The sequence below is a fragment of the Mustela nivalis genome (assembly GCF_964662115.1).
Source record: "Mustela nivalis genome assembly, chromosome: 8".
In the NCBI taxonomy this organism is placed as follows: domain Eukaryota; kingdom Metazoa; phylum Chordata; class Mammalia; order Carnivora; family Mustelidae; genus Mustela; species Mustela nivalis.
The window spans coordinates 138,090,423-138,161,024 of record NC_139027.1 but is presented as its reverse complement, the minus strand read 5'-3'; the positions used below and the strand labels follow the sequence as shown (position 1 = coordinate 138,161,024).

Here is a 70,602-nt window from a genome sequence, read left to right as displayed (position 1 = left end):
AGATCCCCCCCTTCCAAAGCTCTTTCCAAGATTTCTGTGAATTTCAACGCATGTGACCTTCCTCAGAGCCCCTCAGATGCCCTGAATTAACATGGTGGATGGTCCTCCAGCTGTCTCTCCGTGCCCTCTCTCCTGCACACCACAAAAAGCGCCAGAGGAAAGGAGTCCTTCCTCGACTTCCACTACTTTCTCCGTCTCCCGAGACACACATGGGGAGCAGTGAGAAGGGGAAGACGTGTGCTCAGGCCAGGCACCTACAGCATGCACAGATCTTCTCACTGATCTTTACACATCCTCAGTCTGGAAAGACCTTCAGCCACACCAGCCACTGTGGTCATCACCAGTCAGTCCATCACACATGGCTCCCAGTTCGGTGTGAACTCTCCATCTCCCCACTGTGGTCCTGCGTGGGTCCCCACTCCCTCCGATGCAGACTCAGCAAACACCCTGCAGAGCCACCCCGCTCTAGCAACCTAGCGCTTTGTTTGCACAAAGCTTCCTCCCTCCTACAATTTCTTGGGCATGAGTTCTTGGGGCCACCATGAAGGTTTTTAACATATTCCACTATCTTGCAAAGTTAAAGTTATTACAGTTGTCATTTTTTTTTTTAAGATTTTATTTGTCAGAGAGAGAGCAAGAGCGCACAAGCAGCGGGAGGGGCAGTGGGAGAGGAAGAAGCAGTCTCCTCGCTGAGCAGGGAGCCCCATGGAGGGCTCCATCCCAGGACCCTGGGATCATGATCTGAGCCAAAGGCAGACCCTTAACTGACTGAGCTCCCCAGGCGCCCTTGTAGTTGCCATTAGACGGAGCAACTACAGCAGGCCACACACCGTCCTGGGCCTACTTTGCTGACGGTGAAATTGAGACTCCAAAAAATTAAATTAACTTGCCCATGATTGCACAGCTTATGAATGGAAGAGCCCAAATCCCAAAGCTCAGACTTTTTCTGGTCGAAACGTTCAGTCCTCCCATGGAGACTCCTGCCTTTAGGCCAGTGCTGCCCAGTGACCTCTGTGGAGACGGAGCTGCTCTCCGTCTGACCCACCAAGCCTGCCCCGCGAAGCTACGGGCACAATATGGCTGTTGGGACCATGGATCTCAAAAGTGAAATTTTTATTTTAATTAATTTAAATTGAAGTCTACATTGCCACGCGTGGCTAGTGGCTCCCCAACTGGACAAAACCACTTTAGAAGAACCTGTTCATCAGTCTGAATTTGGACTGAGCTTTGTACAAGGACAAAGGGAACCCTGTAGGTCTCAGAAAAGGAGGGACCCCGCCTAGTCGCACACCTCCCCGTCGTGCGATCTGACAGCCCATGGGCAGCCATCTCGTGCCAAGCTACCTCTCCGCGAAACCCATCTCTCATGTCTCTCCCGAGGACCTCACTCCATCCCTGGAGGGAGCTCTGCTCTGACCTGGCTGTCCCAGCTGGGCCCTCTAACTAGAGGCCGAGAGCTCCATCCTCTGTCCTCACCAGCCCACTGACCTGGCTAACCCCTCATCATTGTCAGGTTCTCAGCTGATGCGTTGTTCCTCCTAGGAAACAGCCTTGACCTCTGAGCTGGGTTCACACAGTGCACTGCCTTTTCCTTTAGATGCTCAGCATAGTCCTCTGTGCAAACTGCTCGCCTGACGCCAGTCTCCTCTGCTTCCCTCGAGGTCAAGTAGCAAGCCTGCCTCACCCTTTTCCATGTCCTTCCCAGCCAGCCCATAGTAGATGCTCAGGAGGTATTTGTCAAACAAATGAATCACTCCGTTGAGCTAGAGACTGAGAATGCCTAACATTTCATTCCCTGTAGCTCCCCTTGGACCTAGACCATGAGCGAGCAGTTTTTCTTTAAAGGACCAGGTAGCAAAAAAAAACATTAGGCTTTGTGGGCCTACAATCCCTCTTGCCACCCATCAGAGCTGCCACCTTAGAAGGCAACCACAGCAGCAGCCACAAACAATATGTAAATGATTGGGCGTGACTGCGTTCCAGTAAGATTTCCCTCAGCAAAGCGGGTGTCCGGCCTGCTTTAGCACCCCAGGTGGTCACTGCCACTCTCCGCCTTGGACTTGACCAGGAACATCAAGTGGAAAACAGGGAGAGAGGGGCAGCAGCAGAGACCTCACGGCTCAGTGCCCGCAAGGAGGATGGCAGAGCCCTTCCTCCAGCTCTCCCTCCCTCCGCGGATGGGGAGCAAAAGGAAACCTCCTCCATGGAGCACTTGGGCAAGAGGGGGGATGCTTCCTAACCCTGAGGAAGGGAGTGGATGAGCCCAGGTCGCTGGATGGAGCCTCTGGCCAGGGCACGGAACCAACTCCTGGAGCCGGGGAATTCGCTCCCACAATGGAACCCATTGACAGAGAACAAGAGTGGTGTTGAAAAGCTGGTGCGTTTCTTGTCATAGTTCGCCAAGGGGATGTGGTGAGCTGGGCTTTCTCCACATCCTGCTCTCGCTGCAGAGCTGGCGCGGAGGGGCCTTCCTGTCCGCAGGAGAGCCCCCCAGCCCTGCTCCTGGGTCAGGGAGATGGGCTCCGGAGCGCAGGCAGCTCTGTGTTGCAGCTGATGGGGCCGGAGCAGGTGCGCGGCGGCTTCGAGACACACAGGTGATTGCTCTGCCCGGTAGCTGGGCCGCCAGGTCGGGGAGCCCTTCCCCTGTGCCCCGGCCTCCCTGGGATGTGGCTGCCCCAGCGAGACGTGGAGGGTTTTTCTACCTGCTGCCTCGGAATGGGTGTGTTCGGCAACTGTTTAACTGGTGCGTTTGGCGTGGCGTTGGGAAAAGGGACTTTCTGGTTCATAAAGGCCGGGCTTTGTTTGCAGGCGTTCCTAGGAGTAGCTTCCACTGGGGCCCCAGTGCATCTGCCGGAGGGCTGGGGTGGGGGGGGGGGGGCATCATAGCCTTTGGCGCAGGGTCCCCTGCTCACCCCGTGCTCAGCCAGGCGTGCGCCCATCCCTGCCCGCGGTCATAACCTGCATGGAAGACGCCGTCTGCTGTCCAGGGGCAGGGCACCCGCTCCCCCACAGGGAAGCAGGCGGGCAAGCCACGGGCCAGCGCAGACGCAGCAGGGTTTGGGGGTCGAACCCATGGGGTCACGTCCTCGGCGTCACCACGTGGAAATCAGGAAGCGCCTGACCTCCAAGAGGCCCATCGTCCCCAGTCACTGCCCTGTGCCGAGGCTATTTTAGGGAAACCGGGGGCAAAGTGCCCGCACAGAGAGAGCATCTAGTAAATGGGGTCACTGAGATTCTCCTGTCTTTGCTTCTCTTGCTGAGGGGCTTTATTCTCTCAGAATGGCTGCCCCTGGAGCTGGAACCGCGGCCACCCTGGGTCCAGCCTCACGATCCTCCGACATCACTAGCGGAGACGGCAGAAATCCCAGGGAAGGGCTCCCATTGGCTTAGCGCGGTCATGTGCTCGGTCATGTGCTGGGACCCACCCTCCAGGGGATTGGTGCAGCTGGGTCACCTGACCACAACCGGGCTCCCGGCCAGCGTGCGGTCAGTGACCGCCTCTGCGGATTGCGCAGCTCGGCTTCCCGGAAGGATGGCCGAGAGATTCCCGGAAGACCCGGCAAAATGTGTCCCCTCACACCCGCTCCCCGGGAGCCCGGGATGGACGCGGCCTCCCCCGCACAATGGGAGGAAAGCCCGGAAGCGTGCACGGAGCTCTGGCGACCAGGAAGCTGCCAGCGCCGTCGTCAGGCTGGTGGCACCGCGTCCAGCTAAGCAGAGGCCCCCGGGGCTGCCGGAGCTCGACGCGCGGCCCTTCCGGGGAGTTCCCACGCGTGGGATCCAGGCCGCGAAGGAAGACCACGGAAAGTCGTCGAAGCATGTTCTAGAGCCCCGGAGAATAAGATGGGCTCGGGTCTTCTCATTTGGGTCTGAAGACGCGGCCAGATGCCCCGCGGCGAGCAGCGTGAGCTCCCGGGTCCAGCGGGGAGGGCTCGAGTTCACGCTCCGCAGCTCACGCGTGTTCACTCATTCGTTCATCCAAGTGTGTGTACGGGTCGTTCACGGCGTGTCCAGCACTGAAGAGACTCGGTGGTGAGACCGACATGGCCCCGCCGTGGGCCTGCCACGGTGTAGCTGGGGAGGCGGTGGTTAAATACAGGCCCCGTGAGTCGATATTCCAATCCCGCAGCCAGGAAGGGGAGGGACCGGGTAGGAATTAGAAGGAAGAAACTTAGAGAGGCAGGGATGTGGTCGAAGGCGTGTCTGTTAGGCCAAGAATCACGCAGCAGGAAGAACACTGCGGCACAGAGAGCAGGATGTGCACCAGCTCTTGTAATCGCTGGGAGGAAAGGGAGGGATCGGGTTCTGAGCAGGGAAGCAGGAGGTAAATCTATGATGAGACACTCAGACCAGTCCCTGGCGGTGCAGACCCAGTGAGCGGCTGAGAGACCCGAGTGCCCTCCCTCTCTAAGGTGTTCTGCGCTGGGCCTGGGACTCCCCTGGAGCTAGGAGTGCCAAGCCAAGAACTGAGCTGCCACAGGACCAGTTTGTAACTGATGCAGTGGGCATCTGCTGCTTGGGTCTGCCCCCACGCTCCTGCCGAGGAGCTGTCATTCTTCCTGATCAATGCAGGGCTGAAAGAGTGACCCCAAACTAAGCCAGTTCTAGTTCCGCATCCCCTCCATTGTCTGAGGCAGGAATAGGAATGGAGCCAAAACTCCAAGGAAAGCAGAGCTACTCAGAACTAGCTGGTGAGAGAGAGAGAAATAGTCATCCTCTGAGCCCCTGGATCCAGCTGCACCTAAAGGCAGATACCTCTGATTTTTTTTTTTCTTTTTCTTTTTCTTTTTCTTTTCTTTTCTTTCTTTTTTTTTTTTTTTTTTTTTTAGGTCCATGAGATGATATACTTCTCTCTCTCTCTCTTTTTCCTAAGTAAATCTGAATTTTGTTTCTTACATTTGAAACCCAGATGGACATCAGAATTCAGGACGTTCGAGACCATAGAAAGAGAATACATTGCAAATGCCTTACAATATAGGACACCTCTTTGGAGCCTGGGGAGATACTTCAGTATAAATATGTTAATAATTCTAAAGCAACATGTACAAATATTCACCTAGGCTGGGTTCAATAAAGAAAGGCTACAGGATAACCTCATGTCAGGTTTTGCTGCCAAATGAATTGCACCAAACAGAAGAAAAGCACTTTCAGTTTTCACAGTGTCTTAGGCTTTTGTATTTGTGGCTAAGGGATTGTGACTCTAAATACCACAGAAGTTCATTCAGCGAGCACTTCCGGAGCCCTTACTGTGGGCTCAGCCCGTGCAGGGGGGTTCCCCACAGAAAACCTTTTGAGCCTTTACCCCAAAACTGGGTCTTAGAAAGATGGGGGATTCTGCCAAAGTCACATAACCCTAAGGACCAGGCTGGGGACAGGAACCCACCAAAGTGTGTCCCTTTTCATCCCCCAGGTGGTTTGCAAGATCAGTCTGCACTCAATTTTCCACTAGTTTCCAGCAAGATGAGGAAACGGCACGATGTTGACTTTTTCTCTAGGTAACATGTATTAAAGCCCGAGGATTCACTTTTACTCTGATCAGCTGCTGCTTTCTAGCATTCAAATGTCCTCTCTTGAGGAAGTGACAAGGACAGGAGACTCCTTTTGAAATGCAAAATAGCCTTCACCTCTACAGCCTTGACCAAAAATTGGTGAGAAGACATTCCCAGTCTATGAAATCCAGCAATCCGAGAGGCCCAGAGTCCACAAGCACTGTCTCACCCCCACCCCATCTGCCGAGGGGCCAGGTCCTCCTGGCCAACTGCAAGCAAAGCTTCTGCTTGAAGTCCCTGTCACCCGTGGCCCCGGGTGCAGAGGCTACCAGGAATGACACACGTGTACCCAAGACCCAGCTGACTCCTGAGTAGCTCCCATCAAAAGCAGCTTTTTCTTAGCAGGAACATCTGTCACATTCACACTGCGCCTGTCACAGAAGCAATTGCTGAATCAGTTCCCCAGGGAGTGAGAACCTGATGTCTCATTTGCATGGCTGGGTCTTTAGGGATTGGAAGTGCCGCCTGTCCCTGTTCTATCCGCAGGTGGTCCACGTCTTTTAAGAGATGTCTTGAGATTCCATTCTTGGGAGGGAACCTACAAAACCCCTAGTCTTGTGCCTGACAGAGTAGGTCCAGGGGAAATACTGGATTCCTTCTCTCTAAAAATGGATACACAGGACTGACTTAATAAAAGAAACTGCTCCAGGTGTGGAGGAGTCTAGTTTTGTTGTAACAGAGAATATTTTTAAAGAAAGCCTTAACTAAAACCATGAGATACCAACCCACACCTATCAGAATGGCTGAAATCAAAAGGATTAACAACATCAGTGTGGGGGAGAGAAGGGAACCAAGGCGCCCACACACCACTGGTGTGGACAGAAACTGACATGTCCGGTATGGAAACCTGTTGGTCAGTATCACCAAGTACACATGTGTACCCTCTAAACCAGCAGTTCCACAACTCCAGAAATGAGCATTATTTCCTCCAAAGCATAGACAAAGCATTCATGGCAATTTTATTGATAATAGCTCCAAACAGGAAATAACCCAAATGTGAATCAGAAAAAAAAAAAAAAAAAAAATTAATACATTAATACAACAGAGTACTGTCTAATAGAGAAAAAGAATGAACTCGAGGGACACCTGGGTGACTCAGGGGGTTAAAGCCTCTGCCTTGGACTCAGGTCATGATCTCAGGGTCCTGGGATCGAGCCCCGAATTGGGCTTTCTGCTCAGCAGGGAGCCTGCTTCCCTTCCTCTCTCTGTCTACTTGTGATCTCTCTCTGTCAAATAAATAAATAAAATCTTTAAAAAAAAAAATGAACTCAAGTTACTGAACCATATGGAGGAATCTCACAGACATTTGCTGAGCAAAAGAAGCCAGACACAAGAAAGAATGTCTTATATATATAATTCCATTTGTGTGACACCTATGATGGTTAACTCTGTGTGTCAACTTAGCTGAGCGAAGCTGCCCAGATAGAGGGTCACACATTATTCTGAATGCTTCTCTGAGAGTGTTTCAGGGTGACATTAACACTCAAATCACTGGATTCTGAGGAAAGCAGATTGCCTTTCACAATGTGGGTGGCCCTCATCTAATCATTTGAAGGCCTGAATAGAATAAAAGACTGACCTCCCAGAGCAAGAAAGAACTCTGCCAACAGATGACCTTCAGACTTGAACTACAATATCTGCTCTGCCCTGGATCTCTAGCCTGCCTGCCCACTCTTCAGAACTAGCACATGCCAGCCTCTCTAACTGCAATTCCTTAAAATAAATCTCCCTCTATAGAGTTCAACATCCTATTGGTTCTGTTTCTCTGGAGAAGTCTAATACAACATCCATAACCAGCAAAGTTCATCCATGATGATAAAGATAAGATTAGCTGTCACCTTTGGCTGGGACACTGAATAGGAGAGAGAAGGAGGAACACTCTGGGGGTGCTGGCCATGTGCTGGCCCTTGATCTGGGTGTTAGCTACCCAAAGGATTGTCTTTGTAAAAATCCACCGAGCTATAGCCTTCAGATCAGTGCATCTCATTTTATGTAGATTATACCCTAATGAAAACTCTAAGAACAGGACAAGAGCATCGTCTGTCTGTCATCCGCCAGGCTCCATCCCACCCAGAGATCCTCCTCTGCAGCGGGGTCCAGGACACTGGCTGGTGTGGCCAGCCGCTGGCCTGCAAGAAGAAGCTGCAGAACTCAGAACTAGCCAAGACTCCTGGGCACTAACCAAGGCTCTTTCTCCCTCTTAGGGAGTTTACGTGACACTGCGGGACCAGGGAGTGGCATTTTTAATTAACAAATCACACACACGAATGTAGACTCCATCACAACCCAGGCAAGTGCCGAGGAGGGGACTGCTTCCATGAGAGCTGAGATCCTGGGGGATTCAGCCCCTTTGCACAAATCAGGAGGACAGCTTGAGAAAGCCGGAACCCAGCTGAGGTCTGCAGGCTGAGCTGGGGTGAAGAGGCAAGGGAGGAGGGAGAGGCTTCTCTCTGCAGAGGGAAAGCAAGGAGCAGAGTCCCCCTGGCTTGCCACAGCAAGGCCGGTGCTGGTGGAAAGCAGCAGGGTCTGTGGGAGCCAGACTGCCCGCCCACACTGCCCCAGGGAGGCCAGGACAAGGCTCTGGGTTTGGCTTAAGGCCGTGCTTCCCAGCCAGAAGGGGTAGCCTGGAGGAGGCAACCCTTCCCAGGGCTCTGCGGCAATGCCTCAAACATTCTCAGTTGCCCCAACTTGGCGGGGGCAGGCAGGGTGCTTCTGGCGTCAGTCGGCACAGGCCCGCTTGCCAAGCATCCGCAGTACGCAGGGTGTCCAAAGTGTCAGCGGTGGCCAGGGTGAGAAACCCAGCTCTGAGGGAATAAGGCCTTTGTGGTTATAAGCAGAGAGGGCAGGGCATTTTGAAAACTTCCTCGGGTGATAGTGTGGAGAAGGGAACGGTCTGATAATAATAGTAACTGCATATCACTGAGCACCTACTATGTGCTAGAAACCACGCCACCCACTCTATGCCCATCACACTATCCCATGACAGCCCCATTATACAGATGAAGAAAGCGAGTGCCAGGGAGGGCGATTCGGTGCCAGGAGGTCACCCAGCTGGAAGACGACAGACTTGGGCTCTGGGGCGGGCAGCTGCTTCCGCCTGGCATGAGAAGGGCAGCTGAGAGACACTTGTTCCCTCGCACCAGAGACCTAAGGGGCTGTTCCGGTTAAGCCTCCTGCCTCCCAGACACGAACTGTTTGGACATCATACTTCTCCCTCCACAAATGACACAACAATGACATGACTAATCATGCCTGCCGCATGGAATGATTCTGGAGAGTAAACAGGTGCAAACCCACCCCTGGTCAATTAGGGCTGTCCTTTAATCCTGTCCCTGTTGTCAAACACGCTGTATTAAGACCACATTTTTTGCAGACACAAAAGAGGGAAATCACGTCATGGTGCCCAGAAAGCACTACGGGTTCCTTGTGGCAGGGAGGCTTCCGCCCCCCAAGGGACACACTTCCCCAGCATCCTTTGTTTCATTTCTGCACAGGGAGAGATGCGTCCCGAGTTCCTGCCAAATGCTGGGAGGCCCCTGCTTGGCAGCCCCAGGGGGAGAACTTCTCTAGGGAGAGGTGAAACCCCAGGACCAGGTGTCTGGGACTAGGATGGTGCTAACCCCAAGATAGGGGTAGAATTGCTGGGGACAACTACTACGTACCCATCCTGCACCCTTCTGGTAACAACAATCCAGTTTTCCTTTGGGGAGCCATCTCTCCATCACACTCAGTCTGCATCAGCCTAGGGTTGACGTCCCACACACTCCAGATTACATGACCCTCCCATATGGCCAATCAGCGTGTTCCAGACCAGTCCAGGGATCCCCACAGGCACCTGCCTAGCAGGTCTGCTGAGGCACAATACTAGATACTCAAAATTTGGGGCATAAAGAAAATATCTTCATTAACTTGAAAGATCTTCGTCTGACTAGGCGTCACCTCACAAGGACAGCCAGCCAGTTTGACAGTAAAGCCGACATAGAAGAGGGTAGTGGGGGCACCTGGCTGGTGTAGAGATAGATGAATGAATGAATGAGAATGGATGAATGAAAGTAGAGCCCAGAAAGGTCCAGACCATATCCTGAGAAAGTCACATGAGCCCCTAGATCCATCTGTGCCTGAAGCTTGCCTATACTTGGAACTTTCACATATACAAGTCAATGAATTCTATTTTGTGCCTAAGTTACCTTGAACTGAGATTTCTGGCACTTGCAACCAAGGAACTTCAACAGTAATCTCAATTCAGTTCCATAAGTATCTGTTCTACCTGATCAGGCTCTGTCCATACCAGCCACTATCGATTCTTAAAGCAAAGCAGACTATGGGTCTTTAGCCATGAAGAGAGGCCAGAAAAGAAAAACCTTTTCTGTTACCCATGTCTAGGCAATAAACAGAATCAAAAGCAGAAGCGTTATCCAGTTGCTTGCCATTGAGAATCACAGAAATCTGATCAGTATGCGTTTTGGTTTTTTTTTTAAGATTTTATTTATTTATTTGATGGATAGAGATCACAAGTAGGCAGAGAGGCAGGCAGAGAGAGGAAGGGAAGCAGGCTTCCTGCTGAGCAGAGAGCCCTATGCAGGATCCCAGGACCCTGAGATCATGACCTGAGCTGAAGGCAGAGGCTTTAACCCACTGAGCCACCCAGGTACCCATCAGTATGTGTTTTAAAACAACATATTGGCTCTTATATCAACAATGTCAATTTCAGGAAAGGCTGGATCTAGGTGCTCAAAGATGATTTCAGAAATCCTCCTACCTCTTAGACACACACACACCTGCTCTCAGGTCGACTCTCTGGTTCACACCTTCTTGCTGTATCTGCCTCTCCATCCACCCATCCATCCATCCATCTCTTTCCGCCACATACACATTTCACTGATTCTCAGGTACCTATTTTTTCACATATCAATATCTCTGAAATCAGAATTTGACTTCTATCCAGAAATATGTCACCGTTTAATTGGCAGGCTTTTTTCCTTCTTAGTTTCACATAAAATAATGAATTGCATGTCTTACAATCAAAAGGATTTCCTTTGTATGGCTAGCTGCTCTAGGTATCAGCCTCTCCCACTGATGCAGTTTTTTCCCATGCAGTGCGGGAAAAGGGAGCATGATCAGAGACAGCTCTAACATCCACAGGAAGAGGGAACTGAGCTCCCCGTGTCTGTATAGGATGAGGACAGATTCTGACTGGCCTGGCACAGGTCACGAAACCTTCACTGTGGACCAGGACATGGGGAGAGGGGAGAGGGCTGTGACTCGCCAGGCCCACACACACACCACCCCGGTACCCCGGCCCAGCCTCCACAGTCGTCAGCACCACCAGACCCACAAGCAGCACAAGAGGACAACTGAGGGACCAGGGTTGAGGGACAAATACCACAGGCCGAACGTCTTTGACCAGCCGCATTTACGACGGAGCTGAGGCAGGCTGACCGTAGAAAAACAAATGAAAACAAAGAGATGACCCACAGAAATCCCCCTAGGTGCCCCCTGGTCGGCACTAAACATAGTCAACTCTTTGGTGCATCTCAGAGTTTCCTGCGACAAATCCGCCACGTGAGAAGCTAAGCCGGGTCTGCTGGCTCAGTGGTTAGACCCGCGCCGTTTCCAAAGGTGCCCGCGGGCACTTGCTTGACCGGCTCAACCCAGCCCGTGACCGTGGCGCAGCCTGGCAACCTGCGACAAGAGGCGGACAGACCTCGCACGGCCAGCCCGACCTCCACACACACCGGCCCCAGGCTGAGCTGCTTCTTGGCAGGCCTGTTCCTCAGGCCTCCCCAACCGGGTCATGGGTGGGGGCGAGGAGCGGGGCCGCAGGTGACTGCAGCCCCCAGGCTTTCTCTGGCGTGAGCGTGTGAGTGCGTGCAAACGCCGCTAGGCCCGTGCTTGTGTGAGGGGGCGTGTGCCAAAGTGTGTGCGTGTGTGTGAGTACATTTGCGCACCTTTGCAGGTACCTACATGTGCTTGTAGGGAGTGTGGGTACATGCAGATGTCTGTGAAAGGAAATATTTATGTGTACATATGTGCATGTCCATGGGTACCCCCCCACCTGGGGTCCCTCCCCACCCCCTCAGCCACCTGCTGCCACGCCCACCCCCCCAGTGGAGACTGACGACTTCTTGACTTCCTTTCCCTCTCGACTTCTCTACCTCATGACCTCCACTGGCTCCCTAACACCCCAAGGAGGCCACATGGGTGCTACTATCCCTACTGCAAGATAAAAAAGAGATCTACTGGAGCAGCTGCCTGTGGTCACCCTCCAGTTAGCAGTAGGACAGACCATGGTCTCTGACCAAGTGATCAGGGATCATATATCCCTGTGATGGTTCCCCCAGAAAGGGAGACCGCAGACTCATTCAGATAACAAAGCAACACATCCGTCCATCCTTTCCAGTAAGCAAGCATTTCCCGGGGGCCTCCCAGAGCCCAGGACTGGGGCTGGGTGCTTTGGATAAATATCTCAATCCTCCCAGCAGCCCACAAATCCATCTCAGCAGGGGGCCTGCTTCTCCCTCTCCCAGTCCCCCTGCATGTGTTCTCTCTCTCTTTGTCATATAAATAAATGAAATCTTTAAAAATGAAAACGACTGTACTATTAGTTCAAAAGATAGTCATGTTAATCAAGACCACTGCCGCCTCCAGAGCTTCTGGACGAGGGAGGAAAGGCAAGCGCAGGACGCCGCCGGGTTGGGCGCAGTGAAGGTCAGCATCGGCGAAGAGGCTCGTGGCTCCCACGTCAGAGCAGGGCCAACTGGCTCCGTCCCCTGCCAGCCGAGAGGGCAGCTGGGACCCAGGCCAGCCTCCGATGGAGACTTTTGGACATGGCTCCCGGGGCACAGAGGGCGGCCGCCCGCTGCTGCCCGAGTCCCTGGGCAGAGACCCGGGGCCAACTGCTGGCCCGGGGGAGGCTCTCCCTGCGAGCTGCCTGCGGTCAGCAGGGTGAGGGCCCAAGACAGGCGTACCCTGGACAGGAGTTCATCTTTCCTGGGACAGAAAAATCCTTTGGTCGGAAGGGAAGGAAACCCATGCAGCAGCTTAAGGAGAGAGGGCTGCGTCACAGAAAGCAGGGCTGGGAAGGTCCTTAGGAACCGAAGACAGAGAGGCCAGCAAAAGTCATCCTTAGGGACTGCCCCCGGTCTCGGCTGCCCCGAAGCCCTCCTCTGCTCCTGCACTCCCCTGTGTCCAGAGTTCTGTTTTCTGTCCATTTTATCACCATCTTTCATTTGAGAACGTTCCTTCGAATGTCAAGGAAGCTGGGCTACTTTCTCATTTGTAAGTGAGACTCAAATGCTATTGGGGAAAGGATGAGACTCATCAATCCTGGGGTCTCCCCGTAGGGATCCAAGGCCCCAAGTCACTTCACTGGGGATGGCGCCTCGAGGACGTGGCCTCTAGTTTCTCCTGAAGAGCCCGGCCAAACCTTACCGATACAGATTGGCAGTATTTGCGGGCACCCTTCTAATAGGGAGCTATTTGCTGTTCCTCTGAAATTCCAGTGGAACTGGAATCCTGCATTTTATCTGGCAACCCTCCCTAAGAAGAATCCTCCTGACCTTGCTCTGCTTGCTAACGTTCTAGAAAGCTGGATTGAGAAGATGCTGAGCATTTCGTGGCTCAATCAATAAACTTTCCTTCAAACTCCGTTTTCAGCCCATGGTCTGCAGCCCTGACGGGGCTGGCGTCTCCAGACCCAGGCTCCTCTAGCTGCAGCCCTCGGAGGAAACCTCTCGTCCTTTCCAGGGATGGGAAGGGTCAGCTACCCTAGTGGTGGAAAGATGCTCCTTATCAAGTTTTTTGACCAATCTGCCTGTTTTCCTTCTCACCCCAGGGAGTCCCTGAGAGCTCCCATTTCTGACCGTTCCTGGAGCTCTCTGGAATGAAGGAGCTCACTCTCCCCACCCCCACAGACAGAACTTCACAGAACTCTCCGGAATGATAAGTGAGTTACCTGAGTTACCGTTCCTCCCCGGGCTTTCCTGCTGGCCATCGCTCTGACCTCTCTCCTCTCCTGCCCTCGGGTCTGTGAACTCAGGCTTCTTTGTTCCTTCGCTGCCTCATGAGCCCCAGGTGGGGACTGGCAAAAACCATGTGGGTTCAATCTGCCTTGCTGAGCTGGTGGTCCCTGCCTCTCTCTCCCTGAAGGAAGAACTTCATCTTACCCTCTCGGAGAGTCTGCCTCCCCTGCTATGGTCATACAGGCACGGACATGGGCCCCAGGAACCCACTGGCCGAGTCTGGTGGTGAGCCCTCCCTCCAATGCCAAATTCCAGGAAAAGAGGCTCTGATTGGTCTTCTCTGGGTCAGGTGTCTGCACCTGCTTCAGGTAATCACGCAGAGGCTGGGTCACCTGGCAGTAAGAGCCCACTCCTGTACAGAGGACGGCAGGTCTCCAAGAAGGGGGTGTGGGCTGAGCAGACACCTCAAACAATGTCTAATCCAGGGTCAGGAATATTTTTTAGGGAAGGGAGGGCAAAGAGAGAGGGAGAGAGAGAAAATCCCAAGCAGGCTCCACGCGGAGCCCAACGTAAGACTCCATCTGACAACCCTGAGATCCTGACCTGAGCTGAAATCAAGATTCGGACACCCAACCAACGGAGCCATCCAGGCGCCCCATGGGTGAGTCTGGAAGGTCTGGAAGGTGAGTCTCTGGAAGGTCCCCTGGCTGTAGCTTGAAACTTAGACTCTCCTCCGCCCACCTGTCCTTGGACCCCTCCTCTCGCCTCCCCCATCCCCACTCATGTCCCTTCTCCTGAATTCCCACCGCGCAGAGAGGAGTGAGTCATGATTTCCCACAGCCTCTCAGTCACCAGCGCTGCCAATCCTACCTCCCAAACATGGATTTTCCAGACTGTCCGCATCTCCCTGTCCTGGCCATTACCTTAGCCTGGGTCACTGTCACTTCCTCCCAATTCTGCAATAGCGTCCTAACTGCGCTTCCTCCTCTGACCTTGTTCTCCTATAATCCAAGTTACAGAGCTGCCAGAGTGGTGTTTTTAAAACACGAATCTGGGGGGCTCAGTTGGTTGAGCATCTGCCTTTGGCTCCGGTCCTAGTCCCGGGGTCCTGTAACCATGCGCCCCAGGTGGCTCCCTGCTCATCAGGGAGCCTGCTTCTCCCTCTCCTTCTGCCCCTTTCCCCATTCTTGTGTGCTCTCTCTCTCTCTCTGTCTCTCTCAAGTAAATAAATAAAATCTAAAAAATTTTAAAAAACAAACACAAATCTGATCATCTGGTCATTTGCTTAAAACCCGATCTATGTCTCCATGCTGCCTACAGAAAAGTATGCCAGCACCAGGACTGGCCTTCTCCAGCATGACGGGCCGCCAGCACACGCACGGTCTCCTGCCATGACACTCAGCTTCCGTAAGCCACTCTACCGAAACCTCCTCTTCCTTCTGTTCCCCATAATGACTCATCCCCACACCAGCTCCCCTCAAAAGTCTCTCCGGGCGGGCGCCTGGGTGGCTTAGTGGGTTGAGCCGCTGCCTTCGGCTCAGGTCGTGATCTCAGGGTCCCGGGATCGAGCCCCGCATCGGGCTCTCTGCTCAGCAGGGAGCCTGCTTCCTCCTCTCTCTCTGCCTGCCTCTCTGCCTGCTTGTGATCTCTCTCTGTCCAATAAATAAATAAAATCTTTTTTAAAAATCAAAATAAAAAAATAGTTTTAAAAATAAATAAATTAAATAAATGCTTAATAACGGAGGGACCAAATCTCACTAACACGGCTACAAACTACTTGGCAGAGTTCGTGGCGTAGCATGAACATCCAGTGAAGAAGATCCCTTTCTGTTGTTCCTGTGTCTTCACCCTTCTCTGTAATTATTTTCCTTCAGTCATCTGTCGGGTCCCTCCCCTGCAGTCCCATCTCCAACGCCGAAGGGCAATAATGTCCCCCGGATGCAGCCCGGCGGCAGGTAGCGCCCTCCTATCCCAGGTACGAGGAGAAGAGCGCCGAGAATTCCTCCTTCAAGGGACCCAGGGCCTGCTTGTGGGAGAAGCTCAGGTTTTAGCCAGATCCAGCCCTGGTGAGGTGCCCGGCTCTGCCGTTCCCTGGCCGTGTGACTCTGGGACAGGCCATCATCCTCTGGGCCCACTTTGGTCTCCCCTGGCCCGTTGGCAGGGCCGTCAGGAAGCCCCGATGGAGGGCGTACACCAAGCTTCCCAGGCACGGATCACAAGCTTCAAGGCAACCCCTCTCCCGCCCCATTATCAACAGAGAAGTCCGGGTGTCCAGCCTGCACCTGACTTCCTCCTGGCGGCCTTGCCCTGGAGGCCTGGCCTGTGGCCCCAGATATCTGCAGGTGGCCTGAGCCCCCGGTCCCCTCCAACTCCTCAGAGGGCGCAGTTGTGTCTGAGAAGGGTTGTGCCCTCCCTCCCTCCTCAGACAGTTGCCCTAGGCCTCTCCCTCCTGTCCTGCCCCACTGGGAGGTGTGAGCCTGCCATGTGGACTCTCAGCAGAGTCCACTGAAGTCACGGTCAAGGTGGTGTCAACAGGTGTCTCTGCTGTGAAGTTACTTTCCCCTCGTGAGAAGGTCCCCTGAGGCCCTCTACCTGCTCTTCTATTACTCCTACAAACTTTCCACCCCCTCTACTAGCTCCTGGGGCTGCCCAAACTCATTCCCACTGCTTTCTCCAACAACGCTGGGAGCCAGAAGTCTGAAATCAAGGTGTGAGCAGGGCCGAGCCTGCTCTGACGGCTCTAGGCGAGGCTCCTCCTGCCTCTTCCGGTTCTGGGGCTCCAGGCCTTCTTGGCTTGTGGCTACATCACCCTGATCTCTGTCTCCACGGCCACGGGGCCTCCTCCTCTTCACGTGTCTGCATCTTCTCTTCCGTCTCCCGTAAGGACACTTTCCTTGGATCTAGAGCCCATCTGCTTGTCCAGGGTGAGCTCAGCTAGAAATCCCTAATTTAATGACATCTATAGAAACTCTTTCTCCAGATAAGGTCACAATCATGAGACCCAGGTATCAGGACATGGTTGTTCCTTCTGGGGGCCACCACTCAACTCAGCACACCCACCACCACCGCCAGCCCTGTCCTCGCTCGTCTCATCGAACCACCAAATGAGCTGATAGCAGGTCCGATGAGAACAAATGCTATGGAGGAAAACAAAAAGGGGGAGAGGGTGCCAGGGCCAGGAGGGCTCAGCAGACAAATGAGTCTGGCCCCCAGACCCCCTCCTTCCATCCTTCCTTCCTTCCTATCCATCCCCTGCCAAGGTGATCTGAAAACACAACCCTGAAACCCTCCAGAAGCTTCCTGGTGCTCCCAGAATGAAGTCCAAACCCCACACCTCAGCCTGCAAGGCACTGCCTGATCAAGCCTTGCCTGCCGTCCAGTGTGGTCCCCACCACTGGCTTTCCCATGCCACCAGTCAAGCTATCATGGCCTTCTGCCAACGTCTCCCCCAGGAGGGATCTGTCCCCATCTCAGCACCAGCTGTTCCCACTGCCGGAATGCTCTTCCCACACCCTTCCCAGAGGTGATCTTTGTCCTCCATCCTTTAGTTGTCCGCTCAAAGGGCACCTCTTCCAGGCAACCCAGACCACCTGATCTACACTGCTCACTGCCTGCCCCGACCATTATGGAACTCGAGATGGGCTGTGCTTTTACTGTATTTGACCATTTTCTTGTTTATTGTTTGTTGATTACTAGATCATAGTATAATGCCTGATTCATGATAGAAACCAAAAATCTACTGAATGAATGAATGAATGAAGTGCTGAGCATGTAAGCTACTTTCCACATATGCCACGCCCCGTGGGACCAAGATGAGCAGAATATTTTCTACCCGACCAATGGTCCACTCTCAGTCCATCTTGCCTTAAATTGTGGATGAGGGAACACTAACAAAATCAACACACGTTTACACCAATGGCGCAGAAGAATCACTCCAGATCATCAGGCGATGCCTGCAGCCTCCGACACATCTCACGGGGGATCTCCGTGGAGGCCCGGCTCCCAGGAGCTCAGCGCTTTCCCCAAGAGGTGAATCTGGCCTTAAGCGCAGACATCAGGACCCACCTGGGTGGATGCTGGATCCTCTATGACGTCCCGCGTCTTCCGCCAGCAGCCCCAAGTGGTAGAGGCCTGTGGCTCCCGTCCCACAGGCTGGCTCTGCCACCTCAGGGGGAAAGCACCTCCATTAAGTCATTTGGGGAAAACATTCCTTCCATTCACACCCCTGCACACTCGCCCACTTTATGCCATTTGGTTGAGCAGAGATAGGGCCGGCCCAGATGCACTGCCTCGCTGTCACGTGCTGAACGCATGTTTATTAGATACGAATCTTCACCGCAGACAAGCTCCTGCTGAGCCCTCCTGGCCCTGGCCCCCTCTTCCCCTTTTTGTTTTCCTCCATAGCGTTTGTTCTTATCGGACGTGCTATCTGCTTCACTTGTTTATTTCCTTGTTCACAGACACGCAGGAACAGAAGCGCAGGGAGGGCAGGGAGCTGGCGCAGAGATGGCGTGGACTGAGCGTACCCCGAATGAATCCCTGCTGGAAACGGAGGCCTGCTGTGTGCCAGGCACAGTGAAAGGCGCTTGACGTATACAATCTTTATGACTCCCTAAAATAATGTGTGCCAGGCACGTTGCAAGGCGCTTGACGTATACAATCTTTATGACTCCCTAAAATAAGCCTCTTCCTTGGGGGACCACCTTTACTACTGTCCCCATTGAGGAAATGGAAGCAGAGAGGGTAAGCTGCTTGCCCAGGGACACACAGCTGTACATGGTGGCGCTGGGACTCCAATCTCCGCTGTGTGACCTTGAACACTACTATTCAGTCCCTCTGCCTGCCGGAGACTGGGCTGGACGGAAGGGCACAGGCAGACATGGATAAAATGCGTCTTCTGACTCCCTCGACCCTCCCATCTCCCAAATGAGCAGGCAGTCGATCCCAGTACCGCATTCTGCTGCTCTGGCTGTGTCAGAGCCGGGGCAAAGGAATGACGGGTCAGTGAACCTGGAAGGGTCTAAGAAGTCTTCCCCACAAGGAGGACTGCAGAGTTGGACCCATCCCCTGAGGAAGCACATTCACCACCGGCCTCAGACCCTGCCTCTGGACCTCTCCCTGCACGGGCATCCGCGCCGAGGCACACGCACAGCTGCACCCTCGGTTCCCGGTGGGGCCAACAAAACCCTCGGGAACCCTCAGCAACTAGCTCTCCACTGGACCAGTAGGGAAACTGAGGCTGGTGACGTTTTATTCATTTACCCAAAGCCACACAGCTGTGAGGTAACAGATGCCGGCATGGAACCCAGGCGGACCCTGCCTCCGGACCTCCTGGCCAGGCCCTTTCTAGGTCGTCAGGAGCCCAGGGGCCCCTGGGCGGCTCAGGCAGTCAAGCATGTGACTGTCGGTGTCTGCTCAGGGCCTGATCTCGGGGGTCGTGGGATCGAGCCCCGGCGCGGAGCTGCCGGGATTGTTTCTCCCTCCCCCGCGGCTCCTCGCCCTCTACTCCTCCCCCCGCTCGCACTTCTCTCTTTAAAACAAACAAACAAATAAATAAAACAAAATAAAATACATAAAAAATAAAATATAATAAGAATAGAAAATAAAACAAGTAAATAAAAAAAAAAAAAGAAAAAGAAAAAGACTGTTCAATGTCAACTTTTAGAAGCAACCATCATTTTCACCTTTTTTTTTTTAACATTTCTGTTTTTTGAGGCTTTCGAAGACCAAAAGTCCATAGAAATAAAGGAAACTGGATGGAGTTGGGGTGCTAAGACCAGAAAGAGAGACTACCCAGTTTGGGAACTGAAAATCACTGGGTGGGGCAGGAGCTAAGATCGGATTTTCATTTCTTATGCAAATATATCTGCCCCAATCCTGAAAGGCGGAAGGTCACTCCCCCGCTTTTTCCGCTTTTTCCGCTTTTTCCGAGTGGAGGCCAAAGGGTGGGGTCTGCACAGTTCAGTGTTTTCCACTGGATGGCATTCCAAGGACCACAGGGGCGGCTCCAGCGGAAGGCAGGGCTCGCCCACCCACAGGGTGGTGGTCCCATCTGTGCAATGGGAAGAGGGTGGTGCCGCCCGCAGAGTCGAGTCGCTGTGAGAATCCCATGGGGCCAAGGGCCTCAGCCCAGGGGACAGGCAGTATGTCTCCTCTGTGCAGACACCAGGCCTGAGCCCTCACCAGATGCTATAAGTGAGCTGGCACATAGTAGGTGCTCAGTAAAAACCTTGTCAATGAGGGAATGATAATGGGGCGTCCAGGGGCAGCTGGCTGGCTCGGTTGGTGGAGCGTGTGACTCTCGATCTTGAGGTTGTGAGTTCAAGCCCCACATTGGGCATAGAGCTTACTTAAAATACACATACATACACACATACACACACAGAAAGAAAGCTCAATTGGCTGTCTTAATATCAGATAACGAGGATCCACAAGGACTTACTAAAAGGATTTCAAAATTCCTGGGTGGGTCAGGATGGCCTGTGAGCGCGTCGCCATGAGTGGGGCCGAGTGAAGCCTTGTCATGAGGCACACAGCGCAAAGCGACAGTGGGAGGGTAGGAGCCGTGTGGTCTCTAAACTCCTCGGAGGTCAAAGCAAGTGGCCCGGGTCCCAGGGTGGGTCCCTTTGTCTGCACTGGGCCTGGCACATAGTAGGAGGTGCTCCTGGCAACCTGCTCAGTGCAGTCATGAGAGGGAACAAGGAAGGGAGGAAGGCACACACGGGAACGTCTTTTTCTTACATCACAGTTGTTTTTCAAAGAAAAGCAACTAAATGGGGGCACCCGAGTGACTCAGTAGGTTAAGCATCTGCCTTTGGCTCAGGTCACGATCTCAGGGTCCTGGGATCGAGCCCCGCCTCTGGCTCCCTGCTCAGCGGGGAACCTGCTTCTCCCTCTCGCTCTGCCTCTGTCCTCCACTTGTTCTCTCTCAAATAATATAAATAAAATCTTTAAAGAAAAATAAACAGAGTGCACAAAGTTCTAAATGATTTCAAAAGAAAGTAGACACAGTGGAGAGTCTCTACCATAAATTCTGGAACCCCTGGTCCCTTGTAGGTTTTCTGGAAGCTCAAGCAGAAGGAGCAGCAGAAGCCTGGCGAGACTTCTCTGGGTTCACCGACGTGGGACCCCCCTCTGAACCGCAAGTGGGCCCATCGTGAGGGTTGTCTTGCCCCTCCTCAGGGACCTTGTCCCGAACGGCTGGATGAGTGCAACTATCCTTGCTCAGAAACCACACGCAGAGCCAGCCACGACTCCCAGAGCAAAGAGCTGCCAACAGGCGTTTCTGGAGGCGTGGGGACCGAGCCCCCTGCGCCCAGGCCTCTGATCCGGCCAGCCCTGCAGGTAGACGCTCCCACCACCTAATCCGCGGGTCCATCCATTTGCGGGAGAAAACCCAGAACCTCCTCTCCCGCCCGCCAACGGTGGGCAGCACACGCTAGCCCGAGGCAGCGGAACGGACACGGACACAGGCAAAGACCTCCTCCGGGGTCTGGGGGGAAGGGGTGCTTTTGCCATTTTTGAAGCAGCTTTATTAAGGTAGAACTTCATCACCCAGGGCAAGTGGGAAGCTTGGAGACTTTCCGCGACTTCTGGGGCTGCAGACTCGTGACCCCTATTCACACTGAAAACGCCCCCCTCACCCGAGAAGCGGCCCCGCGTGGGGAAGGTCTCCCAGCCGTTCACCGTTCCCCTGTGACTCCCGGAGGTCAGCCTCCAAGGCCACAGGGTGAAGAGGGCCTCCTGAAGGACCCCGTTAGGCCCTGTTTTCCATCCGGGGGAGGCAGCCCTTTGGGGAGGGTGCTGTGTGGTGTGTGTAGCGTCCCCAGGGGCTCGTGGGATGAACACAGGCCGGCACCAGGGCAGCTCCTGGGACAGAGCGTGGTCCGAGGGGAGGTCTGGTCTGCTCCAAGCATGAAATGGACCAAACCTTGAGAACCAAGAAAACAAGACCAGAGGTTCCTTCTCACTGCAAAGTGGACGCAAATCTGGCTTCCGTGACCTTTCTTTCCTCAAACTCCGATGTGTCCATGAAAGCCCACATTTCTCAGGCTGCAGAGCTCCGGGCCCAGAGATGTGGCCGGCAGTTGGAGGACAGAGGAGGGATTGGGTGTGATGTCGTCAAACCCATTTGGGCAACACGGGGCTCAACAAACGTTTCTGGGCCGCAGAGGACCCCGAGGACCACGAATCTCCAAAGGGAGTTTCTGGACCACAGAAGCTATTTTTCCAGGAAGAGGGAGCTGGAATCTAGAACATTCCCACACGCCTCCAGGCTCTGAACAGGGTTTATGAGACACGGTAGCAGATGTGTGCTACACATCTGCTTCACAACAGCGCTCTTGGGCTCTGCGTGGTTCTCTCGGTGCCGAACAACACCCTGTTATCAGGGGAACCCACAGCTACCCCCTCATGAAGTGATTCCTCAGGCACAGTGCCACCAGACCCAAAAAATAACTGCCATGGGGACACCTGGGGGGTCTCAGCCGGTGAAGCCTCTGCCTTCAGCTCAGGTCATGATCCCAGGGTCCTGGGATCAAGCCCCACCTCAGTCTCCCTGCTCAGTGGGGGAGCCTGCTTCTCCCTCTGCCTGTCGCTCGGTCACTCGCTAGCTTTCTGTCTGTGTCATATCAGTTCTGGGTAAATGAACGCTCCAGCCACACAGCGGAACGCTATGCAGCTGCGAAAAAATGACGCATTCCTTTATGAAAAGATCTTCAAGAAATATCCTTAAGCAAAAAAAAAAAAAAGAAAGAAAGAAAGAAAAGAAAGAAAGGCAAATAGACCAAAATAAAGGGTGTGTCTGTGTGCGTTTGTGTGTGTGCTTGTGTGGGAGGGGGGTTGACCTCCACTTGGGTGTGTGGGACACATCTGACGTTTGCTGTGCCCCCAGGGGGACCTGGGGTCTTCTTTTCTCAACTGGCCCCTCCCATGGCCCTCCTGCCTCCCTGTCATCCTTCCCGTTACACTTCTCCAGCCACAGAAATGCTCCCCTTTTTAATTTTTCTCCAAAACACTTCTCACCCTTGAAAAACCCCTGTGTTTTATGCATCTACTGTGTTCACGGTCTGGGACCCCACCAGAATGCACCACATGAGGGTACATTTCTTTCTGATGTGTCCCCAGCGGCCTAGAACAGTGCCTACAACACAAAGGCCGTGGTCCAGCCTGGACTCCTGCCCTCTGGCCCCTCACATCCGAGCCATCAGCAAAGCTCCTGGTTCTGTCTTCAAACTCTGTCCCCACTCTGACGGACTTTCTAGCACCGCTGCCTCTCAGCACCCGGCCTGCTCTAACAACGCCCTACAAATGCGGCTAAAAACCACATATACCTGTCCTTTCAGTGTTCTGGAGACCAGAAGTGTGACGCTGAAATGTCAGTAGGGCTGGGTTCCTGCTTAAGTTTCAAGGGGTGAATCCTTCTTGGCTCCGCCCAGCTTCTGGTGGCTTTGGAAGCCCTCAGCCTGTTTCAGCATTGCTGAAAATCTCCCCTCCAATGTTCACCCCACCTTCTCCATGTGCGTCTTCCTGGGTCCTCTCCTTTACCTGAGGACACCGGCCATCAGACTTGGGATCCCCATCACCAAAGACAAAAGTACATCTACAAGGACTTATGTCCAAACAAGGTCACGTTCTGAGGTTCCAGGTGGACATGAATTTTGGAAGACACTGTTCAGCCCATTAAACTAAGTCACCACCTCTTGTTGGATGATGGCTGTAGCCTCCAGACTATTCATACGTTTCTGACCTTGACCCCCACCATCTATAATATAGCAGCCAAAGCAGTCTTCTACATAAGCCATCAGCAGTGCCACCTCGTTCAGAGCAAAAGGCACGGTCCTAATAGAAGGCGAGACATCCTCCGGCCTCAGTCTGTCCCTCTGCTCCTTCAATACACCAGGCGCAATCACCCCTCTGGGCCTTGGCACTTGCTGTGTCCTCGTCCTAGACCATCACGTCCCCCAACAGCCTCATCTTCTCCCTGCAACACTTCTCCAGCCACAGAAATGCTCCCCTTTTTAATTTTTCTCCAAAACACTTCTCACCCTTGAAAAACCCCTGTGTTTTATGTATCTACTGTGTTCAGGGTCTGGGACCCCACCAGAATGCACCACATGAGGGTACATTTCTTTCTGATGTGTCCCCAGCGGCCTAGAACAGTGCCTACAACACAACGGACACACCATCAAGTTCAAAGACATGTGGAATGAATGAGTGAGTGAATCTGTGCTAGAAATAAAATAGAGGGAATCCGGAACCTGAATCCCTATCATTACAGATGACTGGGGAGGAGGCGAGGGTACAGCATGTGGTATGTTTCTTTACAATGCACTGATTGCAATACTGGGATTTTTTTCTAACTATCAGACCAGGAAGCATTAAGAATGTAACATTCCAAAATGACAAACAATTGGAGACCCAGCCCTTAGGCTGTGCTGGTGGCAGTGTTTCTCGGGTCATTTTCTTTGAACGCCAATATGGCGGGTAGAACCAACAAAGCCAAGGAGACATGCACATCCTCTCGTGCCAAGAATTGTACTTCCAAATCTTTAACTTTCTCTTCACTTGTCTTGATTACACAATAGCTCCTCCTCATTGGGTCTGGCTTTTGTCAGCTGTAAACAGAAGGTTGGAAAGACAAACGCCCTTGGACATCCCAACTTCATCTCTAGGAGTCAGAGGGAGGCGTCTGGGAGCCCATCACATCCAGGATTACTGTGCAGACAATGACAGTATCTCCCAGGATGGTCACTTGGAAAATAGAAATAAAATAATGCATGTGAACTAATACAGCATTATGTGTTAACTCAATTTTTGTTTAATTGGAAGAAAAAAAGAAATAGTGAATGTAAAGCATCTGGCCTAGATCTCGTGAAAGGGCATAAAAGTAATTTACCATTCAAACAATTTTTTTCCTTTTCTTTCCAAATCAGTGGTTTACCCAATGACCTCTACGGTTCCTTTCAGTGTTGACAGTCAATAAAGTTCTAATGAGCCCTGCCCTTGGACTCACCCTACCCCACCTCTGGGGGTCACAGAAACCTGAGTAATTTTTAATTCCAAGCAAGACCACACCAGTCCCACCCAGTGGGTGGGCTGATTCCTCAGATTCCTGTCCCGGTGTGTCAGTAGAGCTGGAGGTATCAGGTTTCAGAACCAATATGGAGCCCATCCTGGTGGTGCCATGGTGGCCAGGACATCTGCTTTGGACCACCAATGCCAGCCACATCCATGGAAGTGACCAGCCACAGGCGCCCTGCTTCAATGACTTGGGTCCCCACTAAAAGAAGCTGAGGGCAGTTTCCATGGTGTTTTCCTTCTCTGCGACTGAGCTCATGGGTCCGGCACAAAGCTCGTATACGGAGTCTTCCCCATCTTAGTACATTTCACTGAGACCCAGCCCTGGGAGTTCTGCACGGACCCTCCCAACTCTTTCCCCCAGGCCCAAACTCCTCCAACTCATCAGCAAGTCCCGTCAGCATTACTTTCAAAATGTCCCAGCTCTTTCTGTCAGGGCTCCCGCTTGCCGGCAAGCCACCACCAGCCCTGGTCTCTGTGCCTGTTTGGTCTCCTTGTTGGGCTCCTGGCTTCTGCTCCCACCCACGGCACTTCGTTCTGCAAACACAGTGATCTGCTTATTTTTAGCGTAAATCCAATCACCTCCCTTTCTTCTCGTAACCATTCAATGGCTTCCCAGATAGAATCCCAGTTCCTTCCCAAACCTGCAAGACCCACAGATCTGGCTCTGGCTCTCTCCCTCTCTCTCTCTGGCTTGTCTCCTCTGGCCACGCTGGTCCTTTTCCCAGTAGAGCTTGTTTCTGGCTCTACACAACTGGCTTTTTCTCACATCAGCGGACACTTCACCTCCTCTGTTCGGGACTCAGGAACACCCTGAGTAAAGCTTTGCCCCCCTACCGCCTCCCAACAGGTCCATTCACGTGGACCGCCACGGTGTGGGTGGGAATGCCTTGAGGAGGGCAACGTGACAGGATCTACAAAAGCTAAGAAGACGATCCCATGGCCAAGAAACCACCCATCAACAGATGTATGAAATGACTTGTGAGCAAGCTGCTCTCGCGGCAGCCTTGTTTATACCAGCAGGAGACCAGAAACATCCCGAACCCCATCGAGAAAGGATGGACAATCTGTACATCACACACAAAAGGACACTCCAAGGTGCAAAAACAACGCAGCTCTATGTGTACTGGGACGGAGCCATGGATGCGATGTTTCAAGTGAAAAGAGTCAGGTGCCAGACTGTGTGCACAAAATTTGGATTAAAAAAGAAATACATGTAATTGTGTGTCCATGCTTAAAATATCTCTTAATGCACACCTAATTGGTAATGAGATTCGTCTCTTGCCAGGGAACTGGGTGGCTGGGAGACGGGGGAGGGAGGACTCTCGCCTCTATATACCATTAACCCATTTGCATTTCTTCCCCTGGGCCCCAGTTTACACAAAATGATGATGATGATGATGATGATAATGGATTCCCACCACACTGGCATGATCTTGATTGTTTATTTGCAGGTCTTCTCCTTCCAGTGCCTTCTGAGAGCAGGGAGCTTGGCTCTGAAGGATATAACTTTAGGTGACTAGTCACAATTTCATGGGTGCCAGAAACACGGCCCCAGGCCAAAAATGAAATGGTTGCCCAGATGCTGCAGAACACAGGAAATTCCACCCTTTAAAGCTTTTCTACTGCAAACGCTACCAGGGGAGCCACAGTCCTATTGGCTCCCCACACTCTTTCCCTATGTGCACCAAGAGCACACCAAGTTGGTAGTTAGATGTGCGTATGACTGATAGACTAACTACCTGACAGACTGTTCCCCTAACAGACTGTGGGCGTCCCAAGGCAGGTCCAGGGCAGCTTTAGCTTACTAAGGGACTAGGGTGTAGATGATAGAAGGGTGGATGGATGGATGGATGGATGGACGGATGGATGGACGGGCGGACGGACGGACGGACAGAGAGGTGAATGGATGGATAAATGGGTCGGTGGGCAGACAGGTGAATGGACAGATGGGAGAATGCCTTGTCTTGATAGAGATTCACTTCGGCAAATCCTGACCTTTTGGTACAAATGAATTTGTTCATTCAGCCTGCGGGTATTCATTGAACAACCACCAAAAGCCAGATTCCCGGCTGCATACTGGGGCTCAGCTATGAACCGACCACAGGGACTCTGTGCAGCTCTAGGCAGCCGGTTACCACCCCACGGACAAGAAGTGTGATGGAGCTGAGCGGACCCCTAAGTCCGTCTAAGCTTGGGGAGTCTCCAGGAGGAGGTGTGCCCGCGGTGAGGCTGGAGCTGAGAAAGAGGTGAGCAAGGGAGATAGAGGGAGAGCTGAAGCCATGGAAAGGGCGAGAATGAGGAGAATGACGGGAGCCCCTGAGCTCGCTGGCAGGAGTCCCGCGCTCCCACCGCTCTGCAAAGGTAGAAGGGGCTTCCCTCCTCTCCCTCCCCCTCGCCAGCACTTCCTTGCCTTCAGGCCACGCCTCTCCTCTCTCTGCCCTGTGTTCTCTTTGACCGGAGGTGGTTCCATTCCACCAGTTCAAAAAAGGACACGGACTTTTACTGAACACTTCTGTGTGCCAGGCACCGAGCCAAGCACTTTGCACAAGGTAAAGCATTCATCCCTCAGAGTATTTCTATCCCGTGTCTAGTCCCTCCGTTAAAGACAAGGCACAGGGGGTCCCTCCCAGGAATGTCCCTCGGCCTGCCGGCCTCAGGACAGGCCGCTGCTTTCAAGAACGGTGGCCAGAGCTCTAGTCTGGGTTATCCGGTTCACCAAGTGAGAGACCTTGAGCAGGCAGCTCACAGCTCTGTGCCTCCATTTCCCCATCTGTAGAATGGGTGCTATACCTACCTCCTAAGGTTGTTGGGAAGAGTAATTAATATGAAAAGTTTCTAAAGCAGTGGCTGGCACATAACAAGTACACAATCATGTAAGCTCTTTGCACTCCGGGCACGAGCATGCCGGGTCCTAAGCACAGCCCCTGGAGGCAGCCAGGCCGGCTGTGGGGTGGGCTCCAAGCCTTCCTTGATGGGTGAGTTTCAGTAGCTGCTTACCTGGGTCTGAGCCTCCGTAAAAAGGTCTACAATAGGGTCACCGGGGAATTAAATAACAACGCAGGTGTGTTTTCTCTTTGTTTCACAGAAGCATTTTTCAGCTTTCTAGTATTTTTGCTAAACCTAGCGTTTCTCTAGATGGGAGAGCCGGTTTTGCTTGTTTTAACATGCAAGATAAAACACTCCATCTAGACAAAATGACGCGGAGCAAGATGCTTGTCCCCGCCTCCCCAGCCGGGCCATCGGAAGCCCCCACTGGCTCGGTCTCATCCTCCCAAAGCCATTCCCAGTGGGTGCGAGCAGTAGCTTCATGTGCCTCGCTTTTGTCCACAACACAAAAGAAACCGTTCAAGGCTCTTCAGTTCGTTCTGTGGTCAGCTTGAACGACTCGGCAACAACGGACGGAGAAAACAAGAGCAAACCGTGGAGAACGCGGTTCTGAAGATTTTCTTCAATGGTTGGTGCCTTCCACCACCGACTGTTTTCTGTCTTGTGGGAAAAGAGTATTAACGGATGTCAGAAGTGAAACAATGTCTCTGCTCCCAGAAAATCAAGACTTCCTGCCAAAGACAAAGAGGAAGGTAGGGGACCCCCATGTCCGGGGTGGGGGGGCGGGGGAGGGGCGACCTCCTCTCCTCCCTCCTCTGTCCGGCCAAGTGGCTTCAGGCAGGAAACTGCAGCCTCAGATCCAAGGTTAGGAAAGACAGCACAGGGGAGGCACAGCTCCCTCTTGACTCGGGATCTGCTTGGGATCCTCCACGCACTGATTCAAGCACTGATTCAAACGTTCCCTTAACACACAAACATTTCTGTAAACATGACGTCAGGTTTCTTCACTTAGGAAAGTAATGGCTACTTTGGTTTTTAATTGTTTTTTAGATTTTATTTGAGAGTGAGAGAGATCGCAAGAGCGGTGGAGGGGAGGTAGAAAAAGGGAGAAAGAAGCAGACTCTCCGGAGCAGGAAGCCGGACACTGGGGCTCGATCCAGGACCCAGAGATCGGGACCTGAGGAGGCAGAGGCGTAACTGACTGAGCCACCCAGGCACCCCTCTTGTTTCTTTTTTTTTTTTTTTTTAAACTTGAGACTATATAGAACCATGTCAGGCAAAAAGTCATCCACTGAACAGAATTGTTAATGGTTTAAATAATGCATCTAGATTTTTTTCCGTGTTTAGGACAGTATTGTGCAAGCTCTGGCTCCTGACCTCTTGGACCCATCATCCCGTGCGGCAGGAAGCTGTCCTGAGCCCTGCTGAGTGTTTAGCAATCCCCCCACCCCCGGCAGGGCCACCGAAAACTGTCTCCAGACATTATAAATGTCATCTGGAGAAAAGTCACAGCTCCTTTCCAGAGTCTCAGGCCCAAACACGATTCCCCCTCTTGGTTCATGGAAAGGAACAGTGAGGCAAGTTTTCATGAAATGAGACCCCAACCTGGGCCGTCACCCTCCCACACACACCTCCTGAGGAGAGGAGAGAAGGCTGGGGCTTGGGGACCTGAATAATGAATGACCCAGTAGCTGCGTGTTCCTATCTTCTCCGTCTTCAATCACCCTGTCCTGCCGGCCAAGGAGACTGGTTGGCTCTTCAAAGGGCAGAAACCAGTGGACCCTTCCTCTGCTGTCCCCAGGATCCAGGAGGACTGCCAAATTCCAGAAGCTCCTCTATGTAGTTTAGGGCTGCTTGAAAGGTGCTGAAAGACCCCTCGGAGAATCTTGTCGGCGCCACTGGTGAAGCACATACAGGAACCCAAACTTCCTCCCTCCCCTCCCGGCCCCCAGCCTCCGTTTCCTCCCGTGGCCAGCCTCCCGACTGGCCTCACTGCCTCTAGGCAGCCCCACCAATCTAGTCCTCCCCCAACTGCACGAATGTCTGTTGAAACCCAGACCTGCGTCAGAGTCGTCGGAGTTGCCTCTCCTCATCACCCACGGCGGCCTGCTTGGGAGGGAGAGCCGGAAGGACTCAGTCCCAGGACCAACAATCATGTCAAAACCCTCCACTAGCAAGATGGACTTCAGACCCTGAAAAAGGGAAGTGGGGAGGAGAGGCTCCCTACTTGATCCAGACACACATCTTCCTGAAGAGAAACCTTCCCCACCCAGTGTGTGGGGCTCAGCTCAGGAAAGCAGAGGGTGAAATCCCTTCTGGTGGGTGAGCTCCAGATGCCCACGTAGCCCAAACAATGCTCCAGAGAATGACTGTTTGCAGGGACACCCCCCCGCCCCCCGGCCAGGAGACCCCTCTCTAGCCCTGCTCGATCCCTTGGGATTCAACAAAGAGGCTTTTTGAGCAAATGCCCTCTCCTGCGCAACGAGCTAGCTAGCGAGGTTGAGGTTGAGATGGACGTGATCCCTGCTCTCATGAGTGTAGAGTCTACTGGAAAAGCCAGTCAATGGAACCAACTGTCCCCAGTGCCTTGTGACCGCCGGGTACAGTAGGCGATCCGAGAGCAGGTGCCGATCCTCTGGAGAAGATCCTGAGCACACAGACCAAGCCACAACGCCTCCTCTCCAGAAGGGATGTGACTCAACATTTTAGAGCTGTAAGATACTAGATGGCAAGGGTTCCTAAACTCAGCTCACCACCAAGGTCACCAAGAGAAGCTTGTTTTTAACAAAATACAGGTTCCTGGGGGGGGTCTGGGCGGCACAGTCAGTTAAGCGGTCCACTCCAGCTTTCAGCTCAGGTCATGATCGCAGGGTCCTGGGTCCTGGGATCAAGCCCCACATCGGGGTCTGCTCAGTGGGCGAGTCAGCTTCTCCCTCTCCCTCTGTGATCTCTCACTTTCACTCTCTAAAACAAATAAAAAAAATCTTTTTTAGGGGTGCCTGGGTGGCTCAGTGGGTTAAGGTCTCTGCCTTCGGCTCAGGTCATGATCCCAGGGTCCTGGGATCAAGTCCCACATCGGGCTCGCTGCTCAGTGGGGAGTCTGCTTCCCTTCCTCTCCCTCTGCCCGCCTCTCTGTCTACTTGTGATCTCCGTCTGCCAAATAAATAAAATCTTTTAAAAAAATAAATTAATTTTGGGTGCCTGGGTGGCTCAGTGGGTTGGGCCGCTGCCTTCGGCTCGGGTCATGATCTCAGGGTCCTGGGATCGAGGCCCGCATCGGGCTCTCTGCTCAGCAGTGAGCCTGCTTCCCTCTCTCTCTCTGCCTGCCTCTCTATCTACTTGTAATTTCTCTGTCAAATAAATAAATAAAATCTTAAAAAAAAAAAAAATGCAGGTTCTTGGGTGTTAGACCCAAGGCAGAAGGGCCTCAGGAACCCTCACAGAGACGCCGGCCCCATGGCAGGTTAACAGTCACTACTCCCTGGGCAGTGCTGGGAATACCCAGGGGTACCCAGTTCAGTAAGACAAGCCGAAAGGAAAAGTGACACGGGTCTCCGGGAGGGATTTAGGATTTGCTTTGGGCAGAATGTGGGGGTGACTTCTCCTCAAGAAGCTGAATGAGCTCCCGCAGGTGCTACCCACACGCCGCTCCAGCCATCGACGCAGCAGCAGCAGCAGCAGCTGGGCAGGGGAGAGGGACTGAAAAGCTCCCGTGCTGTCCCATGGGCCTGGCCTAGTAGGGAGACCACAGCGCTGGCAGGCTCCGAGGGCAGACAGAGGCGACACCCCATGTGTAGAAAGGAACCCAGAAAGATCAAGAGAGGGAGAGTAACAAGGCAAGAAGTCCTTCCCGGCTGTGTCTCCTTACTCAGGGCGCCAACCAGTTCTGGAGGCAAGTCCAAAACCGAGGATGTCAGCAGGGCTGTGCTCCCTCTGCAATCTCTAGGGGAGAGTTTTTTGGTTTTAGTTTTTTTTTTAAGGTTTTACCCATTTACTTGAGAGAGAAAAAAGATCACAAGCAGGCAGAGGGGTGGCGGTGAAGCAGGCTCCCCGCTGAGCAGAGAGCCCGATGCGGGGCTCCATCCCAGGACCCTGAGACCATAACCTGAGCCGAAGGCAGAGGCTTAACCCACTGAGCCACCCAGGCGCCCCGAGAGCACCTTTTTTTGCCTCTTCTGGCTGCTGGTAGAGGCTGGCAATCCACGCGTGGATTGTGCCCGGGCCTGTGGGCACATCTGTGCGGTCTCTGCCCCCGTAGGTGCCCGGCGCTCTCCTCCATGGGTCTGTGCCTGCCCCTCCTGAGGACACAAGCCATCGGGCCTTCAGGCCCACTGCACTCCAACAGGACCTCCTCTTACTTCAACCACCAGCAAGAACCCTATGTCCAAAAAAGGTCGCTTTCTCAAGTTTGAGGGGGAGGGCATAGACGCACCTATTGGAGAAGCAGTTTCAGCCCAGAACAACCCATGAACTCCCCAAAACCTTCCAGCCAGCAAGTGCCAGAGGCTGGATGCCTCCCATCCACCCAACTCTGACACCCAGCTGGGAGGGTCACTGGCCAGGACCAGGATCCTTCATTGGAAAATGGTGAGAAACAAGGAATGCGCCGTGGGTCACCGGAGGGGAAAAAAAACCAAAACACTGAGATTTGACCTTGGAAACACTCTTCAGCAAGCTGTTCCTTGAACAGGTTCCTGCAACTAAGCCTTTCCACTCTCATTTCTATGCTTTTCTTCCACCCATCTTCCCCATCAAGATGTTATCCCAAAGAGGCAGGGAAATCACAGTGTTTATGACGGCGCCAAAAATAACTGAGCATTCCATGAAGCTATCAACTCCAATGCAACAGTGATTTTTTAAAACTCAGGAGATCAAGTCTGTTTCTCAGATGACGATGCTCCGTGCCCCCAGCAGACAAAGGCTTTCAAGGTGTGGCGCGTCTTGCATCTGTGGGACCTGGGCATGGAGCCAGCCCGGGTTGGCCGAACGGGAGAGGGGGCAGATCTCGATGGCTCCAAGCATCGCCAGGCCTCCCTATGTGTGGCCTGTAGATTTCAGAGAAGCAGATGAAGACTGTTGACCGGCAAAGAAATCCAGGGTAACCAGGATCTTAGGAAGGGGAGTCAACAGTTATCACATCTAGGAGCAACAGTTACCCCTGAGAAGAACACACCTGCCCATTGCGGCATCGAAATTTCAAAACCAAACCTTATCTCCCAACCAAGAGAAAACCCTCACCGCCCACTGAGCTCAGGTGGCTACGGAGACGTTTGCTAAGAATCCCGGCCGTGCCAGGGATAACAGAGAGCTCCCTCACCTGGAAAACACACTTAAAGAAACCCTAGACTGTCCTTTCTTCCTCTCATGACCAAAGATGGCTCTACTTCCTAAGTTCTCCACCTGCTTATAAAGGAAGGCAAATTCAGCTGCCCCCTCCCTGCCCCGCACCCTCCCCCCCAGCAAGAGAAAAAGCCTGGAGAAATGTTCCCAAGTCCTTAGAAGCCCCAGAACCCCGACAGGAATTCACATTCACGAACTGACATTTCCCCCCTAGGAAAGCAGGCAACGGGCCCCAGAACCCGCACTGCCTCCCAGCCTTGAGGCGTTTCTCTCTCACCCATCCATGACCCTATCTTGTTTTGTTTTCTAACATTCACATACAGGAACTTCAGGTCTCAGAATCTACCCCAGCGCTAGACCCTCCTCCCTCCCAAGAAGAAAATACTGATGGCCATCACTATGAAATCGTTGCAGGTGAGAAACCGGCTAATCCTTCCCTTTGCTATCCCGCCACTGAGACCGTGGGCACACGGAAGAGAAGACAACACAAACCGCTATTGAAAATACCCGCTCCCGGCCTTCCGCAGAGCTTCTAGATGTGCCGTCTGCAAGGCCGGAGGGCATCAAGGTGCCAAGGACCTAGACAGGCAGGTCTCCAGTCAACACACACTCAGCTCTGCTGAGATGTCTCCCCTGTGGGAAATCTCTCATCCGCGGGGCGCTGGACAGAGCGTGCCTTCAGACAAGGACAGCTTTCCCTGCAGGCCAACCAAGAAAAGGCAGCAGCATTTTCAGTTTTCCTCCCAGAGGGCAGCCTTCACGACATCATGTGCCTTCATAAACGCGAGCTCACACTGGTCAGCCAGTGGGCTAACAACTAGAGGACGAGGGGGAAAGAGGCAGTGCGATCCTTACCATCCTGGGTCTGGAAATGAAACCATCCGGGCCCACAAGAAGCAACACAGGGCCCCCTTCTCCCACAAATGGGCTTGAGGGAAAAGCCGAGGCAACCACAGTTCCCATAGGGACCTGTGGAGAGGACCTGGCTGCTGCTTGTCTATCAGTTCAGAGCTGTTAAGAAAAAAAAAAAAACCTACTGTTGTGCCCTGGACCCAGAGGACCCCATCGGCCATCCGTGGGCTTTAGTGGGAACGAGGATAAAGGACAGTCGAGCAGTGAGCCAGGCACAAGCCCTGATTATGACTCACTCCAATCCTTGGTTGACTTTGGGGCGTTTCCAGAACATTGTCTGCATTGCAGTTGGGCACAGCTCCTAAAAGCCAGACTCCGGTCCAAAAGCAGGTTAAGATGCTGATAAGAAAACAGTGCTTTTTCCTCCAGCCCTTTACCCCCATGACTTCCTTTTAACACCCAAGGTCTCACGTCTTGACTAAGAGATAACTGCCAACCTAAGACCTCTTTTCACTTTTCTAAAGCAAAGCAATTGTGAACTTGACATACCAACCAGATAAATCCAACTTAATAGGAACGTTCAGTGGCCAAGGACAAGCTGCCAAGAGCAAAGTATTAGGTTGGCAGAGGTTAAATTACTTCACATCCAATGCCAACCCAAAGTCAGGAATTGCTATCTTTGGGGAGAGTTATAAATCAAGGATTAGGAGGCTGCAGTTGAAGGAACGGCCTTATCCTACGTGGAAAATCCTTTTGCTCCCACTTCCCTTTGAAGCCAGCCTCTCATGCCAAATATAAACATATCCCTTCCTGGAGGGTACACCAGGACACTTCAACTTGCAATCAAGGACCCCGGGAGCCCACTCGAGATCCTCACGAACACCCAGACCACAAGCTCCACCAGTTCCTTCGGCTCCACAAACAGCTTGCTGAGACCCAATGTCCGACTTACCAGGCACGCAGAATGGTTAGGGTGCTTCAAACAGGTGGGCACCGCCGCGAGCCCACCAAAGATGGGCGAATTCCAATGCATTGAACACTCCAGGGAAAGCCTACCCGTTCCACTGCTCGCATTTGACTGAAGGCAAAAATCCTCCTGAGCGATGTCTGCCCACGGATCGCCTACCATCATTTCATTTCCCTTCTCAAAATGCGGAGGTGGCAACTTGACCCTAATGTTTCTCAAGAGGGTAAGCCTTACACAAGAGGTTATTCCAACGGAGGGTCCCACACACCTCCTGACAGCCCTAGTGGCCAGAGAGGGGTATTACACACAGCGGAGGCCTGGGGCCCTGGAGGGCAAGGTCCTCCTGCAGCTGAGCTGTCTGGCTAGGGACAGAAAATGAAACTGCAGCCTTCCCTTGGCACACAACCTTCCTGCTCCGTCCCCTTAACGAGGCTGCAGCCAACCATAAATAAATTAGGCTCTGTCACTATTCCACTCATCCTAGAGACTTAAAAAAAAAAAAAAAAAAAAAAAAAAAAAAAAAAACAGTTTTAACCCAACTTTCACGGCTTCTATGGAGAATACTTTTTATTATACAAGTATCGTATACACAACGTTACTCGGGGAATGTTTACAGCCATTTCCAAACCTCCATTTGACCCCCCCCCCCCGCACAGTACCGCACACCCACCCATCTTCTGGTTCAGCACGGTGGGAATGAGACACAAAGCTGTTGCTTCGTGAACAGAGTTTCAGTTAAATAGAAGCTTCCGCACCAAGAACAGAGGCCAGCATCCTAATTCTTCATACCCTGTGTACATTATGAATAAAACCTAAAAGTAGTGTTTTAGAGTACCCCACCACCTTGAGAAGTTAATATTAAAGTCAAATCCCATTTGTCAAAAAGTCTTAAGAAGTGCACCCATATTTACAGACCCCATTAAATTATGCATAAATAAAATCTGTACACTCAACGCACTGTTTCTCAACATACAAAGCCTCCTATGGGACTTGGGGGGGGCGGTGGCGGACAGAAAAAAAAAAAATAAAACAACAACAACAAAAACCGCCTCATGCCTACCCTTTTCAAGTTTACTCAAAACCAAGACGTGAAATAAATACGCAAATAAAGCTTCAGTACCTTAAAGGAACAGAACATTTCAGAGCCTCTCATTTGAAGAGTTAACTCTCAGAATTAAAAAAAAAAAAAAAAAAAAAAACCACAAAATAAAAACAACACAAAATCATCAGCAGGCTTCATTTCTACAAGTTTCATTAAACCCAAAGGCCCCCTTTCAACAAGGGGTTTAAGTGTGTCAAAGACCACCTATTAAACTAGTCGCTAAGCGGAGAGAATCTTTGCTTCCTACTGTCTGTAGGATTTGGTATCTGAAAAAGCCAGATAAATACTTTTAGATAAATATGGAGTGGACACAAAAAACCAGCCATGACCTTAACACTGCAAGTTACTGTCACTCTGACTCGCATCGATTGTACATTTCAACAGCTGTGGGTGTGGGTTTTCTTGTGAGCCCAGGGAATTTATTTAAAAGGTTCTAAAACTTGTAGCACCATGTTCAGAGAAAAGAATGGGGTTCAAAAGAATAAAATGAGCTTAATGAACAAAGAACCAGTACTTGTCACCTTCTGATAACTTGTCCAGAGTTAGAGACACACTTCAGCGCTAGAGAAAGAACACTAAGGAATCCAGGAGGGCACGTCAAGATCCAAAATTGAGTGAAGGCCTTTTTCATGGGAAGGTGGGTCACCAAGTGTCCCCCGGCCAGAAGGGTTCCCGGTCTGTCTGGGCTGAGACGGATTGTGAAGTCCTTTTCCCTCGAGACTCTTTTCAGCCCTTGGCTCACGCCCATTCTTCATTTTCTGTGCTTCTCCATTTTCTCCAAGGTTTTGCTAGAATCGGCAGGACTCTGGTCTCCGGGGTTCATGTAGGATTTGTCTAGGACTATCAGAGCCTCTTTGATGTAGTTCTGTAGAGCGGACACAGCAGCACAGATGGCTTGGCTGCCGAACCCGTGTGTGATCAGGCTGAAATGAGACAGGCAGGTCTGTATGTTCGTCTCCAAGACCGGGGCGGGCCGGTTGTTGCCGTTGGGAGTTCGGTCTTGATTGAGGAGGTCTGTGAATTCTTTACACACCTGCCTGGGAGGATAGTCAACACACACCGGTGAGCTCCATCTAGCCCTTGACAGGGCCAGAGGACAAAGCCCCTGACGAGTGGGTCACCAAGGAGGCATTCAGAACTTTCCAAAGAAACAGGCTTTGCTACTAATGGTCAACATTTGCACACTGAGCACCTATAACGCGATGCGCCAGGTCCTGAACTCAACTCTTTGCAAGGGCTCTCCTTTAATCCTCATTGTCAATTAGAAAAGCTAACGGGATTAACCCCAGTCAGAAGGCCAAGGTCACCAGGACTAGTGCGGGAGATGGGGGGCAGGGGGTCGGGATTGCAGCCCAGGAGGTTATTTACAATGGATAGCTGCTTATTTGGTGCAGCTTGGTACACAGACACCAATTTCTCCTTCAAGAACCCCAAAAATCCACATCTCCCCCAAAACTCACTGTTTACACAGCTGGTTCACTCTGCTTCCTTTTGCCCCATTTTCCGACTGGATGACCTCTGCCTTGTTTACCATAATTTTTAAAACCAATTCAGTGTTGGCTTCTAGGAGAAATCCTGGCAGCTGCATTAAAGTAGGATTTGGGACACGTAGCCTGCCCAGGTGTCTCCCACAAATCCAACCGGAATGTTACATTTAAAAAACAAAAAATCTTATCAGGAGGCAGAAGGCACCCACCATCTTGACTGGATAGGACCAAAGTGTTTCCAGTACCTTTTTGTAGGATATGGAGACACTAATGAAAGGATGGTTGAACTATTCTGAGCTGCAGAACTCAGCAGCTTCAAAAACACTCCTTCCGGAGCAATACATTCATCTGACTTCTAAGTCTGACCCAAGAGCTCACTTAATCTGACTTGTCAGAGAAAAGCCCCTGGCCAGCTCCTGTTTCTCCACACCGGCCCTCACTGAGCGTTTCTTTCTGAAGCACCCTGGACGGTTCGAGACAAACCGCACGCCCCCCCCACCCACCTCCCTGCCAAGTTCAAGATCAGAGCCCCGGGCCGTCAAATTCAAGTCTGGATACTCACTGTGCAGCCAGCAACATGTTCTTCCTAGCAGTCATCTCATTCCGCCCTCCAAGATGGGGTCTCGTGAGATACTCCGCCACGGGTTTACTAGGAAACTCTGCTTCACAGACATAGGCAAAGTCCCGAGCCAAATGAACAGCCTCACCTAAAATCACCAGCAATTGACAAGAGACTCAGAAGGTCTGCAGTCACCCCCGGGAAACCTCCCCCGCCTCATTCTCTAACCAGGAGGGTCTACCCATCACTTGGCATGTTAAAATGGAATCACCCAAAAGGAAAACCACTCAGCGGATATGTGGAACTTTCGGTGGGCTCGCTCCCCTAGAAACACAGCAGGGAAACGCAAAGCAGGTGGAAAACAACGACTGACATCTTTCACTGCCCTGGAGTAACACTAACCGGTCTTGGCCCCCAAGCTTAAGTTTCCTGAGACACACCCCCGTTTTCCCTTGATAATAAAAATTAAAGCCTTGTGGAGAAGCAGGGAAACCAAGATAAGCACGTCGCACAAAAGTTGACTGGTCACTTCTCTTTACGAAACCGTGACAAAGTCTTTGCTGGGGAAACTTCTTTTTAAACCAGGGTGCCCCGTTACTGAAGGAGGCAGGTCTCTGGGATGCTTTTCACCAAGAAAGGCAGGGCCGTGTTTCCACTGGAAATTAGTGCAAACAGCCCAACTACGATCCTGGACTACCCGCCCTCCTTTGTATCGATCACTGGGGGATCAGAGGGACAGAAAACCAACCCAGACTCCTCTCCGACCAGATGCCGGGGCCTGGCTCCACGGTGCCAAGGCTGGCCAGAGCTTTCCAGAAACCCCCGAGAGTGGCACCCCATCCCCACCCCCTCTCCTCCACTTTGCCGCCCCAGACTTCCTAAATCTGAGAACTACTGTTTGGCACACACTTTCTAATCCAAGGACCTCAGGCCAGCTAGTAAGAAAACCTCGCGCAGAGCCACATTCAGGCCCCACGCACACAGAACCCACCATTCTCCATGCGGGACAACTATGCTCCAACCAGCAGCTCCTTTCTCCTGGCCCTGACCTCCGAAGACACTCGTAAAACGGTAGAGCCGGGCTCTGCCAAGTCTCTTTCAGCATGCAGGAGGCGCCATTAGACCAGGGACAGAAAGCGATCCGAAGATCGCCTGGCCACCAGGCCACCAGCCCTCATTGGCTCCCCCAGCCCAGAGCAGAGCCCAGCGCCCTGCTGATTGGACGAGGGGCCACTCTGGCCTTCAGATCAGCCCCTCGGTGCCCCACTCCATCTTCCCGTGCCCAGCAACAGTGAGCTGGTTTTCGAAAAAATTATTTCACTATTCCCTTAAGCGCCCCCCACCCACCCCCGCCTGGCCCCCACTTATTTTTAAGGCTGTAATTGCATTCTTGGCTCTCTTCCAGCTTGGGGGTACAGACCCATTCAGTACACGAAAATGTTACATCCTACTATTTTAGGACTGGGGAGAGGGGCCCCACTAATTTTTTCTTCGTGCGGGAGAGGAACAAAGGGCTTGTGAACGGGGTTAGCCCCGCGTCCACCGGGGCTTTTCTCTTCCCAGACCACAATCCTGATACCTTACAGCTACCCAAGCTGGAAATAGCGCTTCTTCTCACCAACGCACAACCGGCTTTTTCAACAGTGTGCAGGAAGATGGATCCCCCCCTCCAAAAACGGGTCCACTTGCTGGAAATGTCCCAACACCCTAAGGGTGAGAGTTCTTAGGTCAGGGAAACCAATTACTTTTCACAGTGATTTTTCTGAAGAATCCAGAACAGGATACTTAAGCAGTCAGGGACTTAAGTGTGAACTCCTTTCATAAAATTATTGTGATTCACTACAACGAACTCACGGCAACTCTTGCTTCATCTCCGCCGGTGACAGAGCCATTTTTAAGCTTTCCTTCAGGGAAGAGCTAAGGACCCAGATGACACAGTGCCAACTAAAAACACCGTAAAACCAAAAAACAAAACTCCACTGACCTTCTACTAAGGACGTCAGGAGAGTGACGTGAGCAGCTTTCCGTCTCCCAGCTGGCAGATTCAACCCGATCTTGTCCAACTTCTCCCGCAAGGACCGGCCTCCATTTTTAGACTTGGCTCTGGGTACAAGAAAGTGAAGGGGCAGCTAATTTCAAAACACTGCCACTTCGAAATTCTAAATTCCAGCTATGCTGTGATCAAAGCAGAAATCTGCGGGAGTATGTACATTATGTGGCTCATAATCAGGTGATACAGGAGTCAGTCCCCTGTAATTAATGGTCTCTCCTATCATCCCCAACATTTTTTCTTTCCAATCACAGAACATTCCGAATTGTGCTGGAGCAGATGAATTTACTGTAGCAGCCCCCAGGGGCAACAAAACGCATGGGGCTCCCCCTTCTCCAATGGGATGCCATCACTTCATACGTGCAATCAAATCCTAAGCAAATGATAATCTGTGAGCGCTGTTTTAGCACTTCCTTCTACATCTGGCACTTTCCAAAAGGGAAGGAATGTACTAAAATTCTAAGCCGATTAGAATTCAGTGTTAAGTATAAATGTTACATAAATGTTAAAAATACCTCCTCGGTTCTTTTATGTTACTGACGGTCAACCACCCAACCACCGACCATCATGGCCAGAGTGTGTGTCCCCCCATGTACCTACCTTCTGAGAACACCTCCTAGCAAGGAGGCATTTAAACACTCAGGCGGGGACAATCGCCTCTGGACTTCAGCAACTGTCACTTTGTATTTAGACGTGGAGCTGAGGAGGGACAATCTTCCCGGGACTGAGCAGAAGACCTCGCTGGGATTCATCACGGCCCCCACAAGCTCCTTCTGACATGGGAGACTCAGTGGGTTCTTGGTCATTGAAATGGGACCTGTAAAGAAGATCACGAGTGGCAGTCCCAAAAGCTGCACTTAGGAAAAAGGGACCCGTGCAAACCACTCACCAAATAACACCCCGCGCTGGACTATGTACATTACAAGCAGATTTTTTAAAGTCATAGTCTTCAAAGATAATCGAATCTGAAATTCACAAGTTAACACTTTACAGATAACTAGTCATGACCCCAAGCATGGAAGGTTTTCATTTTCGAGCCACTGTTAAAATCTGTTTAATTAGAACACTTGTTTTCGAAAGACTGCTTCAGCCCTAAATAAATGGTGATTTTTTTTTCTTCCTCACTCGTCAACCAAAATCACCAGACACATGCAGATCCCCGAGACTTTCAGTGTGACTATCATGGTAAAATTTTAAAATACAAACAAACACATTCTATTACAAGTTTCCTGGGAAATCCAGTTTATTTTCTGAGTTTTTCTTCAAAAAACCATTTCCCAACTGATTTCAAGCAGTTTAAGTTCCAGTAGCAGAACCTAACTACCTTTCACCCAGGACCAACTCCATCTCCAAAACAGCCGCCTGGACTGGTAATCCCCTCAGTCCGCAGGCTAATTTCTCCAGACACTCCCTGCCTGATCCTATTTTCCAATCCCCTCCCCCACTACACCCTGCAGAAAAGCCCAGCTCTCACACACACTGTCCCACCACCGTCCTTTTCAAGCTGTATATTTGGTAGGCCAAACTGTTTCAAAACCTTTTCTTACAGGTTAGAATAGAATCACATCCACTCTTTCAACAATGGTCACAAAATCGACCACCCAACTAAGGTATGTGGTGTCTTTTTTTTTTTCATCACTCTGGAAGACTAACAGTGTAAAACCACCGCCCAATTCAAGGGATCGTATTCCCCAAGAGAACACTATGGAGTAACAAATCCGGATTAATCTCTTACTGGAGACAGGTTCTAAGAGTTTTCCTACCATCCTTTCTCATTTAATGTGGAAAGAGATCTCTTTTTACTCAGAAAAACCTACCTTCCTCCAGCCCCCGTCAGTCCCTTCCCCAGCACAGATGTCCCCGGCCGGCCACCAAACGCCCCCACCTTGCCAGGTTACATGCGTGGCCCCGGGGGAGAAAAGTTCGCTCTCACTACCTACCTTTGCGAATAACAGTCTGATCGTGCAGAAGCAGGTGCTGATCGTCAACATTCTGGGAAGAAACAACAAAGTTTCTCTTAAATTCGGGGAAGCCTGGGGGAGGGTGGTAGAAGCTGGGGGGCGAGCAGGTCCCGGTTCGAGGGGCAGGAGCTCAGGAGCCGCTCACCTGCACCTCCTCCATCTGGTGCGTCATATCGTGCAGCCCCAGGTTCTCAGCCAAGCCCGCGGCGTCCAGGGCGTGCGCGTGGGGCAACAGCAGGTCGGAGCGGCGGTAGGCATCCCTGCGGGCGCTCATGGCGCCACCCTCCAGGCCGGAGAGGTGGGGTAACAGGCCGGCCGGGCGCCCGTGGTGCGAGGGCAGGCCAGCCCCCTCCTGGCTCTGGCGGCCCGGCCAGGCCTGCTGCTGGCTGCCGGTGGGGGCTGGCTGGTGCAGGGGGTTGATGGCAGCGGCGTAAGCTTCTCCCAGATGCGAGTAGGGGTCGGCCGACTGCGAGTAGGCCAGCTGCTGGTACGGCGGTGGGAAGTAGGGTGGCGGTTGGTATTCAGCGACTCCAGTATGGGAAAGGGGTGGCGCGGGGCTGTAGAGGTGCTGCCCGGCGGAGGAGAGGTGGGGGAGGCGCGGGTTCCCATTGCTGCTCGCGTCGTGGCGATCCTGGGAGAGAGAGAAGCAGAGACCCCGCTAGTACGAAACCCCGCTACTGCGAACTGACCGCAGCCGCGGCGCTGAGCGGCGAGCCCCCACGGGACCCACCACACCAGTACCGACCCAACCCGCTGGGCCTGCCCTCCGGCCGGGGGGCATCCGGAGGCAAAGTGCCCCGGGGGGTTCGTTGCAACCCCCGAGTCCACGGAGTAAATAGAGACTTCGAAAAACCTGGGGGAAAGCGTCCTCAAAGCCCGGCGGCCTGGGCCCTGCGACGCCCAAGGCGCTCTGAAGCGCCCAGTCCGAACCCCAGGCCTTGGGCCGGGAGAAGGCCAGGTCCGGGACAGGCGAAGAAGTCGGCATGCGGCGAGCACGATGCGGAGCCCTCTCGCTCACCAGCCCGCACATGGCGGCGCCAGACCAAAGAACCTGGGGCAGCTCGGAGCGCGGATAAAGCGCACAAAGCGGGAAGTGCGCATCTTCCCCGCCCCGGGGACCCTCCCCTTCCACGCCCTCAGGACAAAGACCTCCCGGGAAGCAACACTCCCGAGCAGGCTTGCCACCCAGCGCCGCCGAGCAGCTAGGGGAGGCACGCACCGCAGCTGGGGCTGCCCTCCCTGCTAGCCGCGTCCGGAACAAGAGGAGATACAGCAAGTGAGGCCGCCCTGCCCGGCCGCGATCAGTGTCCCCACAGATCGGGGCAAAGGGGGAGAATGAAGGACCCCGAATATTGGGCAACCTTGCCTGCGCACGTCCCTTGCCCCAAGGCTCTCTGACTTAATTCTCAAATGACTTGTCTCCCTGGGTTCGAGGGGTCACAGGGGTAGCGGGGAACCCGGAGAAACATGGCACTGTCGCCCCCTAGTGGAAGTGCCCGGGCCTGCCGACAGGGGCAGCCCCTTGAGGTCCCGCGGGCGCGCAGCCCTCGCGCGGCCCCCCAGCCCGGGCTCCGCTCCGCCTGCGCCCTGGCGCACACCTCCGGCCGCCCGCGTCTTCCTCTTCCCGCTCGCCGCCTCCCTCCCTCCCACTCTCCGAAACTCTAGCTCAACCTGTCCGACTGGCTGGAGCACTCCCGAGCGCTTACGGCCCCATCTGGCCCCAGGGCCCCCCCCCAACACTCCCCAGCCCCCACTTCACTTAAAAGCCAAACTTCTGTCCTTTTCTTGTTTCCCCGAGGAGTTAGCGGGGCAGGTGACAAGCCCGCCTCGGAAGAGACTCTGCAAAGGTGTCGCCGGCAAGTCGCCTCGTCTGACCCCTTTGGACCGAGATGTGGTGCGTAAAAGCCACGTCTAAGGGTTGTAGACGGGACGCTCTTCCGAGAAAAGGGGAAGAAGGGACGGTTTTGCTTCGCAGGAGACCGACCGGTAAGCTCCGCGGGTGGGATCTGCCATTCTCGTTCCAGGCCCTGTTCCCGAGGTGTTTAGGAAAAGGCCCGATTCAGGAAGAGAGCCCCGGAGAAACGGACTAGGGGGCGCCCGGAAAAGTGGACCCAGTCCCATCGAGGGGCAGAGGCCGGTGCCTGCTCGCTGCTCCCGCGCCCTCGCCCTCGCCGTCGCCCCCACCTGGGTCCAGCGGCCCCCGCCTCCCGGGCTGTACTCGGGCGGGGCCAGAGTGCGCCCCTGCGCCCAGCTCACCTCACAGTCCTCTTCATACTTGACATTATCGGTTATTTTCCACAACATGGCGTCCGGCGTCCCCCAAAACAGTCGCCAGTTCAATCCAGGCTCCCCCCACCCCCCGAGCGGTAAATCCAAAATGGGGGTCACGGTGGCTAGCCGTCTGCCGCCGCCCCCGCCACGCGAGGGCCTCGCTGTCCCGGTCACTGGACGCGCATCGGCGGCTCTGCGAGCGTAGATGCTACCGCCGCGCGTGTACAAGCCGCTGCCGGGGACCCGGGAAGCCGCGCCCGCACTGTGTGTCCCGGCAATAGCCGGGGGACCCGGGCGCCTTAATGAGAAGGAAATTATCATAACTCCTCCCCGGGGGCCGGCACCAAGGCCCAGGCTCCGGGCGGGGCAGCCCCCAGCCAGTCCCAGCCTAGCTCCGCCCTGCACCCCGGCGGGGCGCCGAGCTGAGAACCAAGCTGCGGGGGGCAAGGAGAGGAGGCGCGTGGGCGGCCCCTCTCTGACAGCCGCCGACCAGCTAGATCGCGGTCCCCAGTCGCGCCTTCCATCAGTCATCCCCGACATGCGAGGATGGCAGAGCTGGGGCCCGGGATCCACATACCTAAGAACCCCCCTTCTTTTTTCCAGCGCGCCGTGCCCCATCCTCCAAAAGACGTTGTCACCTGGAGTTAAGAGACCCCGCGTTCGGATATCTTAACAGCTAGGGCCCCCCTCAGCTGGGAAAATGTCCCACCCCACCCACTCACGGAGACTTAAGGTTTGGGCTGGGATCTTGCAGCCAGAGCCCCGACCCCTCCGAGAGACGCCTCCCCTTCCCTCCCTCTCCGTGGTCATAGCGCCGGCCCATTCCTCCGAGGGGCTGGAAGAGCGAAGGCCTCCGGGGAAGTCGGCCCCGAGCCCCACGGAGCGGGCGGGCCTCCACCAGCCAACGGCGTCTGGCCGCCATCGCCCCAAGGTGCATCTCCGTGCGGCTGGGGGTCACCCGCGCGCCCTCACCCAGCCCTGCCCAGCCCTGCCCAGCCCTGCCCAGCGCTGGCTCGGCAGCTGCCTCCGACGGGCCAGGCACACAGAAGCCTCAACTCATGCAAGAAAAGGTGCGGGGCGGAATACAACCCAGGCGCCACGCGCGGGGGAAGGGAGGAGGTGGGAGAAGAGGGAGGGGCCGGAGACGGACCCCGCGCGTGGGATGAGTTACCCCAGTTCTGCAGATGCAGACGGAAAACGAAAGTTATGCAGAAACCCTGCCTCTAGCCCCAATATTTATTTGCCACCCAAACCTGAACGCAATGCGCAATATTAAAAAATTTTTAAAGAAACGAAATCCATTGGCCCAATTACTGTAACTGACCTTTTTCACTGCAGGGAAAGTCGCTAATTTTCAAGGGCGAATTTTACTGGGACGTCCCGTCTGGCTCCAGGATCTGAATTTAAACATTCTGACAGAATTGGAGAAGGGGACTATTTCGATCTGATTCCGAATCCGGCTGTGCAGTAATTAATACCCGTGGGTACAGGGCCCGGCCTGGGGAGGACGCTGCCCCATCTACAGAATGATCTGCGCACACCGCCTTCCTGCTCCGTCTCGGGGTGGTCTGAGCTTTGGCATGTCTTCAGACCCACATGGGCCTAAAATAAAATAACTGAAATAAAAATGGGCGTCCTCCAAGCGAACGTCCTCTGTTGCCTTAGAGTAGACAGAGCTGAGGCGATAGTCCTACCAAATGTGGGAACAAAACCTGGTAGTGAAACCACCGGGGGCTTTTCGGGGCTTTGCACTATAAAATACAAAGGATGTTGCACACACTACCCCGGACACTTCGCTTCCAAAACACCGAGGCCTGCGGGCAAAATAACCTCAAAAGCAGCGTTCCTGGTATGCGGGGTGGGGGGCGGGGGCACCTGTGCAACGCAGGCATCAGAAAGCGGGCGCAACAGGACGTGGAAGGTTGGGGTCCCGGGCACTCGCGGGAGGGAAGCTGCGCGCCTCCTTCGGGCTCTCCAGACTCCCAGAGCGGTGAGGCGGAGGCTCCACGCTGGGCCTTCTAGACCCGGGTTTGACTCAAAGACCCCGCCTGGGGTGCAACTTGAACAAGTTGTCTTGTCCACGCCGCCAACTTTCCCCCCAGGCAGGTTTGGAACCTGGGCAGGGCAGAAAACGGGCCACCACCACCACCACCACCAAACCCCAGGCCCCGCTGTCCCTCCTTCCCGCAGCAGCTGTGCCCGAAGCAACCCGTAGGGACAGAGATTCCTCCCAGCCCGGGGGGAGAGGCAAATGGAGCCGATGGCCCCGAAGGACTGCGCGCCTCCTTTCGGGGAGCCCCAGGGGCCTAGACGTTTCCGAAACGCTGGGCAAGGGCCATTCATTCCCCAGGCAGCGCCCTGGACACCCGCGCTGCCCCCCTCTCTCAGGGCACGCGTTCAAGCCAGAGCGCAGCTTCCGCGCCCGGATGAAGGCGGCGCAAACAAATGCTCCATCTTCTCGGCCCTGCAGACCCTGCCCAAACACGCGCACCCCCGGCTCGCGGCGGGAACCCAGGCACGCGCGCGCCCGGGAGGGAAGCCTCAGCCCTTCTTTGAGCTCTAGGTGTTTTCACTCTGCGGGAAGCAGGGAGCGCATGGCTCCCGCACCCGGGACCGACCTCCCTCCGAAGCTCCCGCCCCTCACCGCGGGAAGACCCGGGCCCGCGTGGCTGCGCCCCCGGGAAGCCGCCGCTCCAGAAAGGGTACCCCCTCAGGACCCTCCGAGGCTTCGCAGCCGCTTAACTGTAAACAGAATTAGGCGATCCCGGGGGTGAGCCTCGCAGGACGCCACGCAAAATCGGGGACGTGGGGGTAGGTAGTGGGTTGTCCGCTGCTCTCTCTGTCGCCCCCTAGGGGGCCTGCGCTCGCACGCACTCGAAGCCCGGACCCCGGCCCCCACCCAGCCAGCTCCGACCGCCCAAGAAACCCGAATCGGAAGACCGGGAGGCGTCCGCGTAGACGCGCAGGCGGGAGACCGCGGCCGCCTCCAACTTTCCGCCCCCGCAAACCGAGGAAGGCTGCCGGGCGGGTAGAGCTGGATCCCGGTTGGCCCGAGTCTTTTCCCGCCCCAGGGAGGGGGCGCCCGGAGCTGCAGGTGGAGGCCCCCGAGCGCCCTGGAGGACGCAGCGCCGCGCAAGGTGTCTGTCCCGCCCCTTGGAGCAGCGTGAGCTCCCGCAGAGACCGCGGCTAGGCGGCCAGCCGGGTTAAGCAAAGCACCAAAGCTGGGGCCTGCAGCAATCGAAGAGCGCGCCCCTTCACGCGCCCTACACCCTACTCCACGACCTCCCTTCGCGGCACCGTCATCCCACTGGACAGACACACTTGGCAGCAGAGTCCTCCCAACGGTCTAAGCCCACTCCAGGGGCACGCCCTGGGGCGCCACATGCATCATTTCACAGCCACTCCAAAATAACAGCAATAACATAAAAATAGCAGGTTGTTTTGATAGTGTGCGAGGCGGCCGCCGCACACACATAGAGGCTTCCTACTTAACCCAGGCTCCGACCGACTCCACTTACTGCTCACGTCTGGGCGCGCGGCCACAGGCCGGGGCTGGAACAGGGCTTCGCGGCCTGCAGCTCTTCTTCTCAGAATCTGCTTTTTACAAATGAACAGAGAGTCGCGGGTGCTAAGGGAACCTGCGGGACCCAGGCCCCGGGAGAGCCCAGGTGCATCTCTGAGTCCCCGGCCCAGTCCGGGCGCTCATTTGAAGAGCGCTCGCCAGGTGCAGAGCCCGTGGGTATAGTCTCTAACTTGACGATCACAGCCCCATTTCGCAGCAGGCGAAGGTGAATTTTTGGTCGTCCAACTACCTCAAAGCCACAAACATGCCTGCTATTCAAGGCCACCTCCCTCGCGGCTCTCCTGGAAACCTGTTAGAGACAAGCCTAGCTCTCGCCTCCCCCCTCCCCACGCCCGGGTGGACCGCCGCCCTCCAGAGGCCACGCTCGGCTCCAGTGCCTGTCACTTCCCCACTAAATCCCAGGGCCCACCGGGGCGCATTCTAACCGCTCCGAGCGCAGGCAGCCGGGCTAAGGCTCCAGCCCCGCGTCCCCGGAGGCCTTCTGGGCTCGGTGTCCTGGGACACCATCCACCTCCAGGCCAACTACGCCCGGCGGCCTTAACGCATTTCTCTGATCGCCTCCAGGCGACGAGGAGGCCCATTGTGGCCAGGCGCCCCGCGACGCGGACTCGGCTCCCAGCGCCCGGGAGCCACCCTGCGATCCCACGCGCGCCCTCCCCACCCGGCGGGCATCCTCCCGCACGTCGCTCCTCCCTGCGGGTCGGCCCTCCACCCAGCACCTCTCTTCTCACCCTTAGGAGCTGGAAATTCATGTCGTCACCTCTTCCACTTCTGTTGAGTGGAGGATTTTAAAAATGGGAGCAACGCTGGAAGAGATCCCCAAGGGCCCAGTCGCGTGCCGCAAAGTGCTCCGAGGTTTATTTAATTAACGGAAGGGGGAAGTGCAGAGGGGTGGGGGGGGGGGTTCAATTCACAGCCAAAACCGGCTATCGCGATTGGAAGACACACCTGAAAGGTCGTGGTTACTCCTCCCCCGCCCCCTCCCCTTGGAAACTGTAAACTCGCCAATTGAAAAGGGTCTTCCCAGGCGTCTTGAAGGATCTTGACGCCTGTGTGACAAGCAGTGTGCACGAGGGCTGCTTGCAGCGCGAAATTCTCTTAAATGTCCTCTACGGCTTGCTGGCAAAGGACATTTTAAATCTATCTGGTCTCCGAAGCTGGATCTGTTAACATTGCCGTCAGTTCTCAGACGTGTTTTCTGGCTCTGATGGAACTTGAGGCTCCACACAGGGTTCCAGGTCCCGTTCAAACTGAACCACTGCGCCAGTGAATTCCCTGGAGGAGAAGGAGTTGGGCGGACTTGGGGCGTCTTCCTTCTTTCCCTGGGGAAATTTGCCTGCACCTTGGTTATCCCCATTATTTGCCTTAAGAACAAGGGTGAAGAGCTGTGGTTACAACAAACAAACAAAACCCCCTAAGAAACAAAAACAAGAGGGGCGCCTGGGTGGCTCAGGGGGTTAAAGCCTCTGCTTTTGGCTCAGGTCATGATCCCAGGGTCCTGAGATCGAGCCCGCACCGGGCTCTCTGCTCCCCAGGGTCCTGTTTTCTCTCTAGGCTTGCCTCTCTGCCTACCTGTGATCTCTGTCAAATAAATAAATAAAATCTGGGGGGGGGGGGGTGGGGGAGAAACAAAAGCAAAACAGTGGAGACAGCCCGGGAAAATGCAGTTTTCTAAAGGAAGACAGTCAACACAGAAGTAAATGCCCCTGAGATCACCCCGACCCGCAGGAGAAGTTTGATATTCAGAGAAGTGGTCCTTGGTTCCCTGTCTCCTCCATGGTTTTTACACAGAACCTGCCCAGGCAACCCAAAATTCTACCCCCCCTCCCCAGGGAGGTGAGTTGAAAACTTATCCAAGATATGCCTTTAGAAAAGAGAAAGTGGGGGTGCAGAAAAACTGCAGGTTTCAACCCCACCTACTGGTAAACACCTTCCAGTTTCTCTGTTTCCCAGTTATCTTCACAGGCACGGTGTTTTTAAGGGCACCATGCTAGAACCATTCATGGAGGGAAATGCATATTTTTACATTTCTCAAAACAAAAACGGATACAGGCACAGCCACAATTTAGCGTAAAGGGGTTTAAACATGGATTCTTAGCCAGCACTGATCTGGGCAAAAACAGAATACAAAACTACCTGGAAACTGAGCTTGGTTGCAGATATCACTGGGATTTTGATCATTAATATTCTTCTAATCTAAGATCAACACATGCTGCGCTTTCTGGTTGTGCTGCAGGAATACCTACAAGGCCACAGGCCACACAGTTTTGGGGTAGCCACACCCAGCAATAGAATAAGGCTGAGGGGGAGGGGTGTGGAGAGAAAACTGTCTTTATTTCCTTATGGTTGGGCTTTTGTTTTCCTTTGGAAGGGGGTTGCAATTAATGGGTCTTGCTTTAATTTTTTTAAGTTCTTATTTAAGTCATCTCTACACCCAACGAGGGGCTCAAACTCATGACCACAAGCAAGAGTCGTTCATGCCTCCCACCAAGCCACCCAGGCGCCCCTTAATTGTTTTTGTTTTTGTTTTTAATGAACACACTAAATCACCATTAACATCCTGAGATTATTTCAGAGTTTCATCCAGAGAGGAAGATTTGTAAGTTATTGTTGTTGTATGTTTCTGGTCTTCTGGGTCTTAGTTTCATAAATTAAAAAAAAAAAAAAAGAAAAAATACAATAGCCACTGTTAATGTCCAAATATATTGTTTGACTCTAGAAATGGGAGCACCTTGTAATGTTACAATTCATAGTTAGGAAAACCTGGCACGGGGGCAGGGTTTCACCCCCCCCCCACCACCACTACCACTACCGCCTTTCCTCTAGTGGGGTCTTCAGGGAGCTGGAGTGGGATCCCTGTTGGAGAGCTCTCAGCTCCCCCGCAGCTCCAGGGGTCCTTTCGCCTCTGCCCACTCTTTTCAATCCCCTAAGCCGGGCTGCAGTATCTTCCCTTTACCCCCGGCATCTTCCTCACGTGGCTTACAAACGTTGGCTTCCCTGGACCTGCTCCCAGACTCCTGAGTTCTGCATGTAAGAACTCATTTCAGTGGGGCCTTCGGCCCAAAAACAACAACAACATTTAAAAAGCCAAAATGGCACCATGACAACCCAGGGATTCAGAGGGGAAACTTTAGCCAGCAAAGATCAACACCAAATTAAAAGCAGAACCTAAAAGAAAGAAAAGATATGATTCCTTAAATCCACGCTATACTATAAAATAAATACCTGTCTCCAACCCTTTTGAACACCAGGCACACCAACCAAAAAAAACCTGCAAAGGCTAATGCATCTTTATATATATTTTCCTCACCAGAACAAAAATCTTTCGCCTCTAAAACTAATAATTAGAAATGTCTTGTACCAACATTTCCTTTTTCTAAGAAGCTTAGATATGCTCAAAGAAGATTCAGATCACGACCCTGCGCTAGTGTAGCCTATTAGGCAATAATGAGTGTTTATTTTGTTGGAAGATGTTTCTGCTGCTGCATAAGCAAACCAGTTACGACCAAGTCCAACTGCATTTGTCAGTGGGAAAGCTGTCATTGGAATCTGGGACAGAGCACAGAACCGTGATTCCCACAGGGAAGTCCAGGTCCAGGAGCGTAGGCAGTACCTGTGCGAAAACTCCCAGTTCTCAGGGGCCACCCCAGCCAGACTCACTGAGTCTAGAGCTCTGGTGGTGGGGGGCGGGGGGAGGAGAGCCGGCAACTTCCATTGTGGCAAACCCCTCAGGGCAGTCCGGTACCTGCTGAAGCCGGAGACCTGCGGGCATAAATGATTCCCAGGAAAATAGTATGAAACCATTTCCTCCCTGGTTTGTATGTGAGACTCTGAAACTCTGTATAATGAACCAAACATACATGTTCCCAAACCATAGCATGTAAATTGGGTTCCTCTATTCGTCTCCACAGTCTAGGTCACATGAACTCTTTTTCTATTAAAAGGATGTTCTTTGGTCTTATCACAAATTTGTCGTTTAAACAACCAGTTTGGGGCGCCTGGGTGGCTCAGTGGGTTAAGCCTCTGTCTTTGGCTCAGGTCATGATCTAAAGGTCTTGGGATTGAGCCCTGCATCAGGCTCTCTGCTCAGCGGGGAGCCTGTATCCCGACCCCTCTCTCTGCCTGCCTCTCTGCCTACTTGTGATCTCTGTCTGTCAAGTAAATAAATAAAATCTTAAAAAACAACAACAACAACAACCAATTTGCCCTACTCAAAACCACTCCTTTATTATTTTTTAAGATTTTATTTATTTATTTGTCAGAGAGAAAGAGGCATGGGGAGAGGCAAGGGAGAGGGAGAAGCAGGCTCCCCTCCGAACAAAGAGACCACCGCAGGATTCGATCCCAGGACTCTGAGATCATGATCTGAGCCACCGAAGCGTCCCTCAAAACCACTCATTTAGGGGCGCCTGGGTGGCTCAGTGGGTTAAAGCCTCTGCCTTCGGCTCAGGTCATGATCCCAGGGTCCTCAGATTGAGCCCCGCATCGGGCTCTCTGCTCAGCAGGGAGCCTGCTTCCTCCCCTCTCTCTCTGCCTGCCTCTCTGCCTACTTGTGATCTCTGTCTGCCAAATAAAATAAATAAAATCTTTAAAAAAAAAAAACCACTCATTTAGACTTTGATTTTGTTTGTTTTAGAGAAACAACTCTTTCACTCATGTGTACATGTTATAAAAATTCAATCATTCGTATAGATTTGGGGGAAAGTGGAAGAAAAGGCAAGAAAGTTTAGTCTTTTCAACTTTTAAATATGAACTTATAATAAAAGAATCTGATGGTTTCTTCCTGTCTACATCCCTTCCCCCACCCAAAGGATTAGATTATAAACCCAAATTTCAATTACATTCAGGAAAATACTGGGACTCCAAAAGAAGTGATTGATTACCGGAAACCAAGTCTGCCCCGTCCCCATCCCATCCAAATATGTAAGTCATCTGTTTCTTCTTTGGACCCCCATCCTTCAGACAAGTCAGAAAACACAGGTTCCCCTCACCTGGACCAGCTGGCTGCCCCAATGAGTCTTGGTGACCCCAAAAAGAAGGGCAAGTTCAATTTACTTGCAAGGTCAGCAACAGGACGGTAATGACCAAGAACCAGGGTAAGGAAGCAAAATAAAGGACACCAAAAAAAAACTGTAATCAAGACAACATTTAAATGCAACATTAAAAAAAAAAAAAATCAGGGCGCCTGGGTGGCTCGTGGGTTAAAGCCTCTGCCTTCGGCTCGGGTCATGGTCTCAGGGTCCTAGGATGAAGCCCCGCAATGGACTCTCTACTTAGCAGGGAGCCTGCTTCCTCTTCTCTCTCTCTGCCTGCCTCTGCCTGCTTGTGATCTCTGTCTGTCAAATAAGTAAATAAAATCTTAAAAAAAAAAAAAAATCAAGGGACGCCTGGGTGTGTCAGTCGTTAAGCATCTGCCTTTGGTTTAGGTCATGATCCTAAACCAGGGTCCCTGAACCAGGGTCCAGTTCGAGTTCCACATCCCTGCTCGGCAGAAACCTGCTTTCCCTCTCCCACTCGCCCTGTTTGTGTTCCTGTTCTCGCCGCTGTCTCTCTCTTGGTCACATCAATAAATAACATTTTTTTTTTTTTAGATTTTATTTATATATTGATAGAGAGAGATCACAAGTAGGCGGGGGCTGGGGGGGGGACCAGACTCCCTGCTGAGCAGAGAGCCCGATTCAGGGCTCGATCCCAGGACCCTGGGATCATGACCCAAGCTGAAGGCAGAGGCTTTAACCCAGTGAGCCACCCAGGCACCCCAATAAATAAAATCTAAAAAAAACAAAAACAAAAACTATTTAATCCTTTAAAAAAAATCAAATGAGCCCAAATAAATCCCTGATAAACAAAACATCGAAACTGTAAATGAAGTCAGGTTTCGGTTTTGTGACCCTGTGTTAGTATGCATTGGGAATAGTGCTTTCCAAGCCCAAGTCTCTCTGTGTCCCCAGGCAGGTGTCTGGTGAGAGACGCTGGCCAAAGAGCAGATTGGGCATGAAGGGGCTTTGTGCTGAGCCCTGCTTTTGATTGTAGGGCTTTAAAAAAAATATTTTATGTATTTTCTTGACAGAGAGAGAAAGAGAGCTCAGGCAGGGCGAGCAGCCCGCAGAAGAAGAGGGAGAAGCAGGCTCCCCAGTGAGCAAGGAGCCTGACAAGGGGCTCGATCTCAGGACCCTGGGATCATGACCTGAGCTGAAGGCAGGCGCTGAACTAACCAAGCCCCGCAGGCACCCCTAGACTATAGAGTTTTTATCACTTTTTTGCCAACTGAGAGGATATGTTATAAGCATATATAGACGCACCTGTTTTTGCCTGGCCTCAGATTCCAAGCATTGCCTTGCCCTGTCTGGCAGGGCAGTGGGGAGGCTAAGGCCCCACCATCCTAAGCGTGAGAAAACAGGGGGCCCAAATGCTTGAACATCCTCTTGTATTCAGGCTTGCGCTTGATGATGGGGGAGGCTGGTGCTGTCTGTCTTTCCCAGAAAGAGCCACGCCTCCAACCCTTACTCCTGTGGCTAAGACTACAAAGGTGGGAGCCCCACCTCCTCCAAATCCCAACTCTTTCTTCTACCTTAAGTCCTTCAACGCTCCGTGCCTCAGTGTTCACATCTGCAAAATGGAGAGGATAGCTCTATCTCCTAGGGTTGGCGACTGATGCTTTAAGGAGATGACGTATGTAAAGTATTTCTAACAATTCCTGGCAGGGGCGCCTGGGTGGCTCAGTCGGTTGAGAGCCCAACTCCTGATTTCCACTGGGGTCCTGATCTCAGGGTTGTGAGATCAACTCTGCCCTGAGCCCTGAGCCCAGCGTCTGAGTGCAGCGTCTACTTCTCTCTCCCTTGGCCCCTCCCCCTGCTCAGTAAATAAGTATATAAATAAGATAAAACAACCCCTGGCATATAGAAGCCTAAAATCTAGGAAAGTTTCCTCATTAAACTTTTTTTTTCTTTTGGCTTTTTTCATATGTCTGCTTGCTGACCTATACTGACACTGTGTGTGCCTTACTGCTCTAAGCCCTTTGCTTGTGTTTTCTTGTTTAATCCTCATGGAAACCCCTTGAGGTGGGGGGCTACTACTGTCCTTTTTTTTTTTCCCAACTCATTTGTATCACTTTGTTTATTCATTTATTTATTTAGGGAGGGGGAGGGGCAGAGGGAGAAGGAGAAGGAGAATCTTAAGCAGGTGTCTTATCCTCAGCATTGCTGAGCCTGATGCTGACCTTGATCTCATGACTTGAGATCACCACCTGAGCCAAAATGAAGAGTCGAGCAGTTACCTGACCGCGCCCCCCAGGCATAACAGGATTTTTTCCTCCGCCAGTGCCGTTCTTGGTCACGCCGCCGGGAAGAATGAAGAGATAGACCAGAGTAGGGGCCGCCAAGCAAGCTTTGTTGAGTGATAGCAAAATGATGGTACCAAGCTCCCAAGGAGGGAGGGGTCCTGAGAGGGTTGCCCTATTACTTTCCACTGGGGCTTGCAGGGATGCAGGAATGTAGTGGTTGAGTAACAGGTGGGGAGCCAAGCAGGCAGCAGAGAGGGGTAAGTAAGACATAAGGCGCTAAGCTGTGGACAAAGAGTTGAGTCCTATTGTCTCTTGAAATTGCCTGTAGCACAGACACAATGTAGCCACAGGCTGTTTAGGGCCTAGGGGCCCCCGGGGTGAGGGCTGGGAGACTTTCTGGGGCCTGCAGAAATGCAGGTGTACCCTTCCCAGGTGTGACACCTCCCAGAGGAGCTGGGTTCATCTGAACCTGGTAGCTGGCCTTGTGATCTCCAGGCTCCTTTCTACCCCCATCAGCAGGGCAGAAAAAAATGCCAATTTCCTTGCAATTGCAATGTGGGGAGAGGTTATTTTACCAACCCTTCATTTAGCCCAGTCAGGTGGCCCCAAGGAAAATGGTACACCTGATTTGCATCTTTTCAAATATTTGTTGGTCATTTGTGTTACTTCTGCAGACCATTAGTGCTACTTGCCCATTTTTCTATCTAGGTACCTTTTCTTTAACAATTTTTTTCTTTAAAATTTTTTACCTTTTTTTTTTTTAAGATTTTATTTATTTATTTATTTATTTGACAGAGAGAGATCACAAGTAGGTAGAGAAGCAGGCAGAGAGGGGGGAAGGAGGCTCCCCGGCGAACAGAGAACTCAATGCAGGGCTCGATCCCAGGACCCCCGAGATCATGACCTGAGCTGAAGGCAGAGGCTTAACCCACTGAGCCACCCAGGCGCCCCTTTTTTCTTTTTTTTTTTTTAAGGAAACTCTACCCCCAACATGGGGCTCGAACTCTACACGCCCCCCCCCACCCCAGCCAAGAGTCACATGCCCCCACTGATTCAGTCAGTCAGGTGCATCTCTCCAATCTTTGTTCAACTCCGTTAATAAACGGTGGTTAATGTTTAAATTTCTGATGCTTTTACTTTTCCCAAAGGAGAGTTGAGAGTCACTTGCCTTGGCAGTGTGAATGGGGCCAACTGAAAGGCCACTCTTCCTCACCTAAGTGGGCCTGTAAACATGGGAGGTTTCCTAACCCCTTACCTGTTTCCTTCACTAGTCTCTTCCTATGCCCATCCCAGACTCAGTTCTGGTGACTCTACCTTTTGCCCTTATTTCCGGATTTGTCTCGACTCCTTGATTCGAGTCTTCCAGAATAGTGTCATGTTCAATATTGTCATGTTCTTCCCCGCTGCCTCATACACACACGCACACACACACACATCTCACTTCACTTTTGAGTGAAATTACTCTGGATGTATAAAGATCGGGCATCTTCATATAAGGCTGGGATTTGGCCTCTTTTAGGTCTAGAAGAAAAAGGAAACCGCCAGCCCTGAGCAGTGGCTCTCAACAGGGTGATTTTATCCCCAGGGGACGTTTTGCTATGTCTGGAGATATCTCTGATTGTCACTGCTTCAGGAGAAGGTGCTCCTGGCATCTCATGGGCAGAAGCCGGGCAAACTGCTGACACCTAATGGGACACAACATGGCCCCCCCCCCAGTGTTGGACCCACTTTGGCTCTTGGTCCTAAGTGGCAAGAGCATTGAGAGAGGTTGAGAAACTCTGCGTTAACTTGGATTTGTTCATCAAAATCCAGATGGGTGACGCGGAAGGAAGATGGCCAGCATGGCCAGAGCACTCAGTGGCTCCCCTGCAGCTCTGGCCGGGGACTTCTCATGCCATGGGGGTGGCAGCCCGAGATGGGGGCTGGGCAGCACTGAGGCCCCCCACCAGAGTTGAGGCTGAAGCAGCATCCGGGGTCAGCGCTGTCCCCCTCTCCTCTTTGATACACTCATAGGGGTGGGCATCACAATCAGCTCTTGTGATAGATAGAATTTTTCTTTCCTTTCTTCAAGTTTTACATCAACTTTATTGAGGTCCAACTGCATACCATGAAATGCACTGATTAAGCGCACAGTTTGATGAGTTTAGAAAATCAAGATGCAGAATATCTCCATCATGGGGTGCCTGGGTGAGCGTCTGCCTTCAGCTCAGGTCATGATCCCAGAGTCCTGCGATCAAAGCTGGCTCCCTGTTCAGAGAGGGGGCTCTGCTTCTCCCTCACCCTCTGCCCCTCCCCCCTGCTTGTGCGCACTCACTCTCTCTTTCTCACTCTCTTCCAGATAAATAAATTAAAAAAAAAAAAAAAAAAAAGAATATTCCTGTCACCGCAAACAGTCCCCCCCTGTCCCTTTGCAGCCAGGGCCCAGCCCCCATCTCCAGACCCACCCAACCTTCAACCTGCTTCCATCCCCATGGATTATTTTAAACTGTTCTCAAGTGACAAAAGGTTCTAGCAATACAATGGACACAGTATGTACACCTTACTTGCGGCTTCTTTGCTCGGTGTGTTTTGGGGGGTTTAGCTATGCTGTCGGAGCACCGGCGTTTCTTCCCTTCGCAATGCTAAGTAACATCCCGTTGTGTGTATGCCACAGTCTGTGTATTCTTTTGCCTGTTGGTTGACATGTGGATGATTTCCAGTATGGGACTTGTCTTAGCTCAGCTGCTAGGACATAATTCTATAGCCAAGGTAGCTCATAAACGTCCTCCCTGACTCTCTCACAGCTCCAGAGGCCAGTAAGTCCAAGATCAAGGCTCCTGCAGATTCAGTGATCTTTGGAGGGCCTGCCTACCGAATCGGAGTGGGCCACCTTCTCCCCGCGTCCTCACAGGGTGAGAGGGAGCTCTCTGGGACACCAATCCCATTCATGGGGGCGCCACCCTTGGGACCTAATCCCCTCCCTAAGCCCACCTCCTACTGTAATGCACTGAGTATTAGGTTTCCATGGATGAATAGGAGGGTGGGGGTAAACATTCAGTCCATTGTGGGACTGTCACAAATAAAGCCACATTGTACTTTCATTTACAAGTCTTTGTGCGGACATATATTTTCCTTTTCTGTGCTTAAATGCCTAGGGTGGGCATGGGTTATATATTTATGTGTACAGTTACGTATACAGTTATATTAAGTTACATACGTAGTTTTATATATAGTTACATCTCTGGTCATATACATAGTTATATATATGTATATATATATAAATTATATTAGTAGTGTGTGTGCGTGTGTTGGGTTTTTTTTTTCCCCCATATACTCTCTACACCCAGTGTGGGGCTTGAACTCACCGCCCCCCATCAGGAGTCACATGCTCTTCGCACTGAGCCAGCCCGCACCCCCGGGGGGTTATATACATATTTTAAGGAGAAGTAGCTCAAGCAATTACGGAAGAGTGGATAAGCCCAGGAGAGCTGCCGTCAGCAAGCCGGAGACCCAGGAGCGCCCACCGTGCAAGCTCCAGTCTGAAAGGCAGCAGGCTCAAAGCCCAAGACTACCGCAGGCTTGATTCCAGTCGGGCTTGATTCCAGTCCAAAGGCTGAGAAAGACCAGTGAGTAGGTGAGTAGGCAGAGCTCAGGGGCAGCCGCAAGCACCTCCACCTCCTCTCCCTCTTCCTTCCATGGAGCCTTCATTTGATGGCTTGAGGGCCTCCCTATTGTGGAGACCATCTCCTTTACTCAGCCCACCTATTCAAATGCTGATCTCGCCCAGAAACACCCTCACACACCCAACCAGAGGATGTTAGACCAAATGTCTGGGCGAACAGTTGCCCAGGTCGAGCTGACACATGCAAGTAACCATCAGGACACCCCAGCAACGACTCAGGGAGGGGGGGGGTCCCCTGAGTTTTCTAGACTTCTCCGAGTTGCTCCCTCCTCTCCATTTCCTCATATTCTAACCAAACCAGCCTCCCTGACTCAAATCTTAGGCGCCCTGGACCGCCTACAGAATTCTCCAGGTCTGCTGCAAAAGGAAAATCCAGGTCCTGGGTAAAAGTTATGATTTTCCAAGATAGTAGCAAGGTAGCAACCCAAGCGCAAGGACCTTCTAGGTGTGGGACTGTAGGCAGCTGCACACATCACACACCCAGGGAACTGGCTTGCCACCTCTTAGTTTCCTCAGCCTTGTTCTGCTTTCCCTGCCCTGCGTCCTAAGCCAGGAGGCACCTCTGGGCGGAAAGCTCCTTGCTCGTGGAGCACACATCATGGCCTCCCATTTGGGGAGCATGGTCCGGGACACTGGTTGGCCGCTGTCTGAAAAGGGCTCGTGTACTTTGTTCAATTTCCAGTTGCTTACAGCGGGCAGTAGGGACAGTTCCCCTCCAAGCTGCTTCGTCAGCCCCAGAAGTGGAAGTCCTGGTCCCTCTGTGATCAAAATGGGGTGTCAAACAATTGAGTTATTTTTCAAATTCCATTGCATAGTAATACACGAGTATATTTGTCTGGTAAGAAAAAAAAATGTGAGAGACTGCAGGTAAGGTTCTTATCTCACTGGCTCACCATTCCCAGGTCCAGGTCTCCCTCCACCCTTGCCTCTGCCTCTCAAGGGGGATCTGGTGATCACGGTCACAGAGCCTTGGTCTCAGCTTTTACCTGCATACCTGAAAACCCACAGGAAATCTAGACTCAAGGGGGCCTGGCTGACTCAGTAGGCAGAGCATGCAACTCTTGACCTTGGGGTTATGAGTTCGAGTCCCACATTGGGTGTAGGAATTACTAAAAATAAAATATAAGGGGCACCTGGGTGGCTCAGTAGGTTAAAGCCTCTCCTTCGGCTCGGGTCATGATCCCAGGCTCCTGGGATCGAGCCCTCCATTGGGCTCTCTGCTCAGCGGAGAGCCTGCCCCCCCCCACCCCCCCCCCCCGTCTTTCTGCCTGCCTTTCTACCTACTTGTGATCTCTGTCTGTCAAACAAATAAATAAAATCTTAAAAAAAAAAAAAAAAGAAAATGTAAAAGAAAAGCACTATATTAAAAAAAAAAAAAAGGAAGAAAGGAAGACTCACAGAGGCAGTAGGCCTTTTATGACCTGGCAATTCTATACCTGGGTATTTGCCGGAGAGAAATGAAAGTGTACGTCCACAAAAAGAAATGTTCAAGAATGTTCTGAGCAGCTTTGTCTAAAACAACCCCAAACTGAAAATAACCCAAGTGTCTGTGAACAGTGGGATGAATAAATACGTTGAGGTATAAATACACAATGGAGTTCCGCACGGCAAGGAAGACACAAGACCCACCACTCGGTGCTAGAGTCTGCGTGCATCTCACGACATTAAAGCAAAAGAAGCCGGACACCAAAGTATATCCTGTGGGGGTTAAAGTTCAAGAACAAGGGACCTAATCATTGGTGGTAGAAGTCAGAATAGGGTGAGGGGAACTTGAGAGGTCACAGAATGTTCTAGGTCTTCATGCGGGTACTGGTTCCAGGAGCGTATTTACTCTGTGACTGTTGATTGAGCTACACACTTAAGATGTTGTGCTTGATTGAATTGTATACAATTTTTAAAAAGTGAAAATAATCATATAACTGACCCCTAGGAAGAAAGTAATTAAAGCAAGTATGAAAATAACAAGGACGTGATTGACCCTATGTGACTGATGTGTTAGGAAAAGTTTAATTTTAAGGATAGTGATGAGTTTTGTAATATAATTTTTTAAAGATTTTATTTATTTATTTGTCGGAGAGGGAGACAGAGAGAGCACAAGCAGGAGGAGCGGCAGGCAGAGGGAGAAGCAGGCTCCCAGCTGAGCAGGGAGCCCTAACCAGGCTCGATCCCAGGACCCTGGGATCATGACCTGAGCTGAAGTAGACACTTGACTGACTGAGCCGCCCAGATGTCCCTATAATAACATATTTTAGATCATGTACTTTGTAAGTCTATTTTAAATTTTTGCTTTCTTTTTTTTTTTTTTTAATTTTATTTTAAGTAAGTGTCATGTCCAACGTGAGGCTTGAACTCACACCCCCTGACCCCTAGATCAAGGGTCACATAGCCTTCAGACCGGGCCAGCCAGTCACCCTTAGTCTGTCTTAATTTATATGAGGTCTTTAATTATATTTGTAATCGACACTCAGATATACAAGATAAAAACACACTACTGCTTTAAACTATATAAGGGAAATGAGATTTCAAATTAACATCTAAACATTAGATATTTAAGAGGAAAAAAATATGTGTTTAAATGCTTTATAAATAAATGGTGTCATATATTCCTGTTCATATATTATCTTTTGACAACTTGCTTTTTCCACTTAGAAATATATCTTCAGCGCGGGGGGAGGGGTGCCTGGGTGGCTCAGTCAGTTAAGCGTCTGCCTTCGGCTCAGGTCATGATCTCAGGGTCGTGGGATCGAGCCCCATGTCAGGCTCCTGCTCAGCAGGGAGTCTGCTTCTCCTTCTGTCCCTCCCCCGATTCTGCTCTCTATTAAATAATTAAAAAATCTATCTATCTGTCTACCTTAGGGGTGCCTGGCTGACTCAGTAGAACATGCAACTTTGATCTCGATGTCATGTTCGAGGCCAACACAGGGTTTAGAGATTACTAAAAAATTTGATTAATTAAAAAAAAAAGAAAGAAAGAAACGTACTTGATTGATCCATTTATTTAACTCATGATGCTAAGATCAAGACCTGAGCTGAAATCCAAAATTGGATGCTTAGTCAACTGAGCCACCAAGATGCCCCTAAAATCTTTTTTTGTTGGTTTGTTTGAGAGAGAGAGCGAGGGGGCCCAGGCGAGGGGGAATGCTGGTGGGGCCGAGGACGGAGAGAACCTCAAGCAGGCTCCATGCTGGACACAGAGCCTGACACGGGGCTTGAACCCATGACCCTGAGATCATGACCTGAGCCGACATCAGGAACGGGATGCTTAGCCAGCTGAGCCACCCAGGCACCCCTTGAAGCTTCTAACCATGTTCTAATACCGCATGTTAAAAACGCTGCATAGAATTTCCTAATATGAACTCTGCTGCTTTACGCTTGTGACCCAGGGTCAGGCACGTAGGAGGTGGTCGATGAATATTCGTTTTATGAATGAAAACTCACCTTTTCTCTAAACTATAAAATCCTCGAGGGCCGAAGAATGTGTTTGTGCATTCCCTGCACTGGGGAGAAGCCACATCACACGTACTCGTCATACTAGTTACTCGTCGTACTAGTTAACTATAAAATCTCTTGGACTCTACAGTGCTCCCATGAGTCAGATCTCAGCTCCCCCACCACTGAGAGGGGGCAGATGAGGCTCAGAGAGGCTCTATAACTCGCCCAAGGCCACACACCAAGTGAAAACTGGAACATCAGGCTTCGGGTTCTGAAAAGTCTGAGCTGAGCCGAGACACTGCGCCTCCAGGGAAAGCTCTGGGGCCACATAGACGAACAGGAAGAGGAAGTCCAGGGAGGAAGATGAGGAGGGAAGAAGTCAGGGGAGGCTGAGGAGGAGGCTGCCTGGGCTGTAGGGTCGCGGAGGCTGGTTGGTGACCCCCCAGGCCCCTCTGACCCTCCTGCCCTGCACCAGCCCAGGGGGGTGCTTAGAGCCTGTCTCCTTAGCACACGAGTCCTTCTCAGAGGGTCATGAGGTCATGACTGTTTTGTAACCTGTCATTTGCCTCTCTCACTCTGTGCAGTGGAATTTTCCACAGGCTACGTGATGTGTGATAGCAGCACAGACTGAAGACAGAAGCAGATGTGAGAATGCAGTCTGCCTTGTATTAAGCCAGATATTAAAGGGAAGTCGCAGAATGCAAAGAGCAGAACAGAACAAAACAGTACCACCACCCTCACAAGCCTTTTTTTTTTTAAGTTTTGGAAAATATGGTTATTTTTTTCCATAGAATGTTCTCCGGTTAATACATAATGGGTTTATTGTGACTTTCAAATAACTTTTTTTTTTTTTAAAGCAGGCTCCATACCCAAAAATGGAGCCCAGCGTGGGACTTGAACTCACGACCCTGAGATCCAGATCTGAGCTGAGATCAAAAGTCAGACACTTAACGAACTAAGTCCCCCAGGTGCCCCTCAAATGAAAATTTTTTAATGTCTCAGTAATTCCCTATACAGTAAATATTGATAACCCACCTCATCGGAACCTTCTTGAGAATGTCAGTAAGTTTTGAAAATGTAAAGAGGTCCAGAGAGGCTGGGTGGCTCAGGCGGTTAAGTTTCCTAGTCTTGGTTTTGGCTTAGGTCATGGGATGGAGCCCCGGGTTGGGCACCACACTCAGCAGGGAGTGGGCTCAGGGACTGTCTCGCTCCCTCTCAACTCCTCCCAAATAAATAAAACAAATAAATCTTTAAAAAACCCCAACAGGTAAAGAGGTCCTTAGACAACCACGTTGACATTCTCTGCCCTTGGGGGTCCTCTGTACACCACCACCAAGCAGGCGTTCATGAAATGGAGGCAGGAAGGGGCAGATGAGTAGGAAACGAATTCGGAATTATGGTTTGGGATACATTTGAGGACAGACGATCTACGGCTCTAAACATCCACAGAAGGAAGAGAAGCGGGGAGGGACGAGAGTTTCCTCCTCTGTCGAAGGACCATCGGAGCCTCCCAGAGGAATGTTCTGCTCAGGCTCTTCCGTGAGAGCAGCCCGCGGAGCGCCCGGCGCAGGAGAAGGAGGGCCCGGGGCACAGACGCGAGAGAAGCCCTCTGGGTGCTTTGCTGTCCTGCCCCCACCACGGGCAGGCCTCTGGTGGGAGCCTCCCGTCCACGTTCTCCCGTCCCCTCCTAGCCTCCTCGGCATCCCACCTCTAGGTGTGAAAATCTCCCACGTAACTGAAGGGGAAGAGAAAGTTCTGGAACCACAGAGAGGAAATCCGACAAGATCTGGGCAGAACCAGGGGTCAGCCTGTGCACCCTGAGAAGGCAGCTCAGGGGGAAGGGGTGGGGGTCCGGTTTCCACAGCCCTGCTGAGGGGGGGTGGCCAGGATCCCAGGGTAAGTACCCGACCCAAATTCCACCAGGAAAGGCTTCAGTCAGACGGTGGAGAGAGAGGGGAGTACCAAGCGGCCATCGTGAGGGCTGACCCCTTCACGGGGTAAGGAGGTCTCCGGCGTTCCCTTGGCATCTGGGGGGCCGACAAAGTGAGAAGCGCTCTCTGCAAAGCCCCCAGGGAGCACCAGAAGGGCGGCTTTGAGTTTGGAAGGTCACTCTGGGGGGTGTCCAGCATCCACGGGTTTCTAAGGCAACCGCTCCCAGCAAGGCCTGGCTCTCCCTGGACCTCGTGTCAGCCCTATATGTCACCTTCTCCTGCTGGCCTTCCCAGCCACCCGCATCCACAAGGTTCCCTCCACCCTGTGATTCCTTATCTCTGCCCGGAGTTGTCTCTTTTGCATTCCTTCATTCCACAAATATTTACCCATCGCCTGCAATGTGCCAGGCCCTGTGGTGAGAAGCTCCTGGTCCAAGGGAGCCAAACCCCTGAGGGCCAAACCCCCGTCTTTGGGGCCCTACTGTTGCCAGTGGGAGACAGACCTCGGCGAAGGATGACACAACTTCCTCAACATTTACAGGGGTGGCGCTGGGAAGAAACGGGGTGCTGCCTCTGGAGGGCAGTCTGGCCTAGTTCAGGGACCGGACCGATTTCCACCGGCGGCAACACTGCGGTCCTGAGGGCCTCAAAGGACTGCCAGGAAGCTGAGGGGGGGAGGGGGCCCCAGGCTCTGGGATGTTCTGAGCAGGAGCCGGGCTCCTGAGCTAGTAGCTAAGATGGGGTCAGGAGCTCCGGATTCCCGCCCACAAACACGCCTCCTGTTATCTTCGCAGAGCACGGCCCTGCCACTGTGGGTGTTTGGTAAATAGGAGGCTTGTCTTGAACTGCAGGGTGGTGGCCGAGCTCGTCCTTGGAGCACGAGCCCGCTGCCCTCCGAGGGCCCCCGAGGTGCCCGCTCTGGCTGGGGGAGGGTGGCAAGGCCGAGCAGCAAAGTTCGTCCTCGAGCAGAGCTTACCGGGGAGGCCTGAGATCCCCAGACAACCGGGAACCTCATCCTAAGGTGCTACTAAGGGCAGGTGCTACTAAGAAGGAAAGAGAAGAGATGGGACATCGGGAAGAGGCGCGGGACTCCCCACTGCCCGCTGGAGGGATCCCACGCGCACCCGGAGCTTTAAGCCTTGCCCTTGAGGGCCAGGTCAGCCGCTCAAGTGCGAGAGTCTGATACCTGCTGCCAAACCACTTGTTTTAAGACAGAACCATTAATTACCTTGCCTGATTGAGTCACCTTTTAATATAGCCAATGGCCCTAGCAAAAGCCACCCACAGGCCATTTCCTGGCCAGGTCGCGTGAGGATTCAGATCCCATTGGATCGATGGGACTCGAAGAATCCCGCAGGTGTGTGCCTGGTGTAAAGGCAGAAAGGGTGGAACACCTGGGTGGCTCAGGGGGTTAAGCCTCTGCCTTCGGCTCAGGTCATGGTCTCCGGGTCCTGGGATCGAGCCCCAAATCCGGCTCTCTGCTCAGTGGGGATCCTGCTTCCCCCTCTCTCTCTGCCTGCTTCTCTGCCTACTTGTGATGTCTGTCTGTCAAATAAATAAATAAAATCTTAAAAATAAATAAATAAATAAATAAATAAAAGAAAGAAGGGGCAGTGTTGTGTCCAAAAAGGCAACGGTGCTTCATTTAGTTTCCAAAACGCTGTGAGGAGTTTAAGGACACAACCCCAGTAATGCAGAGAGGGCCCAAGTCCTCCTAAGGTCGCCCACAAGGGATGGCCGAACTCACACTTATTAAAGAGGAGAAACTGCCTAGCTTCTCCCCAGAAATCACCACGATTAAGAGGGTTGATGAGTAAGAAAGAAAGAAAAATAAAAAATAAGTAAAGAAGTTTGGTGAGTGCTGTTTGAGTCCTTCTTATATATATACTTAAGTTCGTGTTGCCGCACCCCACTTGTCTAAAGAAGGTCTTATTCCGTGCAATTTCACCAGAATTGATCCCAGGGCAACACTGTTGGCTACCGTGCAGCTCTGGGACCCGCGCCCCGGCGGCTGGATCTCTCCGCACCTGATGGCGGAGGCGGTGGGAGGCCGGGCGGCTTCTCTCACACTCGCTGACACACCCCCCCCCCCCCCCCCCCCGCATCTCGGCTGTGAGCCGCCTGCTCGCTCCCGCTCAAGGTTCCACCGCGCCCTGCTTTGACCCGCCTCAAGCAGAGCCTCAGCCTCTGTCTGTGCCGGTGGGAGGTGAGGTTCGTGTGTGTTTGAGGTTTGCGGAGGAGACCCATGGGGCAGGCTCCCCGTGGACAGACCGCAGCCCACCGCCCCCACCGCATTTGTTTTACGATCCCTCCCATTCGAAGCGCGGCCTCTGTCACTGCTCAGACTCCCTCGTGGGCGTGGGTCCCGCTGTCGTCTGTCCGTCCTGCCGTGCGGGTTAACCGGCGGGCTCCTCCGCCACCGGGATGGAGCGCGAGGGCTCTCAGACGTGTTTCCACGCCTGTCTCTCTGCCTCCCTCCTGCGCAAGAGCTGCAGGGTCTGTTTAGTTCTTCTCCAGCTCCCAACCCTACCCTATCCCCACCCCCACCCCGCCTCCACTCCAAAAAAATTTCCTGCTTTAATTTTGAGTGGAATTACTGTGAATGCATAAACACATTTTGAGACACCTGGGATCATTACACGGACGAGGCTGTGGTTAGGTCGCTTTTATGTCTAGAAGAGAGGGGGGGGGCGGGGAACCCAACCCAGCTTCTTAATGCAGAGCCCTCAGGTTAAAAACATAAAAATCCAGACGGGTGACCTGGAGGATAGCCACAAGGGCATAGAGTCCTCAAAGACGCACCTGCAGCCCGGGCTCCACAATTCTGACACAGCTCGCGGGCAGGGGCGTGGCCAGCCCCGAAGCAAGGCACCCAGCCCAGGGTCAGTTGCTCCTATCAGCCCCCGGATCAGCCCCCTTCTCTCCTAGGAACTGGTCCTATGAGTACAATCAAATAGATTTCTTTCTTTTTAAGGCTAATTTACACACTGATCACTATTAAGTATTTTCATTGTTCAAAACGTTTTCGTAGACTTTCATTTAGCAAATATTTATTCTACACTTCCCATCCTAGCCAGGGAGAAAAGCCAGGAGCAAATAAATCGGCCACATCCAGGTCCAGTATCTGGAAATGAGGTCCGCAGGACAGGTGAAGCAAAAAGGGAGAGTGGGGGTGCCAGGGCAGTGGGGACAAGGTGTCCACACCTGGTGCGACTGAAGTCGGTGGTCAAAGGGTGGCCTCTCCCCCAGCTGATATAGGAGGGATCACATCTTGAAGTTTTGTTTTGTTTTTAAGATTTTACTTATCTATTTGACAGAGAGAGAGAGATCACAAGCAGGCAGAGAGGCAGGCAGCGAGAGGAGTGGGAAGCAGGCTTCCCGCTGAGCAGAGAGCCCGATACGGGACTCGATCCCAGGACCCCAAGATCACAACCCGAGCCAAAGTCAGAGGCTTAACCCACTGAGCCACCCAGGCGCCCCAGGATCACAACTTGAATTCATTTATTTATCTGTGACTTTCCTGTTCATCTCTTCCACTAGAGTGAGAGTATCAGAATGGTGGGGACCTCGTCTGTTCGCAGGAGCCTGATTGATGCTTGCTGCATGGTGGGGTCTCTCTGTTGGAAAGGCTGGAAGGAGAAGCAAGATCTACATCTCAGGGGAAAAGCGGATTAATCCAGAGTGGACTGGCTACTGCATTCTATTCAATGCAGATGGAGAGCCGTACACTTTACTCACCCCTGATGTTTTTTAAAGATTTTATTTATTTGTTTGAGAGACAGACAGACTGAGAGAGAGAGCACGCACAAGCAAGGCAGAGGGAGAGAGACAAGTAGACTCCCGGCTGAGCAGAGAGCCCTATGTGGGACTCGATCCCAGCACCCTGGGATCATGACCTGAGTTGAAGGCTGACACTTAACCAACTGAGCCACCCAGGTGCCCCACCCATGATTTTTTTTTTTTTTTTTAACTGCCCCTGTGGTTCAGTAGGTCTGGAGCAGGAACTTGCACCTGCTAACCAGCTCCCAGGAGACATGCTGGCCTCAATCCTCACATCTCACTTGCCATTAAAACGACTCGTAGCGTTTGCCAATCTTTCAAAGTTTGCTGGGTTTTCCTTGGAAGATTGAAAAAAACATTCAGTTGGAAGGGCTCTGGTTATCAGATGATAAGAAATCATTAAGTTCTGTGGGGAGTGGTAATCCTGTGGGGAGTTTAGAATAACAAACAAGCAAGCAAACAAAAAGTGTCTGTCAGAGACACCCATTAAAGTATTTCTAGGCGAAATGATATGAAGTCTGGGGTTTGTTTTAAAACACTGGGGCCGGGAGTCAGGAGATGGTTGGAGCCCAGAGCGGCAGGGAGCAGTGGTGGGAAGAGCAGAGGGTCCAGGGTGAAGGGTGTGTCGCTGGACAATTCTCTCTCCTTTGGTCTGTGTTTGAAATGTTCTATAATAATAACAACAACTAAAATGGCAATAGGACGTGAGCGGGGCTTGCAGAGCAGCAAAGCTGTTAGGCAGAGTTGAAGCAGGGTCAAGCACACCCTAGTATTATTCTAATGAGTGACATTATTATTATTGTAAGAAACCGCAGTCAACAGTTGTGTGTCTGAGCACCGTGCTTGGGAGAAGATTCCAGAAGTAGTGTTCACTTTGTGGGCTCGCTTCTCTTCCTCTCTCTTTTTGTGTGTGATGCGGTTTAATTCCCTTCTCCTGTGGCCGTACGCAACGCAAACCAACCAACTTTACCGCCGAAAATGACTATTAACATTTTCTCTTAACACAAATATTCACTTGCAAAGGAGCAATTGCAGATCTAAGGAACCACTGTTTATTGGGGGCAGGGAGTGGGGTGGGGGACTGGGAGGGAACGGGTTTGCTTTGCTCCCACTTCATAGCTTTCTGTTGGTTTTCTGTTTTTGTTTTTTCTTTAAGATTTTCTTTATTTATTTGACAGAGAGAGATCACAAGTAGGCAGAGAGGCAGGCAGAGAGAGAGAGAGGAGGAAACAGGCTCCCTGCTGAGCAGAGAGCCCGATGCGAGACTCGATTCCAGGACCCTGAGATCGTGACCCGAGCCGAAGGCAGCGGCCCAACCCACTGAGCCACCCAGGCGCCCTGGTTTTCTGTTTTAATGTTTGTTTTTGTTTAGTGACCCAAGAATGCATGAATATACTTTAGCTATAAAATATTATTATTTTTTTAAGATTTTATTTATTTGTCAAAGAGAGAGAGCGCGCGCACAAGCAGACAGAGTGGCAGGCAGAGGCGGGGAGAGAAGCAGGCTCCCTGCCGAGCAAGGAGCCGGATCCGGGACTCGATCCCAGGACCCTGGGATCACGATCTGAGCCAAAGGCAGCAGCTTCACCGAATGAGCCACCCAGGCATCCCTAAAATATTCTTGATATATGTACAAATGTACACCTACAGAACGTAGAAATGTCTTTCCTTCTCTCTAGCTTTTTCCCAGAATCACACATTATTCCTGATAATGACCAGTTGCTTCTTTCCGACTCTTTCCTCTCCGGGGCCCATCCCTGTCCTGTGATGACAACCAGGAGTCCCTGAGTTTCTCCGCAGAGAAGACGGATAGATGCTCAGAGTCCTCTTCCTACATATTTAAGATATGCCCACAAACAGCTTTTATACATATCTAACTCTTTGCTATTATACACCAGTAGTGATATTTTTGGCCGTCTTTCAGCATTGTTATCTATAACTATATCTCACTTTTAGATTATCTGCAGAATAGTCCACTTTACAGAATTTAATCAATAAATAACAACACTAATTTTCTTCTGGGGTTAGAGACACCCAAGACGATGACGATGACAAAGACTTGAAAGTTTTGTTATTCTAGGAACTGGGAAGATATTCCTGAAGAATCTAGAACTTTTATCTTATCAGGTGGAGGTGAATCTTTGAGACAGTCTCCACCCCGTAAGTGTGGTGATTAAAGGGAAGCCTGCTAGAAGACCAAACAACAAAACAACCCACAGGGACTATGTCTAGAAGAGCCCAGTGTGTGGGCACAATTTCTCCCCACTTCCCAGGTCTGGATGACCGGGAAAGGTGGCTTGTTATCAAAGCGCAGCCCAAATGATGAGCGCTCTGTTGCTCACCAGGTTCATGTTACTCATAGAAACAGGACTGCAGCACCGAAGCAGATGGGGAAACAAGCTTGTCTGTTTCTGAAATGCATACCACGAAGCTGCAATTTTGGATACCCTTAAAAGATGCTACTGTGCTAGCCATTTGGAGACTCACTGCCTCCCAGGAGCTGGAAACCCTCTCAAATGTACTTATTAGCAGGCCATGAGCCTTCTCTAGGCACTAGGCCGGAGGTTAAGTGTTACCCCGTCAACCCAAAACAACCACTGACCACCTCTTCCACACCACCCCTGATTACAAGTATGGGGCGCAGGGCAGTGAACAAAACAGAAATCGTATCTGCCCCATGGGGTTTCTGATCTGTCCGGAGAGAGAGCCTCGATCACACATGCGGTGCAGCAGAGGGTCACGGCGTGATGGAGGAAGAAGATGCTGGGGCCAAAGACAGAGCGCACGCCTGCTCTGAACCCAGCCTGACGAACATCACCTATGGACTAGCAGGACAACTTTGGACAAGACAATGAACTGTTCAGAACTTCTTTTTTTGTTATCTGTAAAGTAATAGCTCGCTCACAGCTCATGGGACTGTGGGCCC

At 52.3% G+C, this 70,602-nt stretch overlaps 1 protein-coding gene and 1 long non-coding RNA gene across 2 annotated transcripts; one reads left to right on the top strand and one right to left on the bottom strand.

The window, feature by feature from the left end:
- Positions 1 to 35,117: 35,117 nt before the first annotated feature.
- Positions 35,118 to 44,281, bottom strand: TFAP2C (transcription factor AP-2 gamma). Its single transcript, XM_082743640.1, has 7 exons — positions 43,993 to 44,281; positions 41,882 to 42,367; positions 41,716 to 41,767; positions 40,376 to 40,592; positions 39,710 to 39,828; positions 37,729 to 37,873; positions 35,118 to 36,716 (listed from the first exon to the last, which is right to left on the bottom strand). Exons 1-7 carry the CDS (start codon positions 44,038 to 44,040, stop codon positions 36,431 to 36,433), a joined length of 1,353 nt encoding a protein of 450 aa, XP_082599766.1. The 5' UTR covers positions 44,041 to 44,281; the 3' UTR covers positions 35,118 to 36,430.
- LOC309870987 lies at positions 43,392 to 45,635 on the top strand. The gene is made up of 2 exons (XR_014314924.1): positions 43,392 to 43,722; positions 45,346 to 45,635. It is a non-coding gene; the product is annotated as an uncharacterized lncRNA (long non-coding RNA).
- Positions 45,636 to 70,602: the final 24,967 nt, after the last annotated feature.

Bases quoted from the DNA above. Each gene is read 5' to 3' on its own strand.
- TFAP2C (XM_082743640.1), bottom strand. From the start codon at position 44,040: ATGTTGTGGAAAATAACCGATAATGTCAAGTATGAAGAGGACTGTGAG. The intron at 40,593-41,715 runs GTAGGTAGTGAG...TCTTCTTTACAG, and splicing joins TCAGACTGTTATTCGCAAAG to GTCCCATTTCAATGACCAAG. The intron at 36,717-37,728 runs GTGAGTATCCAG...CTATCCTCCCAG, and splicing joins AACATGTTGCTGGCTGCACA to GCAGGTGTGTAAAGAATTCA.